General features: G+C 49.8%; 5 protein-coding genes across 20 annotated transcripts; 4 read left to right on the top strand and 1 right to left on the bottom strand.

Annotated features, from left to right (window-relative positions):
- The first annotated feature begins 1,210 nt into the window (after window positions 1–1,210).
- DCHS1 (dachsous cadherin-related 1) lies at window positions 1,211–34,913 on the top strand. 2 transcript variants are annotated; one of them, XM_045371426.2, is made up of 21 exons: window positions 1,211–1,488; window positions 15,333–17,240; window positions 21,914–22,102; window positions 22,200–22,431; window positions 22,572–22,808; window positions 23,151–24,176; window positions 24,398–24,591; window positions 24,799–24,895; window positions 24,996–25,153; window positions 25,360–26,224; window positions 26,311–26,550; window positions 26,645–26,770; window positions 27,392–27,601; window positions 28,569–29,447; window positions 29,571–29,684; window positions 29,856–30,067; window positions 30,157–30,311; window positions 30,505–30,635; window positions 30,750–31,033; window positions 31,374–31,512; window positions 31,852–34,913. In XM_045371426.2, exons 2-21 carry the CDS (start codon window positions 15,453–15,455, stop codon window positions 34,461–34,463), a joined length of 9,888 nt encoding a protein of 3,295 aa, XP_045227361.2. In that variant the 5' UTR covers window positions 1,211–1,488; window positions 15,333–15,452; the 3' UTR covers window positions 34,464–34,913. The 2 variants fall into 2 exon arrangements, with proteins under 2 accessions (XP_045227361.2, XP_005578830.3); XM_005578773.5 differs by lacking the exon at window positions 1,211–1,488 and having other exon boundaries at window positions 15,389–15,615; window positions 15,693–17,240.
- A 1,896-nt stretch (window positions 34,914–36,809) lies between these two features.
- Window positions 36,810–43,460, top strand: TPP1 (tripeptidyl peptidase 1). 2 transcript variants are annotated; one of them, XM_045371428.2, is made up of 13 exons: window positions 36,810–36,848; window positions 36,965–37,036; window positions 37,317–37,456; window positions 38,459–38,609; window positions 38,807–38,934; window positions 39,082–39,260; window positions 39,354–39,552; window positions 39,705–39,893; window positions 40,145–40,214; window positions 40,657–40,777; window positions 40,890–41,048; window positions 41,228–41,353; window positions 41,533–43,460. In XM_045371428.2, the coding sequence occupies exons 1-13, from the start codon at window positions 36,832–36,834 to the stop codon at window positions 41,671–41,673; spliced, it is 1,692 nt and encodes a 563-aa protein (XP_045227363.2). In that variant the 5' UTR covers window positions 36,810–36,831; the 3' UTR covers window positions 41,674–43,460. The 2 variants fall into 2 exon arrangements, with proteins under 2 accessions (XP_045227363.2, XP_065384719.1); XM_065528647.1 differs by lacking the exons at window positions 38,459–38,609; window positions 38,807–38,934.
- Window positions 43,461–44,015: 555 nt separating this feature from the next.
- TAF10 (TATA-box binding protein associated factor 10) lies at window positions 44,016–45,391 on the top strand. 2 transcript variants are annotated; one of them, XM_005578780.4, is made up of 5 exons: window positions 44,016–44,287; window positions 44,411–44,565; window positions 44,781–44,845; window positions 44,930–45,044; window positions 45,222–45,391. In XM_005578780.4, exons 1-5 carry the CDS (start codon window positions 44,041–44,043, stop codon window positions 45,309–45,311), a joined length of 672 nt encoding a protein of 223 aa, XP_005578837.1. In that variant the 5' UTR covers window positions 44,016–44,040; the 3' UTR covers window positions 45,312–45,391. The 2 variants fall into 2 exon arrangements, with proteins under 2 accessions (XP_005578837.1, XP_005578838.1); XM_005578781.4 differs by having other exon boundaries at window positions 44,016–44,272.
- Window positions 45,363–52,456, bottom strand: ILK (integrin linked kinase). 12 transcript variants are annotated; one of them, XM_074014495.1, is made up of 15 exons: window positions 52,380–52,456; window positions 51,812–51,946; window positions 50,585–50,666; window positions 49,989–50,328; window positions 48,013–48,178; window positions 47,738–47,833; window positions 47,443–47,539; window positions 47,269–47,352; window positions 47,080–47,165; window positions 46,828–46,937; window positions 46,597–46,724; window positions 46,384–46,505; window positions 46,198–46,297; window positions 45,955–46,085; window positions 45,363–45,771 (listed from the first exon to the last, which is right to left on the bottom strand). In XM_074014495.1, exons 5-15 carry the CDS (start codon window positions 48,112–48,114, stop codon window positions 45,622–45,624), a joined length of 1,206 nt encoding a protein of 401 aa, XP_073870596.1. In that variant the 5' UTR covers window positions 48,115–48,178; window positions 49,989–50,328; window positions 50,585–50,666; window positions 51,812–51,946; window positions 52,380–52,456; the 3' UTR covers window positions 45,363–45,621. The 12 variants fall into 12 exon arrangements, with proteins under 12 accessions (XP_073870596.1, XP_073870592.1, XP_045227365.1 ...); XM_074014491.1 differs by lacking the exon at window positions 49,989–50,328 and adding an exon at window positions 51,229–51,319; XM_045371430.3 differs by lacking the exon at window positions 49,989–50,328 and adding an exon at window positions 51,229–51,319 and having other exon boundaries at window positions 52,298–52,456.
- Window positions 52,457–52,590: 134 nt separating this feature from the next.
- Window positions 52,591–60,658, top strand: RRP8 (ribosomal RNA processing 8). Of its 2 annotated transcripts, XM_005578782.5 has the most exons (7): window positions 52,591–52,798; window positions 53,974–54,337; window positions 54,587–55,040; window positions 55,134–55,263; window positions 55,414–55,520; window positions 55,607–55,703; window positions 55,924–60,658. In XM_005578782.5, exons 1-7 carry the CDS (start codon window positions 52,700–52,702, stop codon window positions 56,041–56,043), a joined length of 1,371 nt encoding a protein of 456 aa, XP_005578839.3. In that variant the 5' UTR covers window positions 52,591–52,699; the 3' UTR covers window positions 56,044–60,658. The 2 variants fall into 2 exon arrangements, with proteins under 2 accessions (XP_005578839.3, XP_073870589.1); XM_074014488.1 differs by lacking the exon at window positions 53,974–54,337 and having other exon boundaries at window positions 55,924–56,491.
- Window positions 60,659–67,945: the final 7,287 nt, after the last annotated feature.

Below are 67,945 nucleotides of genomic sequence, written 5' to 3' on the forward strand. Positions count from 1 at the left end.
AATCACACTCTCTTCTTCTTCAACTGAAACTTTGTTCCTTCTCCACAGAAATTCCTGCTTTCTTTGTGCCATTTGTACACATCTCAAGTCCAGAAAACCCGTTTTTCTCACAGTCTACTCGCAGTCCTAAGGAAGAAGGACAGGAGTCAGAACTCTCCCAGTTCCTTTAAGATTGCTTGCTCTCTGTCTTTGTATGATTTCCCCTCTCCCCATATTCTCTCCCAAGTTGGTTTTTTGAGCCCCTTCCCACTTCCCTGCCCGGTTTCCTCCTCACTTTATTTTTCTAGGGAGTGTATTGTGAGTGGGACCACCATCCCCGAAGCTCTTCTTTCCAATACCTCCCCATCTCTACCCTCAAATTTGGGATAAAGAGAAAGTGGGGAAAAGGGAGCCTGGGGGTGAAGGAGAGAAAAGAGATAGAAATCATGGGATAATGAAAAGTGACTAACAGGGGAGAAGGCTGAGGTTACGAAGGAAGAAGGGGAAGCAAAATCGGGTAAGGAAAAGGGCAGGGGTGAGAAAAGGGAATGGGGAGAAGTCGTGAGGAAAAGGGGATGATGAGGTGAGGCGAAAGACACAGGGAGAAGGGGATGGGGAGAAAGAGGTGGGGAGGAGAGACGGGGACAAAGGGATAGGAAGAAGAGGATAAGAGAAGAGGTAGGGAAGGAGATGGAGAGAATATGATGTGAAGAGGCTGGAGAGAGATCGAGCAGAAGGGATAAGGAGAAGAGAAAGGCGAGAAGAAGCGGGGAGAAAAGGATGGAGAAGGGGCGAGAAGAAGGGGATGGGAGAAAGGCAGAGGGGAATGGAGATAACGGTTGGGAAAAAGAAGGGGCGAGAGGGAGACCGGGGCAGTGAGGGAGAAGAGGGGAATAGGGGATGGAAAGAAGATGGAAGAGGAGATGAGCAGCAAGGAACGGAGAGAAGGGGAAGAGACGAGAGGGCGTAGAGAACCGAATCGGAGGAGAGGACGGGAGAAGTGACAGGGAGAAGGGAAGGGAACCGGGACGGGGGCGCGGCGCCGCGGGGCGCTGGGGCCGGATCCGGAGCCGGGGCCTGGGGCCGGGAAGGGGAGGGGCGGAGGGAGGACGGGCGGGCGCCGGGGGGAAGGGGGGGGACGGCGGCGCGGAGCGCGGGTGGGGGCGGGGGCGGGGGCTCCGCGGGCGGAGGGGCGGGGGCTCGGGTTACCGCGCGGAGGGCGGGGGGAGGGGAGGGGAGGGGAGGGGGCGCGGGGCCGCGGCTGCGAAGCTCGCATCCTCGGCCGGGCTGCTGTGCAGGAGGCGGCGCCCAGGCGTCAGCGGACGGACCGATCGACGGCCAAGGGCGCGCGGACGGACGGCGGCTGCCGGGAGGGGATCGCGGGCCTAGGAGACAGCGACTGCGGACGATGCGCGGCCCCAGGCCCCGCGCGGGCGGGCGCTGCCCGGGGGGCTGACCGCGGCCGGACGGCGCCCCAGCACCAGGCGAGGGAGCCGGAGTCGCGCGGAGGTCAGTGCCCGCGCCCGCCCGGCCCGTCCGGCCGCGCCCGCCCTGCCTGCCGGCCTCCCCGGGGCTGCGGCGACGGCTGCGGCGGAGCCGGGGGCTTTGTTCTGAGCCGGAGACAATGGGGGAGGGGGGGCCTGGGCCTGCGGGACCCAGGCGAGCGTGAACGTGAGCGTGGGGGCAGGGCCTGGGGGTCTTTGTGTGCGTGTGTCATCGAGTCGGGGAGGGTGGCGGCGTGAGCGTGCGCCGGGGTTGTGGGGTGCGACAGTATTATGTGCCAGTGCATCGTCGGAGTGTGTCAGTGCGTGTCACTGTGAGGTTGTATGTCCTTGGGTGTCTCTCTGACTGTATGTGCATGTGCGTGTCACTCAGGGTGTGAGGGTCAGAAGGAGCGTGTGTCATGGTGAGCGAGTCCCTGTGAGGGTGTGTTGCCCGCTTTGCGGGAGCCCATGTGTCAGAATGTGGAGGATGGGTGTGTGACAGAGACCAACTGAGACAGAGACAAAGAAACTGAGCGGGGAGAAGTACAGAGAAGCAGAGGAGAGGAAGGCACAGCCTGAAGTGGATGCAGGGGGGTCACCCAGACGTGTTCTGAGTGGGACATTCGAGCAACTGGGAGTTTGTGTCCGGGATACCCAGCTCAGAATCCCGTGCAGGGGACAGAGCAAGGTCACCACAGGCGTGGGTCCCACGTGGAGGGGGTGGGGAGAGGGAGGTCTAGAAGCACAATGAACTCAGTGTGGCGGCTGGGCCCACAGCCACAAGGTCATAGGCCAGAAAAATATTGTCGCTTATGTCAACTTCTCAAATACCCATAGGGACACAGTCATAGCCCTACTCAAGCCACAAGAGGACACAGTCCCCGGGAACACACATCCTCGAGAGATACCCTCACAGCCGTCACATGCTTCCAGGAAGCCCACCCCCAGGAAGCACCCGCAGTCAGAACCAACACATGCCCACAGCTGACTCTATCAAGCCAACACACACCTACGGAAAATGCTCTCATGACAACACACACCCACAGCAGAAATGTTGCAACCAACATACTCCCACCAGCTCATTGTCAAGGCCAACACATACCATGGAAGACACTGTTACTGCCAACACTCTCCAGAGACACTGTCACCAGCAACAAACAAGTAGACCAGCACCTCTCAGGAGACATTGTCACTGCAATCCACATCCATTGGAAACACTGTCACAGCACATCTTATTAGGTTTACTTCCTTGGAGCTGCACATACATAGTGGATGTCCCAGAGGCCTGTCACTAACAGGAGGCTGTGCCACAGTTGCCCTTACCACACAGCCACTTGTACAACCCCAGGAGACAGTCATGGATGACATGCACACCACAGGAAGAACTGTCCCACCTGCTGAATAAACTGTGTTTAACTTATCATGGTCACACCATCACCCCTTCTCATATGTAGATCTCCCAGGCACACCCTCTTGTTCCCTGAAAACTTCGAGATCTGGATAGTGTATCCTGCCATGGTTTCTCAGTGTCCCTCAACACCACAGCCTCACAGATTCTTGACCTCTGTAGCTCCTGTTACCTTCTTCTTCCCTCCCAGGACCACTCTGTAGAACTATTCCACCTTTAAAATTCTAAACTCTTGCATTCCCCTCTCTACCCACAGCCTCCTATATCCTTCCAGCTTTCAGATGTTCTCACTCCTATTACACTCTTTAACCTCATAATGACCTCTTGCCCTTGACCTCTTTTTTTTCTCCTACTCTATTCCTTTCTGACTTTGTGCTTTCTTTCCAGCTCATATGCGAGGGATCATCCCTTTAACCACTCCTTGGCCACTGTGTTTCCTTGTCTTCCAAACTCATCCCTCAAATTATTGCCCCTAACTAGAATGATTTCTCAACTACACGAGGGGACGCTTCTATAAATTCATACTTCTAAAAAATTCCAACCTCAACTGGGCCCTTCATAAATAAATAGATGCAATTTTTTCTATTTTCTTCACACTCATTACCCCACATACCTCACACCATTGTTTTCAGTAGATTAATTAATCAATACACTAATTCATTCATTTAACAAACACGTACTAGGCACCTACTCTGCTAGGCATTGTGACAGGAGTTGGCAGCACAAGGGTGAACAAAATGGACATGGTCCTTATCCTCATGGAGCTTACAGGCTGTGAAGTTAGTGTTGTAATATAGCAGCACACAGCAGAGTAACCTAGGCCAATATAGGGAAGTCAGAAGAGGCTTTCTGAAGGAAGTGGCATTTAAACTTAAACTTGATGGAGTGGGTGGAGAATATGCCAAGCCAAGGGAGCAGCATGTAAAAGCCCATGTAAAGAAAAATAGTGTGTGTGTGAGGGCAGTTCAGTGAGCCTGACACTTACAACATGAGGTGATAAGAGGGAGAGAGTCTGTGGGAGAGGTAAATGGAGGCTTAGACCATGCAGGCTCTAGGAGGCCACAGAAAGAAATTCATTTAACCCAAGAATAATGGAGAGTTACCAAATCATTGGAAGCTGTGGAGCGATATGATCAGATTCATTTTAGAAATACCACTCTGACTGCCATGAGGCTACTGGAGAAGGACCCTGAGAAGGAGCACAGTTGGCTCTTGCAGAAACTCAGGAGAGTATAACACTGGCCTGAACTGGAGTAGTGGCAGTAGAGGAGAAAGTGGATGGTTTCAAGAGCTCTTTAGGCAGTGGGATCAGCAGGGCTCAGTGACAAAGCAGACGTGGGGCGGGGGTGGTGAAGGAAAGGAAGGATTTAAGAGTGGACAACCTGGTCTTCTGGCTCACTGAGGAAATTGAGGCCATCTGGTTTGAATTCCCTCAGATTTCTGCCTCCTCCCTCAACTTTTATCTGCATCCTCTTCAATCTTTTCTCCTTCCTTCCTATAAGAATGAAGTGGTGTCTCTTCTAGTTAAGGCCAATCCTCTACCTGTGTTACAGATCCCATCCCTTTCCCCTTCCACAGGGACCTCAACTGATTATTCCATGTGTTTCCTGTGTCTCCAGTTCCTTCCTTTCTCCCATTCCTCCTGGGAGGACATAAAGATCCTCCAGCCTCTCCTATCTTTCTTTAACCCTGTAATACCCCATTAGCTAAGAGGCTTCCTCACTTTTCTTCACTGTCACATTTTGTGAAAGAGTCTTCTGCATATAGCTGTTCCTACTTCCTCACTTCCCATTTGTGCCTACCCCTCAAATGTAACTGCTTTCCCTAGGAGAAAGTAGCATCTCTTCTGCTCAATCTGGAGGATCTTTTCAAAAGTCCTTAACTGCCTGACCTCTCGGGAGGAGCTGATATTATTGACCATTCTTTTCTCTTTGAGTTGTTCTTGTCGTTTGGCTTCTGAGCCATGATTTTATTCCATGAACATTTAACAGGCAAATAAGCGGAAAGTTACAGTATGGTACGTATCTCCCCTGGAGCTCCTCCTAGCTATTCTGTCTCAGTCTGCTTTGAGGGATCCTTTGTATGCCCCCTGAATGTCACTGTTCCTTAAAGTTCTGGCTTGGACCTTCTTATTGTCTCACAGTATACACACCTCTAGGTAATCAATTTCATTCATTTTGCAAGGCTTTAATTAACATCTATAGGCTGATGACTCACAAACATCACTCTTCTAGGCCCCATTTCTGCATACCTGCTGCATGCCTGCTGTTTACTGTATAGCTCGCAGACCCCTTATCATGTGCAAACCTGATCTCATCATTCCTTCCTCCCTCAAATGACCATCCCCACTCAGGTTGCAAGCTGGAATCCCAGAAATTAACTGTAACCATTCCCTTCTCCACATATCCCATAATCCAGAAATCCCTTGAAACCTGTTGGTTCTATCTTCTCTCCAGCAATCTCTGATATCCTATCCCCTTTCTCCACCACCTCTGCTGTTGCCCTCATCTACCATCTTTTCACATGAATTTTTGCAAGAGCCTCCTAACTTTTCTTTCTACACTTCTCTTCCTTCTTTCAATCCATTCTTTTCATTGCAGTAATAGACACCTTCCTAAAGTACAAATCCAACTATGTCACTCCCTGCTCAGCATTATTTAAATGCCTTCCATTTTCCTTGAAGAAAATCTTTTCTTTTTAATGAGGCTTATGAGATCATAGCCTGACCTCCCCAAGCCTCCTAGTCTCATCACCTGTCCCATTTCCCTAGCCCCCTCACATTTTGAGTTTCAGCCATATTGAATTTCCTGTAGTTCACCAAAGACACTACATTTTTCCATGCTTCTGGCCCTTTGCAAATACTGCTCTGCCTGCCTGAAAGGCCCTTCACTCCCTTCTCCTCCTGGCTTATCCCTTCCCTTCCTCATATCTGGTCTCAAACCCTGCCTTTAATGACTCCACCAGGCAGGCTTGAACTCTGTGTTTCATTGTTGTCATTACCTCTTCCCTGTCTTGTCTCCCCAAACCACGCTGGGACCTCCTTGATGGCAAGAGTGCATATTACTCATCTTTGTGACTCAGGGTCCCACACAGGTGCTTGGCTGTGAACAAAATGAATGAATACATGGGTACCTCACAGCACATCCCTCACCCTTGTTCACTCTTCAGAAGACTGACACCTAGTCTGAGCTGCCCACATAATTAAGAAATTTTCACACTACCCACTTACTCTGCTGGAGACACTTCCACTCCCCTCACCTACAACTTATCCTTCCTTCGTCTCACTCAAACCTCTTCCTCACCCTTATCTGTACTTTATCTTTCATTCAGTTAGCAAATATTTAAGAAGTACCAGAAGTTTGCAGACCCAAATCCATTGAGTCAGGTGTCTACTGGGGCTCTGGGAAGGGATGAGAGAAGCAGAAACTGTGACCTGTCACAGAAGCTGTGCCAGGCTACAAGGCATTACAGTGCCTCACCAGATTCTTTCCCCAGAGGTGTCCTAGGCTGCTCCTTCCTTTAATGCCCTTTTACCCTGCGGACTCACCCACCCTGAGCCCTCCAACTCCTGGCACCCTGGCCTTAGTCCTCCCCATATTAGGTTCCTTGATTCTTGTACCTTTTTCCTCTTGCCTGTCCTGCCTGTCAGTGGTAACAGAGGCACGACTGGACTCTCTCTTCTCTGATGCCCTGGTATCTGCTAGCAAAAGCCCCTCCCAGGGGTTCATGCTATTGTCTCCCAGCTTTTTCCCAGCTTCCTGCTGACTCTTCTTCCTTCAGCTCCCGTATCCATCTTCCCTAGGTAACCTTCTGACACCAGGGCACTTTCAACCACTGCCACTTGGGAGGGGCTTCCGTTTCCCTGTGTCTCCTGGTGAGAGGGCACCTCCTCCAGAAGGTCCACCTGGAACTTCCAAGCCCTTCTCTGCTCACTTAGTATGCTGCGATGTCCTTGTTATTTTTTTCTCTTTCTAAGCTACTGGATGGAAGAAGCTTGTTATCTCTCAGAGCCTAGAACACACTTCTCTATGGATGGTGAAAAAGAAAGAAGGAAAGGAGGAAAGAGAAGAAAGAAGGGAGAGGGAGCCACACTTTAGACTTTCCAGCCACACTATTTATGGCCTGGATGACTTAGCTTCTTTGAGCTCCCCTTTCATTAGGTGAAAATGGAGGTAGTAGTATCTCCTTAAGAGAGTTGTTTTGGGGATTCAGAAGGAAAATTATTAAGTGTTCAACTATTAACTTAGTTAATTTTACTTCTAACATCTCAGCCCTTCTACTATGCTGTCCTACCCTCAGCCTCCCACTTTTCTAAATTTGTTCTTCTATTTTGACATCTCTGTTTGCTACATCTCCAACTTTTCTCCTAGCTCTGGCCTCATTGACCTCTTCTACAGCCTAGACCCTGATTGTCAGGGTCAGAATTTAGGGCACCTTGCTGAGTGTCACTACCCCATGCCCCAGCTCCCTCACCCTGCCCTGCCTATCCCTGCCAAGTCTCCCTACCTGTGAACATCATGAAGGAAAGGACTTACTCTGTCTGTGTCACTTCTATCCCTAGTGCTTAGTATGGCATTTGGCACATGGTAAGCCTTCAACAAGTATTTGTTGAATAACAGATTTATCATTGAATCACTTCACATGAATACCCAGGACCTCCTCTCCCCTCTCCATTTTTTCTTTGTCTCCTGGAGGCCTCCAATCATCCTCCATGTTCCGTCCCCTCTCTTACCACCTGCCCCCATGCTCACCTGACCCTCTACCTGGACTGACAATTTCTCAACATTGAGCTCCTCCTCCTCTCACCCACCCTGCACACACTGCCAGATGTATTCTCCTAAAACAGAACTTTGATCATTCTCCTTCCCTGCTTTGCTGCCTGACCTTTTATCTGGGCATCCTGAGCCCTCCAGCAGAGAAGCAATGTGGTCTAACAGAAAGCACTAGCTTTGGAGTCTGTCAGAACTGCATTCTAGATCATTCTAAATATCTCTCTGCTACCTTCTTTGAGCCCTCAGTTTCCTCATCTCTGAAATAACACTTATTGCAGAGTTACTGTGTGTGTGGCACACAACAGCAGCAGCTAACATTTAATGAGCATTCACTGTTGCTGGACATTGTGCTATGTTTATTGTTAGAATTATTTCATTAACTCTCATATCAACCATTTAAGGTAAGCACTTTAAACCCCAGAGGTTTAAGAGGAAACTAACACTTAGAATGTTTAGTAACTTGCCTAGACTCATGCTTAAGTGGTCGAGTCAGGATTTGAACTCCAGCCTGACAGTCGAGCCTATCTTCTTAACCACTATAATAATATCTCATGCTCACATACTTAAGAAGTTTACTATGTGCCAGACACTACTCTAACAGCCAAATACAATGTAGTAGGTATTATTATTGTCCTTATTTATAAATGAGGAAATGGAAGCACTGAGAAACTAAGTGGCTTGCCCAAAGTCACACAGCCAGTAAGTGAAACTGGGAACCAAATCCAGCTGGCTTGGCCCTGGAGTCTGCATCTTAGCCACTATCCTGTCCTGCCTTGCTATGATATATTGTCTCGCTGTTCTAGGGGTGTAGCAAGCATGTATTGGTGAATGAATCCGTGCTGATGTCTGGTCTATGGCTAGCTAGTGGTTGATCCATTCTTTCTCATTTCCCACTGCAAGAGGCTTGCACCCTTAGTACTCTTCTGACACAGTTTTCTGCATGATCACTAGAGACCGTCTCACTGCTAAATTCGGTGTCCACTTCTCAGCCCCTATCTTACTTGAATTCTCAGCAACATTGGACATTATCGATCCCTTTCTTTTTTTGAAATGTTGTCTCCCTTAACTTCTGTGATACTGTCCCCAGGAAGAATAAAAATCTCTTCAACCTGCCGCTTAATGTAACTAGTTCTCAGGGTTCTATCCAAGACTCTCTTCTCACGCTACACATTCTATCTGATGGAGTCTCTAAGGCCACAGCTTTCAGTTACCCCATGACTTCCAAATCTCCAACCCTGGTCTCTATGCTAAGCTGCAGGCTTGTAAACCCAACTGTGCTTGAATATCTCCACATGGGGATCCCAACAGTCACCCCCCAAAATGGCTTTTCCTCTGCAGTGTCCGAATGGAACCACTTTAGTAACCTGGCCGGAACCCTGGTAGGTAGGCTGCAGTCTAGAGTCCTTCCACTCCCTCATCTTCCTGGAGAGCCAGTGACCAAGTCTTCTCACCTTCACCTCCTCACATCTGTATCCTCAGCCTTACCGCTGCCAACCCAGACTCTCCCAGAGGCCTCATTCTTCACCTCCCTCCTCCAGATTATCTTCCTTTTCAGGCCTCTGTTGTCCTGCCAGGACTCTGTCCCCTCAACTTCCCTGTAATTTCTTATTCTCTCCATCTTTCTCTCCTCCCTGAGGAGGAGGGAAATCTCAGGCAACATAGACTACATAGTCCTGGGACCAAATTAAGGCTGTGTTAACTCAGGAAAATTGTTTCACTCTGAGTCTCAATTTCCTTGTTTAAAAATGGAAGCCGGGATTCCTTCCTCACAGGGTTGTTATGGTGATTAAATGAGATACTGTCTGTGAATTGCTTGGCACAGGGCCCAGCACACCATAAAAGCTCAGAAAATAGACTTTTCCTCTGCCTCTTCTGCTCACATCTGTCCTCAGCATCTCCCTGGAGTACTTCCTGGGAACTAGTCCTCAGGAGGGACAGAGCCAGGCCTGGGCACTGCTCTGGCCACCGTCCTATGGGGCTGTCCCGGGGATATCCAGGGAAGCTAATTTGTCAGCTGTCTCCTCCTCCCTCCTGAGCCCCCTCCTCCTTCCTCCAGCTCTGGCCCAGCACACACCGCACTGGTGGGGCTGGGGCTGTTCCTGCCTCAACTCACCTCCCCTTTCTGAGTTAGCGCCGCTCCCTTTTTCCTCTGCCATACACAGTCACTCTCCCTCAGTCTTGCTCCCTGTCATCCCCCTACCGGAACCTCTTCCCGCTTCCTCTTTCCTTTATGCCTGGCCCTGTATCCTCACCCCTTTGCTCACTGAGGCTACCCTCTTCTTCCTCCACTTCTAGCCCATCTGCCTTTCGTGGTGCCCCTCCTCACCCCTGTTGTCTTTCTGCCCCTCGCTGGCCCTGGGACAGGAAGTTGAGGGAAGAGGCCTGGGTGGTGCCAGCTCCCCCAGCCTGCTTCCCCTTCAGCGTCTCGGGCCACTCGTCTACTTCCTCCTGGAGCACCCCCTTCCCTTGTAGTCCCCCTGCTCCTCCCCACCAGCCCACCTCTCTTTCCTCTCCCATGTTCACCCTGCTTCCAGGTCCTATAGACACACAGGCTGGGGGTGTGAGGGGGGCTCAGTGAGGGAGGGGGAATTGACATCACGTTTCAGGCCCCAATGAACAGTCTTGCCCCTCCCCTTCCTAATGAGAACCAGCTGTGGTTCCAGAGGCCCAGATGTGGGGATGGAGGAGGAGAGCAGGATGGAGTCAGAGGACCAAGTAGCAGGACTGGGGACAGAGTGAGGGCACGTAGCAAGGCAGAATCAGGTGGGAGAAGAGCCATGACAGATTTGGGGGAAGGAAGAAGACAGATCTAGGCAGGATGCAGCGCATACTGGGAAAGAGACAAGACGGAGGGGCAGGCCAGATCTGGGGGAAGCGACGGGACAGATCTGGATAGGGAAAGAGACAAGAGCAGGGAGGAGGAGCCAGTCTCAGGGAAGAGGAATGAGAAACACTGGACAGACTTGGGGAGATGGTGCAGAGGAGAGCTGGAGCGAGCATGAGACGGTCTCGGGAGAGAGTCTGGAGTTCGAGTTTGGAACTGGAAGCCTTGCAGCAGGAAGTGATGAGGCACAGTCCAGACAGAGGCCCCAGGGACCTGGAGGTCACAGCTGCAGCCGCAGAGCTGACCACGAGTGCCCCGGCAGCATGTGTGAGAGCATGCCTGCGTGTGGGTGGGTCTTCAAGTGTGAATGCATGCTCTCCTTGTCAGTCTGTGCATACGTGACACTGGGCCTGTGTGTGTGGAGGGTGTGTGTGTGTGTGTATGTGGGGGCATATCAGAGGGTGTGAACATACCTCTTGGTGTGAGGGCCGTGAGAAAGTGTCTTTCTGTGTGTGTGTTTCTCTGTGTGTGCGTATGTAAGCCTGCATATGTGTGTGGGTGGGTTCCATGTGAAGGAATAGGCTCATCTGTGTGGAAAATGTGCTTCTGCATATATATGGGAAGCGGTCTCTGTGTGTGTGCGCTGGCTGTGTATATGTTAAAGCAAGCCTCTGTGCATGTGTGTATGAGCATGTGTTGAATGTACCTGTGTGCATGTGAATCTGCCTGCATGAGAATGCATCTGCGTAAGCCTGACAGCGTGAGAGAGGGAGTGCCAGGCAGTGCATGGGGCTGTGACTTTGTGATTGTGCACTTTTGTGTGTCCACTGTGAAAGTGTTCTGCAAGAGTTTGCAGTGGAAGGAGCACAGGTTGGGAGAAGGAGTTGTTTTCATACAGGGCATCTGCCTGGACCTGAGTCTCTCCTCTTGAAGGCTAATCTTTCACCTGAGATTTATCTCATACCATTCATAGATTCCTTCATTCAGAAAACGTGTTTATCATGTACTATATGCTATGCTCCATGCTACATACAAAGATGACTAAAATACAGTCTGGGCTGACAAACAGCTACTTGTCTGGGTAGGAAGACAGGTAACTATGATACAGAGTATGATAATCACATTGGCCTCACTATTATCTTCCCTCCCTCCAAACCATGACTGCTTTCTCTCCACTAACTGATTAAATCAATAGGGCCATTCTTACCCCTTGACCTGATCTGGGCCCTGGAACCATCCTTGTACTCTCATCCTCTCCCCTCTTCGAATCAGGCCTGGGTTCACCTGACCTCCTTGTTCTGAATCCCTCTGACCTGTTATTCCATGCGGCACACATACAACCCCAGGATTCTAAAGCTGGGATGAAGGCAGAGAGGAGGCCTATCAGGGGATGGTGCTGGGAATTCATGAAAGAGAGTCTAGCAAATACCCAGCTCTGTGTTCCTTTCTTACATTGTTTCTAATTTTCACAAAACCCCACAGGATAGGTGTCACCATAGCCATTTTACAGATTACAGACATAATGCCCAGCCTGGGGCTCAAACCCAGTCCAAGCTCCAAAGCTCCTGTTCTTTTTATTGTTTCACACAGATGGGAGGGAGGAGGTGGGTCAGAAATGTAAATAGGGGAGTCAGAAGCCCACCTCTCTTTGTGGAAAGGAAGTCCTACAGCACAGCAAATCTGTAAAGACCTGAGGACACATTTGTGTAGTCATAGGACTGACCAAGGTGCCTCAGGGTCCTGGGCTCACATGTGTTTGTGTGTGTTGTCTCAGTTGGCATGACCATGGATGTGTCTCTATCAGTGTGTTATGTGAGTATGATGGTGTGGAAGCATGAGATTGTGACCATTCATTTAGCACGGGCTGCCTGCTCTTGCTATAACTCTACTAAATGCTGGAGAATCAAGAGACTAACCAAGACCTGTCACTGCCCTCAAGGAGTCTTCAATCCAGTGCAGAGGGCAGACACATGAACAAATTGAGGCTGCTGTGCCATTTATTGTCAGTGTTTACCAAAAGTAATGGGAGCCCAGTAGTGTGTATAATAGGCTCTGGATGGGCAGGAGGGAGTGATTATGTGAAGAGGATTTTTAGAGGATATCTCATGACAAAACAGTAGCAAATACAAGGCAAGGAGTTAGGAAGCAGCAAGGAAGGAGCATGGTAATAGATTTCATGTTGGAGTGCAAGGTATGGTGGGGGAAGTAAAGGTGAGGGACTGTGGAGAAGTTGGCAGGGCTCAGATCATGAAGACATGTTAAGGAGGTTGGACTTTATCTTGTAGATCAGAAGTTCTATACCTAGTTAGTGTCCATGAACCTCTTGACACTGTAGACACAAGTTTGTGTGGTTGCCTTTCTTTCTGTAGAGGGGCATTTGTTTTCTGCCGTCAGTTATGGGAGCCAGTGGAAACCTTTCATCAGGAGTGGTTTGGTGAGAGTTTTGTGGGTATCTCCAGTCAGGTGGAGATGGATCAGAAGGCCCAAGCCAGGAAGCGGAAGACCAGTGAGGAGCTGTTACAGGAATCACAAGGAGAGATGTTCGGACTGGGATGTGGCAGTTAGGAGAAACAGGAAGGACCTGAGACATGTCTAGTTGAAGTGGTGGGGTTTACGTGACTAATTGGAAATCAGGACTGAAGATAAGCAAGGACACAAGGAGAGCTTCTGGACTGCTAGTTGGACACCTGGATAGATGGTGGCCCTATTCACAGGAATAGGAATGGAGGAGAAGCAGTTTGAGGTGATGGCTGGGGATACTAAAGCCCAGTATATGGCTGGACAGGCTGGACATGTGTCTCCAGAGCTCTTCAGAACTGGAGCTGGAGATTGGAAAGTCATTAGCAAATAGATGGCACATAAAAAATGATTGATACATTTGAACTGAAGGCATGGGAGTGGGTAAGATCACTCAGGCAGAGTGTGGAGAGTGGGAAAAGACGCTGCCCAGGACTGAACCCCAAAGAGCACCAATTGTGAAGGAGTGGGCAGAGGAAAAAGAACTTGCAAAGGAGATGGAGGAGTGGGCAGGGAAGCATGATGGAAATAAGAGGTGGGGTCACAATGTGAAACCTAGGAGAAGAGATTTCGAGGAGCCAGTGATCAGTGTTTCAGTGTTCCAGAATGACTCAATAAAAGGAAGATAAAAAAGTGGCCGCCAATGTAGAACATGAGATGTTTGGAAGCTTAGTGAAAGCAGTGTCACAAGAAAGGAAGCCTCATTGCATAAAGGGAGGAGAGTGTGAGCAATGAGAAAATGGGGGAAATGAAACAACCTTTCAGAAAGGGCTGTAGCTTCTGAATGTCCCTCTTCCCTCTGGTGACTACGTCCCATCTTCAGTCTTTGCTCTCACTTATCCACGGATTCTTCTCTCACTTACTCACTAAACTAAGGGGCTCTAGGGCGTTTCCTTCCTGATCTTAAGCATCATTTGAAACCCTGGCTCCCTTTGGACCCAGAGGCACCACCCCTCTTTGGTCCCTTGCCCTGCCTCTTTTTCTTTCTGAGCAGTTAAGGACACCTTTATCCAGCTGGTAGTTCAGGTCAGAAATGTGGGCATCATCCTTGACTTCTCCCAATCCTTCATCCTCTGCCTTCAAGCAGTCAGCAGGCCTGGCCTCTCTACCTCCTGAACCCCACCACAGACCTATCCACTTCTCGCCATGTTCATTGCTTACACTCATCCAAGTTACCATCAAAGCAGTGTCATCTCCTGGATGCCCATAAGTGCCTCCTCACTGTCTGATCTGCGTGATCTTTGCTTTCCAAAGGACTGCAATAGCTATCTTCACAAAATATAGGTCCTATTCTGGCACTCCTCCTTGAAGTGCTTTAGTAGTTTCCATTTGCCTTTAGGATAATGTCAGAATCTTCAATGCAGCTTACAAGTCCCTGTCTTGTTTCATACCCTCTGCCCCTAGCACTATGCTTCACACACATGCCCCCCCACCCCACCCCACCCCACCCCACCCTCAGACACTCTGAGCCCCACCTTGACTGTGGGTTCCAAGTCTTTCCACATTCTGCTCACTCTTCTAGAACGTCCTTCTCTCCTTTCTATATCCCCTTCTCTGGCCACCATTGCCTAGCTAGCGCCTAGTCATTTAGATCTCAACTTCAATGTCACTTCCTAGGCAAAACACGGACTCCCTGACTCTCTGCCTGTGTTGCTTCTCTTATATTCCTCCTTGCTCTATGTATGTCTTCTTCACAACTCTTATCACACTTGTAATTACTTGTTCAACTCATGGACTATAAGCTCTCTGAAGCCAGAGACCGTTTCCTTTATTCACTGTGGTAGCATCAGTGCTTCCACATTGTAGGTGTTCAATCTCTTATTGAATGGAGAGGGGAGTAGGGAAGTAGAGCTAAGGGAACAACATCATTCCCTTCTAGCAGAGTTGGGGGTGGGGAGAGAGAGAGAGACTTGAGCATATGTAGTACTGATGGAAAGCTCCCGGAGAGAGGAAAAGGTTGACAGTTCAGGAAATGGTTACCAAATACATGGTTATAGAGGCTGGAAGAAGTGAGTATTAATTCTGGATGAGAAGAAAATGAGAAAAGAATGCCCATATTTTTAAGCCTAGAAATAGGAAGAAGGGAGTTTGTGGGCATTCAGACCTAAAAAAAATAGGACGCAGAAAAATCTGCTGAGGGTAGGAAAGGATGGGATCTGCCAAGGAGAAGACTGGAGTGGCCCCAAAGAGTCCTGAGGCAGAGATCCATGTGGCCTAAGATGAGTGTGAGGCAGCACAAGGGCCTGCTGGGGGCTGAGCATGTCTGAATATCGATGTGGCCTTGTCCAGGTTATCTGGACTGCTGATCCCTCCTCTGTCATGACCTGTTTCCTTCTGTTTTCTCCCAGGTCAAGGAGTCTGAGCTGGAGCCAGGGCCCCAGTGGGACCTGACCCAAAGTCTGAGGTCAAGCTGGGCCCAGAGCCTGGCCTGGAGCTGGAGCCCAAGGCACAGCTGGACTACCCTTGTCATGCAGAAGGAGCCGGGCATTGTGCCTTCCTGCCCTGGCATGAAGAGCCCCAGGCCCCGCCTCCTGCTACCATTGCTGCTGCTGCTGCTGGGAGCTGGGGTGCCAGGTGCCTGGGCTCAGGCTGGGAGCCTGGACTTGCAGATTGATGAGGAGCAGCCAGCAGGTACACTGATTGGGGACATCAGTGCGGGGCTTCCGGCAGGCACGGCAGCTCCTCTCATGTACTTCATCTCCGCCCAGGAGGGCAGCGGCGTGGGCACAGACCTGGCCATTGATGAACACAGTGGGGTTGTCCGTACAGCCCGTGTCTTGGACCGTGAGCAGCGGGACCGCTACCGCTTCACTGCAGTCACTCCTGATGGTGCCACCGTGGAAGTTACAGTGCGAGTGGCTGACATCAACGACCATGCTCCAGCCTTCCCACAGGCTCGGGCTGCCCTGCAGGTACCTGAGCATACAGCTTTTGGCACCTGCTACCCACTGGAGCCTGCTCGTGATGCAGATGCTGGGCATCTGGGAACCCAGGGCTATGCGCTATCTGGTGATGGGGCTGGAGAGACTTTCCGGCTGGAGACACGCCCCGGTCCAGATGGGGCCCCAGTGCCTGAGCTGGTAGTTACTGGGGAACTGGACCGAGAGAACCGCTCACACTATATGCTACAGCTGGAGGCCTATGATGGTGGTTCACCACCCCGGAGGGCCCAGACCCTGCTGGACGTGACACTGCTGGACATCAATGACCATGCTCCAGCTTTCAATCAGAGCCGCTATCATGCTGTGGTGTCTGAGAGCCTGGCCCCTGGCAGTCCTGTCTTGCAGGTGTTCGCATCTGATGCCGATGCTGGTGCCAATGGGGCTGTGACTTATGAGATCAATCGGAGGCAGAGCGAGGGTGACGGACCCTTCTCCATCGACGCGCACACGGGGCTGCTTCAGTTAGAGCGGCCACTGGACTTTGAGCAACGGCGGGTCCATGAACTGGTGGTGCAAGCACGAGATGGTGGGGCTCACCCTGAGTTGGGCTCAGCCTTTGTGACTGTGCATGTGCGAGATGCCAATGACAATCAGCCCTCCATGACTGTCATCTTTCTCAGTGCAGATGGCTCCCCCCAAGTGTCTGAGGCCGCCCCACCTGGACAGCTTGTTGCTCGCATCTCTGTGTCAGACCCAGATGATGGTGACTTTGCCCATGTCAATGTGTCCCTGGAAGGTGGAGAGGGCCACTTTGCCCTAAGCACCCAAGACAGCGTCATCTATCTGGTATGTGTGGCTCGGCGGCTGGATCGGGAAGAGAGGGATGCCTATAACTTGAGGGTTACAGCCACAGACTCAGGCTCACCTCCACTGCGGGCTGAGGCTGCCTTTGTGCTGCACGTCACTGATGTCAATGACAACGCACCTGCCTTTGACCGCCAGTTCTACCAACCTGAGCCCCTGCCTGAGGTTGCGCTGCCTGGCAGCTTTGTAGTGCGGGTGACTGCTCGGGATCCTGACCAAGGCACCAATGGTCAGGTCACTTACAGCCTAGCCCCTGGCGCCCACACCCACTGGTTCTCCATTGACCCCACCTCAGGCATTATCACTACGGCTGCCTCACTGGACTATGAGTTGGAACCTCAGCCACAGCTGACTGTGGTGGCCACAGATGGTGGCCTGCCCCCTCTAGCCTCCTCTGCCACAGTTAACGTGGCCCTGCAAGATGTGAATGATAATGAGCCCCAATTCCAGAGGACTTTCTACAATGCCTCGCTGCCTGAGGGCACCCAGCCTGGAACTTGCTTCCTTCAGGTGGGTAGGCCTGGCACATAGCAAGATACAGTTGGGGGCATCTGAGAGCCACAGGGGACCTCAGAGCAGGAACCAAGTCTTACAAGGTCATCTACTGATGGTGACTTATGCTAGAGGGTTCTGCCCTATGTTGTAAGCTCCAAAATCTGTGCAGAGGGTGAGGGTTAATGAGAAGATGAGAAAGCAGAGTGCAAGAGCTGAGGCAGATGGTCTTGGCAGGTGAGGAAATTAAGATTGAATCTAGTGGAGAAATGATTTGTGGTGTCAGGAAGTGAAAGTCTCAAAGCTGTTCTGCAGGGCAGAGATGGAGATTCTACATACCGATGTGGCTTCTGTTCCCCAAAGAAGACACCAGAATTTATGAGGCCCTCCATTTCTTGTCAAGTGCTGGGCTGTGCTGGAAGAAATCCTCATCCCTGCCCTCAGAGCTGAGCCTTAATAGGACACTTTGGATGAGACATGAGAATGAGAGATAGCAAGAATTATCTCGATATCCAGAGCAGGAAGTCCTCTCAGGGGAAGAGGCAGGAACCCCAGACAGGCTGAGAAAGAGAGACTGGCTGCAAGTTAGGCCTGAAAAAGTGGAGGGAACATGAAATGGGAAAGGCACTCTGAGACGAGGCTGCAGAAGTCCCTGAACACCAAGCACTGAGGGGTTAGGACTACTTGGAAAGCAAAAGAGCTCACTGAACTTCTTTGTTTTTTTTTTTGTTTTGTTTTTTTGTTTTTTGGTTTTTTTTAAAGATGGAGTCTCACTCTGTCGCCCAGGCTGCAGTGCAGTGGCGTAATCTCAGCTGACTGCAAGCTCCGCCTCCTGGGTTCGCGCCATTCTCCTGCCTCAGTGTCCTGAGTAGCTGGGACTATAGGAGCCTGCCACCATGCCCAGCTAATTTTTTATATTTTTAGTAGAGATGGGATTTCACCATATTAGCCAGGATAGTCTTGATCTCCTGACCTCAAGGAGCTCACTGAATTTCTTTGAGCTGGGAAGGGAATGATCAGGTTTGGTTTTATTAAGTTAGCTATCTGGCTTTAAGGGTGATTGTATCAGCAGGTGTGTGACAGATCGTTCCTTCATTTGTATGTTCAAGATTTTATTTACATATTGTAAGCCTGGCACTGTGCTAAGCCCAGAGAACAAAGAAAAGAGACAGTCCTATTCCCAGGGTAGTCACAGTCTAGATAGGGAGACACATCAGTAACTAATGCTGCAGCAGGTGGCATATAAATGCTGTAGAAGCCCAGAGGAAGGGCCTTGAAGGACTAATGAAACTTTGCCAAATGGATAATATGAAGTGTGCAGACGAGAGGCTCCAAGCCTAAGGAAAGAGCTGCTGAACAAATACCAGGACACGTTCAGGAGATTGTATTGTTCAGGCTGGCATCAGCTGTACTGATGAGAAAGAGTCAGGGGAGATGAGACAAGACAGTAGACAGGAGCCAGGTCACAAATTCAACTTTATCTTTAAAATCATAGGGAGCAAGTGAAGGACTCTAAGCAAATCTGATATGTCTTTTAGAAAGATTGCTTTGACTGCACTATGGAGTATGGCTGCAGGAGAGAGGACAGTGGGCAGGGAGTCCTCTTAGGAGGCTGGTGCTTGGTGTCCTTATGTCACCAAACTCCACCAGACTCCTGAACATCTCCACACAGCATAGATTTCCAGGCTAGCTCTGGGCCTGGCTGACCTCTTGTCCTCTGGCCAGACTGTGCATATTTGCTCGCCTGCTGCTGTGCAGCTCCACCACTCACTCTTCCATGTGTTTACTCTCCTTCTTGGCCAGGACCAATAGGCTATGGCTTCCAGACTTCTTCTCTCCTCACTAGTGCCTGAAGCAAGAGGGCAACTCTCCAGGTAGTTTCCTGGAGTTTTTACTATTAGCAACCATAGAGAATGAGGGGTAAAAATGACCATTTGGGGTTTACAACTGTTACAAGAAGTCTTAATGTTTGATTTATTCAATATAAATGTATTGAATGTTTACCATGTGCCAGTCACTGTATTAGAGACATGGAATACAGTCATGAAAGCATCACTCCCCTCATCTTAAGGAGTTTATAGAGGGGAGATTCATGTGCAAAGAAATAGTTTCATTCCAATAAAAACATTTCCATTTGGGGATATATATGAGGTACAGATAGGCAGTATGAGTGCTTTCCCGAAAGAAGGGACCCTTGAGTTGAGACTTAAAGAATGAGCAATTTATGAGAGTATCAGATGGGGTAAGGCTTCCAAGCAGCGGTGAGGTGCACAGAGGTGTGGGAGGGCCCAGCTTGTTCAAGGGCCTACTAGGGGTTCAGGATATCTGGAGTTAAGACCGGAGATGGGAGGGTGGCGGATGAGAGTGCAGGGAGGCTCAGTCAAGTCAGAGGGTTTGAGCTTTTTTCTATAGGGAATATTGAAAATTTTGAGTAGAGGAGCAATATTACCAGATTTGTTTTTGCAAGTGGTAGTCAATGTAGAGCAGTGGTTTATAACCATGGGAGACTTTGCCCCCCAGAAGGGATATTAGCAATATCTAGAGAAATTTCTGATTGTCACAACTGGTGGTATACTATTGGCATCTAGTGGGTAGAGGCTGAGAATGCTGCTAACCATCCTGTAATGCACTTGACAGCTCCCATAATAAAGCATTATCTGGTCCAAAAGGTCAATAGTGCCAATGTTGAGAAACCGTGGTGTAGAGTACAGATCAGAGGGTCAGACCTCCATAAGAAGGCAGTCAAAATAATGCAGGGGAGCAATAACTCAGGACAACTCAGGCCTAAGTCAGAACGGTGATAATGGTGATGGAGAGGAACAGACAAATAGAGTTAATGAGGACTTATTTAATCCCTAGTTGATTGATATACCGGGTGAGGAAAAGGGAAGAACTGATTTCTGGCTTTAGCAACTGTGTGGATGGAAGAATCATTAGAGCAGGTTTGGAATGATCATGAGTTTAGTTTTGGGCTGGTTGGATTTAGGGTGCCTGTGGGACATCCAAGTGGAGGTGCTGAGCAGCCATCTGGATGTACAAGTTTGGAAATCTCAGAGGAGTGGTCTAGAGTGAAAGTATAGACGATGGTTGAAGTAAAAGACAAGGCCCTGAGAGAGTGTGTGAAGTGAGAAGGGGCCAAGGAGAGATTCCAGGGAACAGTGTGTAAGAACAGGCAGATAAGGGGAGATGGAGGAAGACTGGCAGGGGTGGTGGGGGAAGCAGTGGGTGGAGAAGCAGGAAAAGTAGTGTCAAGAAGTCATAGCAGGAGAGATGGGCATGGTGATGCATCCCTGTAATCCAAGCCACTCGAGAGGCTGAGGCAGGAGGATTACTTGAGCCCAGTAGTTCCAGACCTGCCTGGACAACATAGTGAGAGCCTGTCTTACAAAATAAATAAAGGCCAGGCACAGTGGTTCACGCCTGTAATCTCAGCACTTTGGGAGGCCAAGGTGGAAGGACTGGCTGAGGCCAGGAGTTTGAGACCAGCCTGGGAAATATACTGAAAACTGTCTATGCAAAAAATAAAAAAACTAGCCAGGCATGGTGGTGCACACCTGTAGTCCTAGTTGTTCAGGAGGCTGAGGCAGGAGGATTGCTTGAGCCCAGGAGTTCAAAGTTGCAGTGAGCTAGGATCACACCACTGCACCCCAGACTGGGCAACAGAGAGCCTGTCTCAAAAATAAAATTAAATAAATAATTTATGTTTTAAAAAGTCAAAGCAGGAGGTACACCTGGGAAGGAGGTTGGGATGGGCATATGGAGTAAGTTTGGAGGCTGGTAGGAAGTTTAGAGAGTTCACAGATAAATGTTTTTCTTTTCTCCTTGAAATAGTGCATCTGAAGAGAGCAAGGGATGGAATGGGGGCAAGAGGACAGGGATGAAGTTTATTATGGCTTTGGGGCAGAAGGGGAGAGGGAGCTGACCAAGGTCAAACTGAGATGCTGAGCTGAGAATCTGCTGAAAAAGGAGACTGTATTTGCAGTGAAACCTCTGAGCAGGGGTTGTACAGGCCAGGAAATTCACTTCTGCCTTGTTCATTTCCAGTCAGTGGCCCTTGTGCCTTTTGGGTCACTTCCTGACAACTTCCCCGGACCACTGTTTATTGCTTTCTTCCTGCAGCGAGTCAGAGGGCAAAGGTCATTAACAGCTTCTGGAGATGGTGCCGCAGCTGTACTGCTGCCTGCCAGGATTGGTGCAGGGGAAGTCTGTCTCCTGGGATATCCGGGCCCACAGCCACAGTAGAGAGTTGGAGCAGAAGCTGTTTCCAGGGTTCAGCCATGGCAGGGTCTTGGTGTCTCTCAGGAGGGTAAACAATGCACAGGTCATTTCTGTCAAGGGTCTGGGCAACAATCAGAAGTCCTTGGCCAGTTTTCTCTCTAAGCACATTTTCTGGCTGAGAAAGGGGAACTCTCCAGCTTCCTGTTGCAGCGTATCATGACCCTGAGGTCCTTATATCCACAAAGAGCACTTTGTCACAGGCTACAGTTGTCAGTACCAGCTAACCCACTATTGAGGGCCTAATGTGTACCCAATGTATAAAACTTAGTGTGAAAGAAGGTTTTGTTACAAAGCAGGATGATCAGACTGTCGATTTACTCAGTGAAAAAAAATACGGGTAAAGCACCTACTGTGTACCTTGCACAGGACTAGGCAAAGAAGAGGGGACACCACTCACCCCAGCCTCTCCCTAGGTGACAGCCACAGATGCGGATAGTGGCCTATTTGGCCTCCTCTCCTATTCCTTGGGTGCTGGACTTGGGTCTTCCGGATCTCCCCCATTCCGCATTGATGCCCACAGCGGTGATGTGTGCACAACCCGGACCCTGGACCGTGACCAGGGGCCCTCAAGCTTTGACTTCACAGTGACAGCTGTGGATGGGGTGAGTCAGTAGACCATGGGTAGGTTGGGATGTTGGGGTAGGGCACTCACCGGGGCCAGACAAGGCTCACCTGACCTATGGCTGCATGTCCCACCAGGGAGGCCTCAAGTCCATGGTATATGTGAAGGTGTTTCTGTCAGACGAGAATGACAACCCTCCTCAGTTTTATCCACGGGAGTATGCTGCCAGTATAAGTGCCCAGAGTCCACCAGGCACAGCTGTGCTGAGGGTGCGTGCCCATGACCCTGACCAGGGGTCCCATGGGCGACTCTCCTACCATATCCTGGCTGGCAATAGCCCCCCACTTTTCGCATTGGATGAGCAATCAGGTGAGGATCCTCCCATTCCTGGGGCCTTCCCCCAGGTCTCCCTCCCCACCTGCCTAAATGATGTCCTACCCACCTCTTCCATAACCTTTCTGGCCCTATTAAGTTTCATTATATATCTCTGCTTCTATCTTTCCTCCCAGGGCTGTTGACAGTAGCCTGGCCCTTGGCCAGACGGGCCAACTCTGTGGTGCAGCTGGAGATCGGGGCTCAGGATGGAGGTGGCCTACAGGCAGAACCCAGTGCCCGAGTGAACATCAGCATTGTGCCTGGAACCCCCACACCACCCATATTTGAGCAACTACAGTATGTTTTTTCTGTGCCAGAGGATGTGGCACCAGGCACCAGTGTGGGCATAGTCCAGGCACACAACCCACCAGGTATCATTTAGCTTTATACCCACTTGGTGCCAGACCCAAATACCCCAGTATAACCCTCCAGCACCATCTGAAGGTACCTTAGAGTATCACAGCGCAGATAGCCCCTGAGTATAAAACACTCTGGTACCAATGCCCAGCACCTCCTTAGGCACGGTGCAGGCACACTGCTTCATGAGGCACAGGAATGTCACCTCAGTGCCAACCAACCTCTTTGCCAACCCCTGCCCCTCCTCCTATTTTGAAAGGCATGGGTGTGGGCACTGCCCATTCCTTCTTGGGATCAGAGTCTGGGTCCTGACTCAATAAGGGACTTTTTCCTGATCCCATTTTCGTCCTCCCTAGGTCGCTTGGCACCTGTGACCCTTTCCCTATCAGGTGGGGATCCCCGAGGACTCTTCTCCCTAGATGCGATTTCGGGGCTGTTGCAAACACTTCGCCCTCTGGACCGGGAGCTACTGGGACCGGTACTGGAGCTGGAGGTGCGAGCAGGCAGTGGAGTCCCCCCAGCTTTTGCTGTAGCTCGGGTGCGTGTGCTGCTGGATGATGTGAATGACAACTCCCCTGCCTTTCCTGCACCTGAAGACACGGTATTGCTACCACCAAACACTGCCCCAGGGACTCCCATCTATACACTGCGGGCTCTTGACCCCGACTCAGGTGTTAACAGTCGAGTCACCTTTACCCTGCTTGCTGGGGGTGGTGGAGCCTTCACCGTGGACCCCACCACAGGCCATGTACGGCTTATGAGGCCTCTGGGGCCCTCAGGAGGGCCAGCCCATGAGCTGGAGCTGGAGGCCCGGGATGGGGGCTCCCCACCACGCACCAGCCACTTTCGACTGCAGGTGGTGGTACAGGATGTGGGAACCCGTGGGCTGGCTCCCCAATTCGACAGCCCTACCTACCGTGTGGACCTGCCCTCAGGCACCATCCCTGGAACTCAGGTCCTGCAAGTGCAGGCCCAAGCACCAGATGGGGGCCCTGTCACGTATCACCTTGCAGCAGAGGGAGCAAGTAGCCCCTTTGGCCTGGAGCCACAGAGTGGGTGGCTATGGGTGCGGGCAGCGCTGGACCGTGAGGCCCAGGAGTTGTACATACTGAAGGTAATGGCAGTGTCTGGGTCCAAAGCTGAGTTGGGGCAGCAGACAGGCACAGCCACCGTGAGGGTCAGCATCCTCAACCAGAATGAACACAGTCCCCGCTTGTCTGAGGATCCCACCTTCCTGGCTGTGGCTGAGAACCAGCCCCCAGGGACCAACGTGGGCCGAGTCTTTGCCACTGACCGAGACTCGGGACCCAATGGACGTCTGACCTACAGCCTGCAACAGCTGTCTGAAGACAGCAAGGCCTTCCGCATCCACCCCCAGACTGGTGAGCACAGAGACCCAAATCCTGAGACCCCATAACCTTATCCCCAGCCTGGTGAACATCCAGACAGTATCCCCAACCCCCAGCTCCCATCTCACCCCTGAGAGTGAGGATTTAGCTCTGGCATTCCCTCCCCCACTCCCCAAAACCCAGCTTCTTAGGTGCAGGCCTCAGGCTCTGCATCCCTAAATATCTCATACATGATCCCCTTCTTGCACTCCCAGGAGAAGTGACCACACTCCAAACCCTGGACCGTGAGCAGCAGAGCACCTATCAGCTCCTGGTGCAGGTGCAGGATGGAGGGAGCCCATCCCACAGCACCACAGGCACTGTGCATGTTGCAGTGCTTGACCTCAACGACAACAGCCCCACCTTCCTGCAGGCTTCAGGAGCTGCTGCTGGCGGCCTCCCTATACAGGTATGTGAAGTGGCAGGACTTTGTCCTGAAAAGTGTGAGAGGGAGTGGGGATCTCCCCATAGAGCTGTAGACGTAGGTAAGAGACTGCCTCCTGGATCGGGTGTCGGAGCCCAAAAGAGGTTCTGCCTGCCCGCAGGTGAGGGAAGCTTTATCCTGAGTTGTCTGAAGAACAGGAAAGAGACAACTAGGTGAGTTGTGTTCCCGCAGGTACCAGACCGCGTGCCTCCAGGAACACTGGTGACAACTCTGCAAGCGAAGGATCCAGATGAGGGGGAGAATGGGACCATCTTGTACACGCTAACTGGTATGGGAGTGGAGAGAAGAGAATTGGTGGGTGGTGGCATGCCTTCATGGCCTGCCCAGCTCTGGGCCCCAAGCCCTCATCTTACTCTGCCTGTCCCCAGGTCCTGGCTCAGAACTTTTCTCTCTGAACCCTCACTCAGGGGAGCTGCTCACTGCAGCTCCCCTGATCCGAGCAGAGCGGCCCCACTATGTGCTGACACTGAGTGCTCACGACCAAGGCAGCCCTCCTCGAAGTGCCAGCCTCCAGCTGCTGGTGCAGGTATGGCTGCCCTTCCCACAGTCTGCCCACCTCCCCTTGGCTACCGCTGTAGGTCCCCTTCAGTAGCTCCAGCTTCATGGGAGTCCTTGGGCTCCAGTAGTAGTCAGGTTACTCTGACCACTCTTTCCTACCACCTGGGAAGCCAGCCCAGATCCCCTTTTACACCGGCCCTCACAATTCTGTTCTCCCTCCCCGGTCCACAAAAGGTGCTTCCCTCAACTCGCTTGGCCGAGCCGCCCCCAGACCTCGCAGAGCGGGACCCAGCGGCACCAGTGCCTGTCGTGCTGACGGTGACAGCAGCTGAGGGGCTGCAGCCTGGCTCTCTGTTGGGCTCGGTGGCACCTCCAGAGCCCGCGGGTTTGGGCGCACTCACCTACACACTGGTGGGCGGTGCCGATCCCGAGGGCACCTTCGCGCTGGATGCGGCCTCAGGGCGCTTGTACCTGGCGCGGCCCCTGGACTTCGAAGCAGGCCCGCCATGGCGCGCGCTCACGGTACGCGCTGAGGGGCCGGGAGGCGCGGGCGCGCGGCTGCTGCGAGTGCAGGTGCACGTGCAGGACGAGAATGAGCATGCGCCCGCCTTCGCGCGCGATCCGCTGGCGCTGGCGCTGCCCGAGAACCCGGAGCCCAGCGCAGCGCTGTACACTTTCCGCGCGTCGGACGCCGACGGCCCCGGCCCCAATAGCGACGTGCGCTACCGCCTGCTGCGCCAGGAGCCGCCCGTGCCGGCGCTTCGCCTGGACGCGCGCACCGGGGCGCTCAGCGCTCCGCGCGGCCTGGACCGAGAGACCACTCCTGCGCTGCTGCTGCTGGTGGAAGCCACCGACCGGCCAGCCAACGCCAGCCGCCGCCGTGCAACGCGCGTTTCTGCGCGCGTCTTCGTCACGGATGAGAATGACAACGCGCCTGTCTTCGCCTCGCCCTCACGCGTGCGCCTCCCAGAGGACCAGCCGCCTGGGCCCGCGGCGCTGCACGTGGTAGCCCGGGACCCGGACCTGGGCGAGGCCGCACGCGTGTCCTATCGGCTGGCATCTGGCGGGGACGGACACTTCCGGCTGCACTCAAGCACTGGTGAGGGTTAGGTTGAGGGTGAGGGCGAGGAAGGTGCTGATGTGGAGTGTTGAGGTCCCTACCAACCTGCCTTACCGCTCACCTAGGAGCACTGTCCGTGGTGCAGCCGTTGGACCGCGAACAACGAGCTGAGCACGTACTGACAGTGGTGGCCTCAGACCACGGCTCCCCGCCGCGCTCGGCCACTCAGGTCCTGACCGTCAGTGTCGCTGACGTCAACGACGAGGCGCCTACTTTCCAGCAGCAGGAGTACAGCGTCCTCTTGCGTGAGAACAGCGCGCCTGGCACATCTCTGCTCACCTTGCGAGCAACCGACCCCGACCTGGGTAAGACCTCGGGGGATGAATTATGAGTGGGATGGACTGGGGCAAGAAAGAGCGTTTTTACCCTCTGATCGCCCTCCATGCTGTCCCTCCTCAGGGGCCAACGGGCAAGTGACTTATGGAGGCGTCTCTAGCGGAAGCTTTTCTCTGGATCCTGACACTGGTGTTCTCACGACTCTTCGGGCCCTTGATCGAGAGGAGCAGGAGGAGATCAACCTGACAGGTACATGTTGACAGCACCCCAAAAGCCTGAGTGAGGTGTTGTAAACACCAGTATTATCTGGACAGAATACCCAAAGTACTACCTTCTAGAAGTTTTTGCCTAATGCCACAAAGCTCCTGTTTCGTTTTTGGACCCTTTTGGGGAGTCAAGAGTTTGGCAGGGTGCAAGGTGAACTGACTTCTAGACTGCCACAACTGTGACCATACAAATTCTAAAATGCATAATGTCACAGCTATGCCCTCCTGGCCTCCCTCAGATACTGCAGTCATTTAACAGAGAAGCATATTGATACTGAATATTGGAGAGGTCAAGTGACTTGCTGAAGCTCATGCAGCTTGGAAGTGGCAGGGCTGGGACTTGAACCCAGATCTTTTCATACCTCATTTAGTGCCTTTCCTGTTACACCACCACTAGTCCAAGATATATCTTGCATGCACCAAGCATGGGAGGTAGGACACATGTGTGTTTATGTATGCATGACACATGTGTGCCTGGGAGGTATGGAGAGATGGACATTTTCTGGTTTGTGTGCACCGAATGAACATATATGACCACTATGTGGTATGGATTTCTCCATGTGATGAAAGCAGACTAGACTTCATTGATTTTGCTTTCCCACAGTGTATGCCCAGGACAGGGGCTCACCTCCCCAGTTAACTCATGCCACCATTCGAGTGGCTGTGGAGGATGAGAATGACCATGCACCAACCTTTGGGAGTACCCATCTCTCTCTGGAGGTGCCTGAGGGCCAGGACCCCCAAACCCTTACCATGCTTCGGGCTTCTGATCCAGATGTGGGAGCCAATGGGCAGTTGCAGTACCGCATCCTAGGTGAGAACCTTCCCACTCCCACTAACTCAGCACCCACTTGCCTGGTTCTTGCTCCTCCTTGGCTGCTGTCAGCCTCAGTGCATGTGTCTGGGTCTCCTTTTCCCTCATGATATCGTCCACCTTTTCTTTCATGCTTATACCCAGTGTATCTGGGTATCTCTTTCCATGCCCTTTATCTCCCTGTGTGTCTCTGTTTCTATCTTCCTATTTCTTTTCTTTCTCATTTATTTCTCCCTGTAGAGCAGTCGTTCTCAAACTTTTTGGTCCCAGAAACCCTTAACACTCTTAATTTTTGAGAACCCTAAAGAGTTTTTATGTGGATTATATTAGTATTTACTGTATTAGGTAATAAAACTGAGATGATGTTAAAATATGATTGTGAAACAAGCCAATGAAGTATACAGCTTGCCGGTATTTCTGTGTAAGCACAAGGAAATACTAAGATTTCAAGTAACAGTTTGTTGGACATTAATTAATTTCAGAGATTAAAGCAGGTGTAACTGAAGATAGCCAGAGCAGACTGAATCTCTGAAGACACACACATTCATGCTCTGAACTTTCTATCTAGAAAATTCTAGAAAACACAGGAATACATAAGCACACATTGCATTAACCAAGACATTATATCATCACATGTCATAGAGCATCTGCAAATTCTACTGTACATCTGTGAGATAATGAGAATAAAAAGGCCATATAATGGCTTAGTAGTGCTATGAAATAATTTTGATCTTATGCATATGAAAAGGACCTGGGGGACTCCTGGGGTTCCCAGACCACACACAGATGATACCAGCTGCTTTATAGTATCTTCTGTTACTTTCCATTTCTGTTTTTCTGTTTTTCTTCCTTTCTTTCATAAGTTCAGTTGCTTTTGTGCACATGCTCACTCTCTCTGCTGTTGTCTGTAAATCACCCCCATCCTCATGACATATGTATATTTATATGTGCATGCCCTTCTCTGCAGATGGGGACCCATCAGGAGCCTTTGTCCTAGACCTTGCTTCTGGAGAGTTTGGCACCATGAGGCCACTAGACAGAGAGGTGGAGCCAGCTTTCCAGCTGAGGATAGAGGCCCGGGATGGAGGCCAGCCAGCTCTCAGTGCCATGCTGCTTTTGACAGTGACAGTGCTGGATGCCAATGACCATGCTCCAGCCTTTCCTGTGCCTGCCTACTCTGTGGAGGTGCCAGAGGATGTGCCTGCAGGGACCCTGCTGCTACAGCTACAGGCTCATGACCCTGATGCTGGAGCCAATGGCCGTGTAACTTACTACCTGGGTGCCGGTACAGCAGGAGCCTTCCTGCTGGAGCCTAGCTCTGGAGAACTGCGCACAGCTGCAGCCTTGGACAGAGAACAGTGTCCCAGCTACACCTTTGCTGTGAGTGCAGTGGATGGTGCAGCTGCTGGGCCCCTAAGCACCACAGTGTCTGTCACCATCACAGTGCGTGATGTCAATGACCATGCACCCACCTTCCCCACCAGTCCTCTACGCCTACGCCTGCCCCGCCCAGGCCCCAGCTTCAGTACCCCAACTCTGGCTCTGGCTACACTGAGAGCTGAAGATCGTGATGCTGGTGCCAATGCTTCCATTCTGTACCGACTGGCGGGCACACCACCTCCTGGCACTACTGTGGACTCTTACACTGGTGAAATCCGTGTGGCCCGCTCTCCTGTAGCTCTAGGCACCCGGGATCGTGTCCTATTCATTGTGGCCACTGATCTTGGCCGTCCAGCTCGCTCTGCCACTGGTGTGATCATTGTTGGACTGCAGGGGGAAGCTGAGCGTGGACCCCGCTTTCCCCGGACTAGCAGTGAGGCTATGATTCGTGAGAATGCACCCCCAGGTGGGTTTCCAGCCATTTCTCCCAGATTCGAACTCCCAAATGGGCTGGGGTTGCCCATTGAAAATGTCCCCCAAACTCTCCCAGTCTCACGCTCGCAGTCCAACAATACCATTCTTTCTGCAGGGACTCCTATTGTCTCCCCGAGGGCTGTCCATGCAGGAGGCACAAATGGACCCATCACCTACAGCATTCTCAGTGGAAATGAGAAAGGGACATTCTCCATCCAGCCTAGTACAGGTAAGGAATAGGAGCAGGGGCTCTGTGCGGGACAGGCTACTGGGGAAGCAGGTTCTTTGCATCAGAGGAGCCTTTGATGGGTGAAGGGCTATCCTTGAGTAACGGGTCTCAGAGAAGGAGGCTCCAGGGCAAGCAAAGGGAGCTGTCACTGATGCATTCTGCCTCCCCCAGGTGCCATCACAGTTCGCTCAGCAGAGGGGCTGGACTTCGAGGTGAGTCCACGACTGCGACTGGTGCTGCAGGCAGAGAGTGGAGGAGCCTTTGCCTTCACTGTGCTGACCCTGACCCTGCAAGATGCCAACGACAATGCTCCCCGTTTCCTGCGGCCCCATTACGTGGCCTTCCTTCCTGAGTCCCGGCCCTTGGAGGGGCCCCTGCTGCAGGTGCGGGGTGTGATGGAAAGATGGGGGAGCAGGGCTAGTCAGACTTGTCTGTGGCCAGACCAGTCACAGCAGCCTCCTACCCTCACCAGGTGGAGGCAGATGACCTGGATCAAGGCTCTGGAGGACAGATTTCCTACAGTCTGGCTGCATCCCAGCCGGCACGTGGATTGTTCCACGTAGACCCAGCCACAGGCACTATCACCACCACAGCCATCCTGGACCGTGAGATCTGGGCCGAAACACGGTAAGTCCTGGCCCTGTGGACCCAAGACCCTATCTTGGGCCTGTCCAGTTTAAAGCCCTGCCTTGAACCCACCTCAGTCCCTTGGCCACATCCTGAATTCCCCAGCCCTAAGGTCTGTCCTGAGTCCTCCTGGCCCTGCCCAGAGTTCCCCCTTATTGCCATGCCCCACCCGATGATTGTGCTTTGTACCCAGGTTGGTACTGATGGCCACAGACAGAGGGAGCCCAGCCCTGGTGGGCTCAGCTACCTTGACGGTGATGGTCATCGACACCAATGACAACCGCCCCACCATCCCCCAGCCCTGGGAGCTCCGAGTGTCAGAAGGTGAGACTGGGTAAAGTGGGTGGCATAAAGGGTGGCAGAAAGACATTTTTCTCCACCCTGCGGCTCAAGGTGGGGCTGTGTCCATGCCAAACACATTTGTCTCCTGTATTTCAGATGCGTTATTGGGCTCAGAGATTGCACAGGTAACAGGGAATGATGTGGACTCAGGACCGGTGCTGTGGTATGTGCTGAGCCCATCTGGGCCCCAGGATCCCTTCAGTGTTGGCCGCTATGGAGGCCGTGTCTCCCTCACGGGGCCCCTGGACTTTGAGCAGTGTGACCGCTACCAGCTGCAGCTGCTGGCGCATGATGGGCCTCATGAGGGCCGTGCCAACCTCACAGTGCTTGTGGAGGATGTCAATGATAATGCACCTGCCTTCTCACAGAGCCTCTACCAGGTATTGACACCCCTGGATCCACCTTCACCTGGGCCTGGGTTGTTCTTATTGGAGGCAAGTATCAGAGCTAGCAGTTGCTAAGGTGGGCTGGATGTTGGAGCTGATCTGGGAATGGGAAGGTCCCAAGTCCTGTGAACTACATCCTGGTTTTGCATCCTGTACCCACAAAGGGGAGAAGGTGGGCATTTCCCATTCGAATACTTAGGAGTAGGGGCTCCGAGTATTCCAAGTATTGGAATGGACGCCAAGCAGGGCTCAAGGAAGCAAGCTCAAGAACAGGCTGCATGGACAGCAGGGCAAATGGGAAGCCTGGCCATAAGCACTTCTCCTCACACTTCAGGTAATGCTGCTTGAGCACACACCCCCAGGCAGTGCCATTCTCTCCGTCTCTGCCACTGATCGGGACTCAGGTGCCAATGGTCACATCTCCTACCACCTGGCTTCCCCTGCTGATGGCTTCAGTGTTGACCCCAACAATGGTGCGTCTTTCCCAGGATCTGCCCCTTGCCTTTGACTGTGTTAGGCTATAATCTGACCTCATTCCTTGAATTTGTTACTCAAACTCTGTAACTCCTAGATGTCTGGCCCAGGGAGGACATTTCCTCCCCTCTGTCTTCATTGTAAGCCCCTTGTTGAGTGCATGTCTAGAAGCTGTTCCCTAAGCTGTGAAGCCTTGAGGCCATCCCCTTGTCTCCCAGCAGATAGGCCATTCCCTGAGTCTGACTTTCAAAACCATTTCCTAGATCCTGAAGGGTCACTCTTCTGTTCACTCACAGCCTTTGTTGAGTATGTTTCTTTCCCTTCCATTCTCATCTCAGGGACCCTGTTCACAATAGTGGGAACAGTGGCCTTGGGCCATGACGGGTCAGGAGCAGTGGATGTGGTGCTGGAAGCACGAGACCACGGGACTCCAGGCCGGGCAGCACGAGCCACAGTGCATGTACAACTGCAGGACCAGAACGACCATGCCCCGAGCTTCACATTGCCACACTACCGTGTGGCTGTGACTGAGGACCTACCCCCTGGCTCCACTCTGCTCACCCTGGAGGCTACAGATGCTGATGGAAGCCGCACCCATGCCGCCGTGGAGTACAGCATCATCAGTGGCAACTGGGGCCGAGTCTTCCAGCTGGAACCCAGGCTGGCTGAGGCTGGGGAGAGTGCTGGACCAGGCCCCCAGGCACTGGGCTGCCTGGTGTTGCTTGAACCTCTAGACTTTGAAAGCCTGACACAGTACAATCTAACAGTGGCTGCAGCTGACCGTGGGCAGCCACCCCAAAGTTCAGTCGTGCCAGTCACTGTCACTGTACTAGATGTCAATGACAACCCACCTGTCTTTACCCGAGCATCCTACCGTGTGGCAGTACCTGAGGACACACCTGTTGGAGCTGAGCTGCTGCATGTAGAGGCCTCTGACGCTGACCCTGGCCCTCACGGCCTCGTGCGTTTCACTGTCAGCTCAGGCGACCCATCAGGGCTCTTTGAACTGGATGAGAGCTCAGGTACCTTGCGACTGGCCCATGCCCTGGACTGTGAGACCCAGGCTCGACATCAGCTTGTAGTACAGGCTGCTGACCCTGCTGGTGCACACTTTGCTTTGGCACCAGTGACAATTGAGGTCCAGGATGTGAATGATCATGGCCCAGCCTTCCCACTGAACTTACTCAGCACCAGCCTGGCCGAGAATCAGCCTCCAGGCACTCTCGTAACCACTCTGCATGCAATCGACGGGGATGCTGGGGCTTTTGGGAAGCTCCGTTACAGCCTGTTGGAGGCTGGGCCAGGGCCTGAGGGCCGTGAGGCATTTGCACTGAACAGCTCAACAGGGGAGTTGCGTGCACGAGTGGCCTTTGACTACGAGCACACAGAAAGCTTCCGGCTGCTGGTGGGTGCTGCCGATGCTGGGAATCTCTCAGCCTCTGTCACTGTGTCGGTGCTGGTGACTGGAGAGGATGAGTATGACCCGGTATTTCTGGCACCAGCTTTCCACTTCCAAGTGCCCGAAGGTGCCCGGCGTGGCCACAGCTTGGGTCATGTGCAGGCCACAGACGAGGATGGGGGTGCTGATGGCCTGGTTCTGTATTCCCTTGCCACCTCTTCACCCTATTTTGGTATTAACCAGACTACAGGTGCCCTGTACCTGCGGGTGGACAGTCGAGCACCAGGCAGTGGAACAGCCACCACTGGGGGTGGGGGCCGGACCCGGCGGGAAGCACCACGGGAGCTGAGGCTGGAGGTGATAGCACGGGGGCCTCTGCCTGGTTCCCGGAGTGCCACAGTGCCTGTGACTGTGGATATCACCCACACCGCACTGGGCCTGGCACCTGACCTCAACCTGCTATTAGTAGGGGCTGTAGCAGCCTCCTTGGGAGTTGTGGTGGTGCTTGCACTGGCAGCCCTTGTCCTAGGACTTGTTCGGGCCCGTGGCCGCAAGGCTGAGGCAGCCCCTGGCCCAATGTCACAGGCAGCACCCCTAGCCAGTGGCTCACTGCAGAAAGTGGGCCGGGAGCCACCTAGTCCACCACCCTCTGAGCACCTCTATCACCAGACTCTTCCCAGCTATGGTGGGCCAGGAGCTGGAGGACCCTACCCCCGTGGTGGCTCCTTGGACCCTTCACATTCAAGTGGCCGAGGCTCAGCAGAGGCTGCAGAGGATGATGAGATCCGCATGATCAATGAGTTCCCCCGTGTGGCCAGTGTGGCCTCCTCTCTGGCTGCCCGTGGCCCTGACTCAGGCATCCAGCAGGATGCAGATGGACTGAGTGACACATCCTGTGAGCCACCTGCCCCTGACACCTGGTATAAGGGCCGAAAGGCAGGGCTGCTGCTGCCAGGTGCAGGAGCCACTCTCTATCGAGAGGAGGGGCCCCCAGCCACTGCCACAGCCTTCCTGGGGGGCTGTGGCCTGAGCCCTGCACCCACTGGGGACTATGGCTTCCCAGCAGATGGCAAGCCATGTGTGGCAGGTGCACTGACAGCCATTGTGGCCGGCGAGGAGGAGCTCCGTGGCAGCTATAACTGGGACTACCTGCTGAGCTGGTGCCCTCAGTTCCAACCACTGGCCAGTGTCTTCACAGAGATCGCTCGGCTCAAGGATGAAGCTCGGCCATGTCCCCCAGCTCCCCGTATCGACCCACCACCCCTCATCACTGCCGTGGCCCACCCAGGAGCCAAGTCTGTGCCCCCCAAGCCAGCAAACACAGCTGCAGCCCGGGCCATCTTCCCACCAGCTCCGCACCGCTCGCCCATCAGCCATGAAGGCTCCCTGTCCTCAGCTGCCATGTCCCCCAGCTTCTCACCCTCTCTGTCTCCTCTGGCTGCTCGCTCACCCGTTGTCTCACCATTTGGGGTGGCCCAGGGTCCCTCAGCCTCAGCACTCAGCACAGAGTCTGGCCTGGAGCCACCTGATGACACGGAGCTGCACATCTAGCTGTGGCCCAGGCTGGGCCCCGACCTGGGATGCGCATAGTGTCCCCAATGCAGGTCCCACTCTGAGCCTGCCCTGGGCAGCCTCGTACTATGACTGGCTACGGGGAGGCCACCACCAGGCCCCAGCTCTCCACCCTGAACTCCCCAGCCCCCTCAGAGCACTAGGACCATAGAAGTCCTGTTGGTCACTGACCTGTGACCAGATCCAATGTGGGGAGAAATATGAAGGAGGTAGCAGCCCTGGGTTCTCAGTGAGGGCTCCCTGCCCTGCACCAGCACCCTGAGATGGAGCTGAGACTTTATTTATTGGGGGTAGGGGGATGGAGGAGGTCCCTCCAACATGTTTGGACCCAGCTCCTTTGGGTTCCACTGACGCCCCTGCCCCTGCCCCTGCCCAGAACCAAGTGCCAATTCTCACTCTGGAGCCTTAATAAACTGCAATTTGTATCCAGTCTCCAGCTTTGTTCTATAGGGATGACTGGAAGACACCTGGCAGAGTATTGTGGATACCTCAGGAGGCACAGAGGGGTGGTGGGGTGGGGATGGCACTGGGAGCTCAGGAGCCTAGCCTGAGGCTGATGATCACATCTCTCTGCAGCTAATCTTTTCCTTCTAATATGGGCAAGAGGCCAGCAGGGCCTTGAGAGGGATCAGTTGGGTGTGAAAGGGGATCTTGGGGATGACCAGCTCTAGGCCCGAAATTCTTTTTTAAAAATAAGTCGGGGTGGGTACAAGAGCAGTCAAGGGGTTTATTTGTTTTTCTTGGGGCCACTAAATATCCACATTGTAATAATAGCTCAATTTGTTGAGCCTTTGTCATGTCAGGCTTTCTGCAGGTGGCTGTCTTGCTTCATCTCAGTGTAAATTTTCACAGTCATACAAAGGGATTTGGGAACCACTGGTGTAGACCATTCTTTGGGGGAGCCAGGCTGTGAGGGAAAGGCGATTGGCCAATATTTGAGAAGTTCATGGGACTGAGGAAATTAGAAAAAAAAAATAAAGTGGTCAAAGAGAAATGTTTCTGAGCATGATGCTAGTAAATACAGCTCTAGGATCCAAGCTTAGTGGGAAACTGGAGGGATCAATGGACAGGAGGAAGTCAGATTAATAGGAGTAAGGAAAAACAATAGCTTGAAAAAACAGAAGGTTATAGTCTAAGAAAGGATTCTATAATTATAATTTCAAAGGTAGAGCAGTTTTGAGAGATAGCAAGCCCAAGTGTAGCCATGGGACTGGTTTGCTTCAGTGAAGTGAAGGTAATGCTCCTTGGGTTTAATGAGATGAAGAAATGGAAGGTTAGGGTGTTGAATGGGTCTTTTACCTAGATAATTTGATCATCTAGGTCAAATGATCGCAGGAATTGGGATGGAGAGAAAAGTGAAGTGCCGTAATCTTCAGCGTGGGAATATGATCTATAGGTTATGGATGTCAGTGGCCTGTAGGAAAACAGCAAGAGTAGAGGGATCTATCTAAAAAGTATTGAGGTCAGAACAAGGGATTTTACATGAGTATAGGATTAATGGTTTTAGAAGTTAAAATGACACTGCTGACACCATCTTCCATATGGATTTTTTGGGGAAAAAAATACTTAAGAAGACTGGAAGGGAACTGAATCCTCAGGGTTTTAACTCTCATTGAAAATCTTCTTGTAATGACCCCAATTCGAAGCAGTAAACTCAGACCTTGTGGGCTTTGAGTTACCATTAGAAAGAAGCAAAGGTCTGTTTCCATTTTAGTCACCTGAGCCCACTAAACAAGATGCAAGATTCCTCCGTGGCTCTTGGAACAAAGTTGATTTCCTTGAAAACCTTGGGACCCGTAATAAACAGGACCCCAGCTGATTTTAGATCTCCTGGGAAGCGACTTAAAACTGGAAACGGATTTGAATAAAAGGATCCTGATCTTGCAAAAGCTCTACTCTGTTCATAAATGTAGTCCTAAAATGAACACAAAATTGATAATATGGAGACATAAAGGAGGAAAAAATTTTTTCACTGCAATATTTTCAAGGCAGATCACTTTTATGTAAGTCTCCATATTGTAAATGCAGAAACCTAGGCTCTGAGAGGTTATTTTGCTGATATCATATAGCTAGGAAGAACCCCGGTCTGTGGGTCTCTAGAGCCTACTCACTTGTGGTGATTCCCAGGGGACCAAGCTCAGGCTGCAGGTGGGGAGCACTGGGCTTACTCAGCGCTTGACTGGCCAGAGGGGAGAATCCGAGTGGCGGCACCACCCTTGCCTAGCATTCAGGACCACCCACGCAAGGGAGGAGCCAGCACCGTCACTAGTTACTAGGCAGAGGGTTGGTGGTGGACTATAGGGTTCATGTGATCTGTCACATGACAGCAGATCTGCGGAAGGGCAGAATGGGACTCCAAGCCTGGTGAGAAATTGAGAGGGCTGGGGAGAAAGGGATCACGTTGGGGGGAGCATACATTGGGAGGGTGGGAACACAAGGACAATGTAGCTCCCACTGAAACCCACCTGCTGCCCTTACAGCCTCCTAGGGCTCTTTGCCCTCATCCTCTCTGGCAAATGCAGTTACAGCCCGGAGCCCGACCAGCGGAGAACGTGAGTTGACTTAGCACAGACCACCCCCTTCCCCATACCCTGTTCTGCCTCTCACTGTCCTGGTCCTAGCTTCTCTCACCCCCATGCCAGCTCCTAGTACACACTCCATAGTTTCATCTCTAGGTTCCTAGGCTCAGTCCCCTGTCATTCACCTCATGTGATCTGTATCTGCTCCTAGGATCCTACCCAAGGTCTCAGCTCCTAATCTGGAACCTTCCATGACCAATATTTTTCATCTCTACCCTAACCAAAGCCATGTCCCTGACCCCTGACCCTACAGGCTGCCCCCAGGCTGGGTGTCCTTGGGCCGTGCGGACCCTGAGGAAGAGCTGAGTCTCACCTTTGCCTTGAGACAGCAGAACCTGGAAAGACTCTCGGAGCTGGTGCAGGCTGTGTCAGATCCCAACTCTCCTCAATACGGTGCCTTTTGGGACTGAGGACAGGATGTGGGATGCAGTGGAGGGACACAGGGCTGGGTTGGGCATGGGATGGTGATCATGTCAGGGCCTGACAAGACACTTGTGTTCCTCAGGCTAGAAACCTAAAAGGGGATGTGGTTCAGCATATAGGCTTTATGATCAAACATGAACTCAAATTCTGACTCTGCTACTTACTAGCTACCAGGCAAACGGGAAAATAGCATCTAGTACAACTTAAGTTCCTTCCCCTACCCTTGAATCCATTCTAATTTCTTCTGTTCACATACTAAGGCTGCCAGTTCTAACTCCCAAAGAGCCTTTGGATTAGTTTACTTCTTGCTGTCCTTTGTTACTACCAACTCATTTATTCCCACTCCTGGACTACTGCCCAGCTCCCCAGCTGATCTGCAGTCTCCCTCCACCCCACCCCTCACTGTACTCCCCCACTCTGCTTCAAAAGTCTCTCCAACAGTCAGAATGGATTGGTTCCTTCTCCTGGTTAAAGCCCTTCACAGCAGGGGGAGTGTGCACATGTGAACTGCAGAGGCTGGGGACAGGGCAGTGTGACACTAGTATGCATGGCAGGAAACAGTGACTCACCATCGTGTTAAGCTTAAAATCAACAAGTATGCAAATTTGAGCTAAACTGGATAACTAGTGCCAAGAGATTTGAAAACATTTACTGGACATAAGCTTAAGATTAAAATGGAAAATTTATATGTATTAATCTCATTGATTTTCATGATCATGGCAATACATGCTGTGGTGTGACATTTGCAACTTACTGGCCTTTAGGGTAAATCCATATTCTTGGCCATGGCATTTCAAGTCTCTCCAGCCTTTTCTTCTTCTGCTCCCCAAGTACAACCTACACCTGCACGCACAACCCTCCTTTACCCTGATCCAGGCTTTGGGAAGTCCTGATGTCTCATAGTCGAGGTCCAAAACGGGGAGTTTGGGAAAGCAACGAATGAGGGCAAGTGCCGCTTCTGAATCCCTGCAGGAAAATACTTGACCCTAGAGAATGTGGCTGATCTGGTGAGGCCATCCCCACTGACCCTCCACACGGTGCAAAAATGGCTCTTGGCAGCCGGAGCCCAGAAGTGCCATTCTGTGATCACACAGGACTTTCTGACTTGCTGGCTGAGCATCCGGTGAGAGGAAATGATTTCTCCATGGAGGGCACCAGTCATCCCCTCAGTGAGATGGATGGGAGGGAGCTGAGAGCTTGCTGGGGCTTGTGGGTGGGAGCTGATGCATGGGGAGACAGTGACTGACTGCCCAGGGATGCTCAGAGGCAGCTTCTTCTGTTCTGTTTTGAGCTTTCTGACCTCTGTTTTCTGACCTCCAGGCAAGCAGAGCTGCTACTCCCTGGGGCTGAGTTTCATCACTATGTGGGAGGACCTACAGAGACCCATGTTGTAAGGTCCCCACGTCCCTACCAGCTTCCACAGGCCTTGGCCCCCCATGTGGACTTTGGTAACACCTATGGGGTGAATGAGGGTTGGGGCAGACAGATCCAGGGGCTGGGGAAGTTTAGATGCCTTTGGAGACTGAGGGTAGGGTGAGTAGTAAGGTGGGCATTACAGTCTATAAGATCTCCTCAAGCCTGACTTCTCCCTACAGTGGGGGGACTGCACCGTTTTCCCCCAACATCATCCCTGAGGCAACGTCCTGAGCCGCAGGTGACAGGGACTGTAGGCCTGCATTTGGGGGTGACCCCCTCTGTGATCCGTAAGCGATATAACTTGACCTCACAAGACGTGGGCTCTGGCACCAGCAATAACAGCCAAGCCTGTGCCCAGGTGAGCCAAGCAAAGAGCCCCAGGGTCCTCAGTGCCTTGCCACACTGGGACTCACCCTCAGACCCACGACCTCTGCTCTGACTCCCTCCATAGTTCCTGGAGCAGTATTTCCATGACTCAGACCTGGCTCAGTTCATGCGCCTCTTCGGTGGCAACTTTGCACATCAGGCATCAGTAACCCGTGTGGTTGGACAACAGGGCCGGGGCCGGGCCGGGATTGAGGCCAGTCTAGATGTGCAGTACCTGATGAGTGCTGGCGCCAACATCTCCACCTGGGTCTACAGTAGCCCTGGTACTGCCAAGAGGACTGGACGGTGGGGAAGAGGGTGGGAGATGGGTATTGATCCCTGCCCCCTCAAGGGAATGCTGTAAGCTGGAGAGAGATCCTGACAACCCCCAATGACTATCTTTGTGCCCATCCCTCAAACAAAAATAATAATCCAGGCCGGCATGAGGGACAGGAGCCCTTCCTGCAGTGGCTCATGCTGCTCAGTAACGAGTCAGCCCTGCCACATGTGCATACTGTGAGCTATGGAGATGAGGAGGACTCCCTCAGCAGTGCCTACATCCAGCGGGTCAACACGGAGCTCATGAAGGCTGCTGCTCGGGGTCTCACCCTGCTCTTCGCCTCAGGTGACCTCCTACCCTAAACTTAGACAACGCTTCCACCCCTGCAACCTGGGAGCTTTGACCCCACAGTGACCCCTGAGCCTGGTCTCTGACTCATAATCTGAACTTAGACCTTCCAACAGGGACCACTGACCTAACCTCTACACTCTGACCTCCTGCAGTAACAGCTGACACATAAATTTCCTCTCTGACATCTGAACCCACATACTAAGCCCTGACCAATTAATATGAGTGCTACACTTGGTCTCTCTTAGGTGACAGTGGGGCCGGGTGTTGGTCTGTCTCTGGAAGACACCAGTTCCGCCCTACCTTCCCTGCCTCCAGGTAAGTACTCTAGCCTACCACTCAAGTATAACCACCACCTTTCACTTGTGATCTCATGATGTAGAACCTTTGTCTTGACCCCACCATGTGCTCCTGTGGTTCAGCCTTAAGCTTTGCCTGCCCTGGTTGCTGCACTCCTGTCTCTTCTTCCTGTAGGTCCCAGGCCCCAAATCTCTTGTGTGGGATACAGCTCCCATTGTTCCTTTTCTTCAGTCCCCAGGCATTTTAGTGGAAGATTTGGTGGATGTTCTGTAGAGAAACGTGTGCACAGTCACCTCGGACCATGCCTTGAAGGCTCAAAATCTCTTAGTCAATCCTATGTAGATGCTTCCCCATAGAGTCTAGTTCCTCCAGCAAGATCTGGGCTATACTCACCCCTCCCCACATATCTTGGAGGTCCCCTTGGGTCCCCTACTATCTGAATGCTGTCTTCTCCCCTCAGCCCCTATGTCACCACAGTGGGAGGCACATCCTTCCAGGAACCTTTCCTCATCACAAATGAAATTGTTGACTATATCAGTGGTGGTGGCTTCAGCAATGTGTTCCCACGGCCTTCATACCAGGTACATGTGTTTATGTGCATAGATGCAGGGTAAGAGTGAGGATGGGGGATCCTCAGTTCAGCTGACTGCTGGGCAGGCCACATGCCAATACTCACTCAAAAATGCCTTTCAGGAGGAAGCTGTAGCCAAGTTCCTGAGCTCTAGCCCCCACCTTCCACCATCCAGTTACTTCAATGCCAGTGGCCGTGCCTATCCAGATGTGGCTGCACTTTCTGATGGCTACTGGGTGGTCAGCAACAGAGTGCCCATTCCATGGGTGTCCGGAACCTCGGTGAGAATCAGCCCATCTCCAAACTCTCACTCAGGAACTACCCTTACCCCCTAACACCTTGAGTACCTTGCATCCAGAACCCCTGACTCCTTAGAGATGTCTGATACTTTAAACCATCACCGTCAAAAAGTCCAGTCACTCTGAACCCCTGACCTTTACTTGCACCTTCACTCTTGCAGGCCTCTACTCCAGTGTTTGGGGGGCTCCTATCCTTGATCAATGAGCACAGAATCCTCAGTGGCCGCCCCCCTCTTGGCTTTCTCAACCCAAGGCTCTACCAGCAGCATGGGGCAGGACTCTTTGATGTGAGTGTGGAAGGGAAGGGTGTGGACATTTTCATACAACTATGGGGAGTACTAAGGGGGACTTGGGGGCAGTTGGGGTGGTATGGAACAGCCTCTGAAATATGAATACAGGATGAGGAGGTATACTCTTTAAGTATTGGTACTAGCAGGCCCAGATCTGATGCCAGCCTCCTCCCTAGGTAACCCATGGCTGCCATGCATCCTGTCTGGATGAAGAGGTGGAGGGCCAGGGTTTCTGCTCTGGCCCTGGCTGGGATCCTGTAACAGGCTGGGGAACACCCAACTTCCCAGCTTTGCTGAAGACTCTACTCAACCCCTGACATTTTCCTATCAGGAGAGATGGCTTGTCCCCTGCCCTGAAGCTGGCAGTTCAGTCCCTTATTCTGCCCTATTGGAAGCCCTGCTGAACCCTCAACTATTGACTGCTGCAGACAGCTTATCTGCCTAACCCTGAAATGCTGTGAGCTTGACTTGACTCCCAACCCTACCATGCTCCATTATACTCAGGTCTCCCTACTCCTGCCTTAGATTCCTCAATAAGATGCTATAACTAGCATTTTTTTGAATGCATCTCCCTCTGCATCTCATCTTTCTCTTTTCAATCAGGCTTTTCCAAAGGGTTGTGTACAGACTCTGCACTATTTCACTTCATATTCACTGCCCAATTCACTGCAAGGAGACCTCTACTCTCACCTTTTACCCTTTCCTACCCTGACATCCAGAAACAATGGCCTGCAGTGCATACTTCTCAATCTTTGCTTTATGGCCTTTCCATCATAGTTGCCCACTCCCTCTCCTTACTTAGCTTCCATGGCTTAACTTCTCTGACCACTCTTGTCTTCCTCCCTCATCAGCTTCTGCTACTTCATGGAATGCTGACCTTCATTGCTCCATTTGTAGGTTTTTGCTCTTCTCAGTTTACTCATTGTCCCCTGGAACAAATCACTGACATCTACAACCATTACCATCTCACTAAATAAGACTTTCTATCCAATAGTGATTGATACCTCAAATGTAAGATGTGTGATATTCAACATTTCATCTTCCACCTTCCCAAACCCAAACAATTCCATCTCTGGTTTCTTCTTGGTAAATGATGCTATGCTTTTTCCAACCAAGCCAGAATCTGTGTCATCTTTCCACCGCATCTTCAATCAACAAATCCTCAATCAACAAGTCCTAATGACTGCACCTCGTACCTCTTAAATATCTTTATCAGTCCACAAGTCCTTCCAATGATATTTCCCAAGTATATCTAGAACTTATCCACTTATATCCCCACTGCTACTACATTAGTTTAGGGCTACATTCTCTTGAAAAGTACAGCGTCCTTACTTCCGGCCAATCCCCAAATCATCTTCCAGAGTAAAATGCAAATCCCATCAGGCCACTTGGATGAAAACCCTTCAAGGATTACTGGATAGAGTTCAGGCTTTTTATTTTCTTCCCCCAATCATAGCTCACAAACCTTCGTTGCTATTTGTTCCTAAGTAACAAATCATTTTTCCTCCTCCCTCCCCAAACCCCAAGGAACTCTCACTCTTGCTCAAGCTGTTCTGTCCCCTTAATACTACCCCTGATACAAACTGCCTGGTTAATTTCCAGAATTCTTACAAGATTCAGCTCAGAAGTCACCTTCTCTCGTGAATGTTTTGATTCCCTGAGGCTACTTCATTTTGCTATGGCTGAAAAATCCTAGATTTTCTAAACAAAACCTGTTTGAATCTTGGTTCTGATATGGACTGGGAGAGAGACTGGGTCAAGCAAGTTTATCTCCCTGAGGCTGTTTCCTCGTCTGTTAAGTGGGAATATTACCTGCCTTTCATAATCACCAGGGAATAAAGTGGAATAATGTTGATAAGAGTACTTGGCACCTGGAAGTAGGTGGCAGATGTTAATGCCCTTCCTCCCTTGCACTGCGACCCCTGTGTCTACCTCTAGTATTGTAACGACCACATAGTATTGAAATAGCCACTTTACTTGTCTGGCTTCCTTTCCAAGACCGTTGGTGCCTAGAGGACTAGAATCGTGTTCTATTTAACTTTGTATTCCCAGGTCCTAGCTCAGGAGTTGGCAAATAAGAATTAAATATCTGCTACATTGAAAATCTCACGCCTTTCACTCGTTGTGATTTTTGCATACGTTGTCGACTTAGGCTGAAACCCCTCCTCCTTCTACAGCAGCACTGTGGGCCGCCCCACTGCTGCCCCCACCTCTCGGGGCAGTTGGTGGAGAAGGGCGGGGGGCTTTCCAAATCCACTATGAATCCTTACAAGGCTGAATAAGGGAACTTGAAAGGATGCAGACAGGCAGGCAATCCGCAGTCGAGGGATGTAGGGCCCATAAACCTCGAAGCAAGGTCTTGAGCGTCAGACAGAATGAGGTGTCCCAGAGCGGCGGAAGAGTCCCGGACGCACGCTGCTTCTAGTCTCGACGGAATCGCCACCGAGCACCGCAGAGGCTAGGGCGGAATGGCGACGGCAGCGCAGTTCGCCAAGGCTTGGTCTCCGCCCTTCAGCCTATTTCCTCTAACCCGCAGACCCACTACCAGAGGAGGCGGGGAGCGGGCTGGAGAGCACTAACAGTGACAGGCGGGGCGAGTCGAGGGCGCGTGACGTCACCCCGGGGTGTGCGCGGCGCGAGCGGAAGCGGAAGCGGCTCTGTTCGCCGCCTCTCCCACCGGCCCGATGAGCTGCAGCGGCTCCGGCGCGGACCCCGAGGCGGCGCCGGCTTCCGCCGCCTCGGCCCCGGGCCCGGCACCCCCGGTCTCGGCTCCCGCAGCGCTGCCCGCCAGCACCGCTGCGGAGAACAAGGCCAGCCCCGCGGGGACAGCAGGGGGGCCTGGGGCTGGAGCAGCTGCTGGGGGCACGGGACCCTTGGCGGCGCGGGCCGGGGAGCCAGCTGAGCGGCGTGGGGCGGGTGAGGGCCTGACGGGTGAGGGCGAGGGAAGCGTCTGGGACTGGGCCCAGCGGCGGGTGAGGGCAGCGGGTATAGACAGACCTCGCTGGGGCCCTGCGCCTCCCACCTCTGTGTCTCATTTTGCTGGTTCTCCTCCAGCTCCGGTGTCGGCGGGTGGCGCGGCGCCCCCAGAAGGGGCCATGTCTAACGGGATTTACGTACTGCCGAGCGCGGCCAACGGAGACGTGAAGCCGGTGGTGTCCAGCACGCCGTTGGTGGACTTCTTGATGCAGCTGGAGGATTACACGCCTACGGTGGGCTTCCGCCCGAACAAGGCCACCTAGCCTGCTGTCACAACTTTCAGCCACATCTCCGTGCTTTTCAGCACCCTCTGATGTTTGCTTCCGTAGTCGCTCTTGTTTTTGCCCTCTGCTCACCCAAATCGTGAGCTTCCTGATAACCAGGTCTATCCGACATTTCCCTCACCCTCATCCCACTCTGCTGACAGTTCTCTTAATTGATTTCTTAGATCCCAGATGCAGTGACTGGTTACTACCTGAACCGTGCTGGCTTTGAGGCCTCAGACCCACGCATGTGAGTAAACCCAGGGCAGGTTAGTTTTGGGTGCTTGTGCAGTGTGTTGTCCATCTCCTTCTCATCTAAGTTTTTTCTCTCTAGAATTCGGCTCATCTCCCTAGCTGCCCAGAAATTCATCTCAGATATTGCCAATGATGCCCTACAGCACTGCAAAATGAAGGGCACAGCCTCCGGCAGCTCCCGGAGCAAGAGCAAGGTGTGAGGGGAGGCTCATTGAATCACTAATTACCTTCCACAACAGTGGAAGCTTATCCTGCCACCCCTTTGGGGAAACTGAATCCTAGGGGAGGTGTAAAACTTACTCAGGGTCACCCATCTGGGATTGAAGTGTGGGATTCCTGTGCTCAGTTGGTGCTCTTCCCTCTTCCCTCAGGACCGCAAGTATACTTTAACCATGGAGGACTTGACCCCTGCCCTCAGCGAGTATGGCATCAATGTGAAGAAGCCGCACTACTTCACCTGAGCCACCCAACCTAAATGTACTTGTCTGTCCCCATGTCCCCACACCAGCCTGTTTTCATAATAAACTTTATTGTGACAGGCGGGGCTGATCCCTCCCATGTTGGGAGACACCATGTGGCAAGTGACAAAGCTCTGAGCCCGCCCCTTTTGGGGCCACAGTGGTAGGGATGGGGGAAGGGGATGGACCCCATGGCTGGGGTAGTACCATGACTGGAGGCAGGGGAGGCAACCAGAGGTCTGCTGCTTTGGGGAAGTACATTCCCCCAACCATGTCCTGACACCTCTGGAGTTCAGGCAAGGGCCTTCCGGTCCTACTTGTCCTGCATCTTCTCCAGGATAGGCACAATCATGTCAAATTTGGGTCGCTTTGCAGGGTCTTCGTTCATGCAGATCTTCATGAGCTTACACACATGAGGGGAAATACCTGGTGGGATGGTAGGCCGAAGGCCTTCCAATGCCACCTGTGAATACAAGAAAAAACTGAGCCTCACAATTTGAGTCTGTCATGTAGAGAGAAGCCACTGGCCCCTGGGACAGGATAACTGTATATCCGAACAAATATGGGAGGAGCCCAGGCCCACTACAGTTATTTTCACCATAACCAACCACTCCCCCAACACAAATGTATGCTGTTCTGCTCTCACCTTCATTCCAATCTCCATATTGGAAAGATCAGCAAAGGGTACCTCCCGTGTCACCAGTTCCCACAGAAGCACTGCAAAACTCCACATGTCTGCTGAGCGTCTGTTTGTGTCTTCAGGCTTCTTCTGCAGAGCTAGAGGGATAGGGCTTGTCTGTTCTGGCCCCCTGGCCTTTCCTGTCTCTGCCCCCTTCCACTACTTCTGAGGTGATCCTTTTTCACCTCCCAACATGATGACTTCACCCACCTTCAGGGGCTACCCAGGCAGGTGCATACATGCGACCAGGACATTGGAAAGAGAACTTGACATCAGCCATGCTAATTCGGGCAGTCATGTCCTCATCAATCTGAGGAAGAGAAAACAGAAGGAGGTAAGTCATAGATAGGCAAAGGACTTTTGGGGCCTGGGCCAGGAGTGAGCTTGTGGCCTCACCATTACACTACGGCTATTGAGCGCATGTCGTGGGATGAGGGGCTCTAGTGTGTGTAGGAAGGCCATGCCCCTTGCCATGTCCAAAGCAAACTTCACAGCCTGGCTCTGGTCTACGACGAAATCTGAGAGGAAGCAAAAGTTCAAATAGTTCAGAGAGGCTCATGCACCCTCTCTCCCATTTCCTCCCCAAGAAAATTCAACATCTCTACTCACTGGTGCCTTCATGTAGTACATTGTAGAGGGATCCATATGGCATCCAGTGTGTGATGAGAGTAGGATGAGGAGCAGGTGGAGACTGACAGGCACCTAGCACTGGGAGCACATTTGGATGCGAGAAAATCCTGGAAGAGGGAGGGAGTGGTTGAGACAGAGTATAAAAGATCTCTTTCAGTGCTATTCAGGATTCCCTGGAACTAGCAGCTTCCAGGTTACGCCTTGCACTACCTGAGCCGGGGACACTCTTCATTGAAGTCCCTGCTCTTCCTTGTACTCCAGTCTCGAACCTTCAGCACCTTCACGACAATGTCATTGCCCTGCCAGCGGCCCTTCCATAGCTGAAGAATAGGTAGAGGTTAGGAGGCTTTTACTGTTGCTACCACTTCCTTGCCCTCTAACTGGAGGAAAAACTTAAACCAGGTACAAAGCAGGTAATTTACGGGGGTTTAGTGAGGGAAGGGCAAGAAGGGCAGGGGTCACCTCTCCAGAGTGATTCTCGTTGAGCTTCGTCAGGAAGTTAAGCTGTTTGAAGTCAATGCCAGAGTGTTTGTTCAGGGTTCCATTTCCTAAGAGTGTGGGCAGGTCAGGTACCCAGCTTCACCCTAACCCAGCCCTAAGAGGCCAGGATTATCTCCTTTTACAACCCTTCTTCCCACAGTGGTGACTCACGGGGCCGAGTGCGGGTGGTCCCCTTCCAGAATGTGTCCTTGTATGGAATACGGTTGAGATTCTGGCCCATCTTCTCTGCCCGCTCTAGGGAAGAAAACCAACGTGAGCTGTGGTACAGAGGGAGAAGAGAGGTGGGAAGGGACAAGAGACAAGCTAGGGGGTGGGGAGATGGACCTCGGAGAAGCTCTCTCAGGGGTGCCTTGGCTTTGTCCACAGGCATCTCTCCATACTTGTTACAGATGCTGACAAGGGCCCCATTTGCCACCAGGTCCTGGAATGAAAAGGCCATTATGATGAGAGCCACTGCTGCCTCACTGGCAGTCAATGAACCAACCATGAATGCACAAATGTAGTACTTAATCCTGTGAGTGTCAGTAGTACTGACAGAATGGGTTGAGGGTTCCAAAATCTCCCACCCAGGCTGACTTTACTTCCTACCCATCTCAGGACTTGAGGGCTGAGTACTCACCTCTGCCACTTGGTCTTGTCCCCAAAAACAGGCATAGTGCAGGGGCACATTCCCATGTTCATTCACTGCATTGATGTCTGCCTTGTACTGCAATAGCTGGACCCCATGGCCAGACAAAAAGAGGCAGAAGGTACAGTCAGCCTCAAATGAGATACTGGTGTCAGGGCACGGGAAAAGGGGGAAGAGTACACATACTTTCTGCTGTATGTTACAGTGCCTGTGACTGACCCTCATGGCATGTATGTGATGTGGAAGATGAAAGGGTTTGTACGTACCTTCTGTACAATATCACGGTGTCCATGACTGGCTGCCAGATGCAGGGGGGTGTCATCCCCACGGTTCATTACATTGATCCGTGCCCCCCGCATGATCAACATCTCAACCACAGCAGAGCGGCCCTCTCGGCAGGCCCAGTGCAAGGGGGAGAAGCCATGATCGTCCCTTTGAGGAAGGGGCAATGGTCATTGAGCTGGAGGTGGGATGGGGCAAAGGTTTTGATTCCTGAAAAACTGATAATTACATACTCTCTGGGAAGGCTTACCTCTCTAGGACTTTGATTCTCATTCATGCCAGCAACTCCCAAAACTGTCCATTTTGGACCTTCCCTTGAGCTTCAAACCAAACCGACCACCTACATACCTCAACGACCTCTATAAAAAATTTTGTTATCTTCACCATATCCCACATCTCATTTCATTAGGTGGTAGCGCTCTTCCCCTGGTTTCTCCTGCACCCCTTCTGCAACATCTATTGGTTCTTTCTGTTTTCCACCACATCTTATATATCCCCCTACTTCAGCACTTGTCGCACTGGATTGTAAAAATCTGTTAGTGGACTGTCTTGTCTGTTAGATTTTAAGTTTTGTGAGGGAATGGATTGACAGCAGCTGTTCGGTGCATGTTAGTGGGGAAGAAGGGTGTCTTGGACAAAGCAGGCCACAACTTATAAGAGAGGGAACAAACTTACTATTTGCCTCTGGTACTGAAACTAACATCTAAAAATGGAATGGAATTTAAATGATGTTTTGGAAGGGTTTATATTGAAAAGGAGAAATCCTTTTGACTACTGATGAGGTAGATAACAAACCACCATGCAAAGCAGGATTCCCCTACTTAGCAATCCTGTGCACAGAAAACAGAAGAAAATGAGAATGGCTGTTTTGGGATGAAAACGATACCTTATTTTTTTCTTTTCCAAGAGATATGTATTTTATAAAGTAAAATAAGTATACAAACAAAACAAAACAATTGGTTTGGAGCTGAGCCTGCCTGACAGCCTGGGGCCATAAAAGGAAATTCCCTCTAGTTCGGGGCTGCAGATTCAAGGGGTGGAGCAGAGGGCGGTCCGTGGTCTGGGCCAGCAGCCTCCGGATGCCTTAGTGCTGTGGTCACTTCCTGTGTGCGACTCTAGGCAAGGCCTGGAGCTGATGAGGGGTCTGGCCATCCAGATGCCCCTACAGCTGAAGGGGTTGGGGGTGTGGCCTTTTACTTAATCATTTTCCTCCACAACTTGCTGGCATCTGCTAACACAGAAATAGCCAAAAGCTTTCCCTAGAGGTGGGATATCCCCAGGAAGCATTACACCCACTGTTTATCAGCTGGTCTTGCCTCCTAGACCTTTAATTTGTGCCCTGACTTATCAGCTTCCAGTACTGGGCAGGCCAAACTCTGGGGGCAAAAGTATGGGCACAAGGGTTCTGTTCACTATCAAGCTGCCTGCCACCTCAGGGCCTGGACTTTTATCACAAGGAATCCTGCTAGGAATTAACCCCTTCTTCATATCCAGCATACAGCCAACTTAGGCCCCCATACTTTACCCCTCAAACAAGCACCACAACCATCCAGTTTCATTAATGCCACCCCTTTTCCTTCTGGCAACATCTTCCTAGAGTCTTCCTAGATGCTAGGTCAACTGGACAACTGCCTAAGCCTGTATTTCCTCATCAACAAAATAGTAACAGTGCTTACTGTCTTTATCAGGGTACCCTTTGAGAATTATGTGAAAAATGGAACAAATGACTTTGCAAAGTATTAAAGATAAATAGTGTAGAACCTAATGGGAACCAGTGAAGTCTAGACTAAGATGACAGGTGATCCTGACTTGTCAAACCTAAAAACTAAACTCTACCAATCTTAAAAAATAAAGAATTTGAATCTGCCACCCTGAGTCACCATCATTACTGCTCTTCTTGCCTTCCTATCTCAGCCAACCTTGTAGAACTGGTCTACATTCCCTTTCACTATTTGCTTACCTCTCAACTTTTCTTTTTTTTTTTTTTTTTTTTTGAGACAGTCTTGCTCTGTGGCCCAGGCTGGAGTGCAGTGGCACGATCTTGGCTCACTGCAGCCTCTGCTTCCAGGTTCAAGCGATTCTCCTGGCTTAGCCTCCCAAGTAGCTGGGATTACAGGCGCACACCACCACACCTAGCTAATTTTTGTATTTTTAGTAGAGACAGGGTTTCAATATGTTGGTCAGGCTGGTCTCGAACTCCTGACCTTGTGATCCACCCACCTCGGCCTCCCAAAGTGCTGGGATTACAGGCATGAGCCACCGCAACTGGTCTACTTTTCAATCTGCCACAAATCTGCTGTCTTGAGAGCAGAGATTATGTCAGATTCTGGACTCTAGCACCCAGCACAGAAGGTGTTCATCATAGTCTCTTAAATGAAGGAACCCAGTGTAGTCTGATTTCTTCACCCATTATTCTGAAACAATACTCACAGATCATCAAATACATCCTAACTGCACATTGAGGGGAACAACAGACGCTGGGGCCTACGAGAGTGGGGTGGATAGGAAGAGGGAGAGGATCAGGAAAAACAACTAATAGGTACTATGGCTTAATACCTGGGTGATGAAATGATCTGTACAACAAATCTCCATGACACGAGTTTATCCATATAACAAACCTGCACATGTACCCCTGAACCTAAAAAAAAAATCCCAATTGTAAATTCAATGGCTACTTTAAAATATTAATGTTCTTTGATCTCTCAGTAGCCTGAACTGCTGTTGACCACCTCCCCTTCATTAAAACATTCTCTAAGCTTTACTGACACATTTTCCTATTTCTTTTTCAACTTACAGCTGCTCCTTTTCAGTCGTGCAGGCTTCCTGTCTCCTGACCTCTTGCCTTCCACTCTCCTGAGACATTCTCCTTCACACCCATGGCTTCAAGTATCATCTATATGCTGATAGCTCTCAAATCTGTTATCTCCAAGTCAGATTCCTCTCCTGAATTGCAAATCTGCGTAACCAACAACACACTCAACATTTCTACCTTGCTGCATTGTCACCTTAACTTTAACACGTCCAAAATAGAATGCCTCATCCTCCAGTTTTCTCCATCTCAGTAAAAACAGCCACCATCTATCCAAGTTCCCAAGCCAGAACCCTGGTCCTCATCTTTGCCCTTACTCACTCCCCACCAAGTTCCACAATTCTTTGTCCTAAAGACTTCTGGAATTTGATCACTTCTCTTTTTCACTCACCCTAATTCTAGTCCAAGACATCATTACTTCTACGATGAACTAGGCAACTGCCTCCTTTCCACCTGCTCTTCACAAAGCATCCAAGATGATACTGAAAAATGGACAATCTCATTATGTCACTACACAGCTTTAAAACCTTGCTTTTAAAATAAAGACCTTCTTATAGCCTAAATATGCTTGCATGATCTGGCTGATCCTTGCAGACCTCTACAGTCTTATGTCCTGTTCTTCTCCTCTTGTACCCAATGCTCCGACCCACAGAGATCATCTATCCTCCAGCTATATGGAACTCCAGACAATTTCCTGTTCTCTCTGCTCTGTGCCTTGCCTCCTAGTCTTTGCCCATGCAGTTTACTGAGGCTGGAAAGCTCTCTGCAGCCTCTGCCTGTGAAACTCTCATTCAGCAGTCAAGATTCAGCTCAAACTGCGTCCTCTGTGAAGACCCTCTGCCCCCCACAGGCTGTGCTTAGCACTCATTACACTGGCTAGCAAAGGCAACCGCCCCCACCAGACATGAGCACTCCACTCCACGTAGCCAAGAGATATCTAGCCTTCCTCTCATCCACCAACCGCTTCAGCTCACCCCTGGTTGAGATCGTTCTCCGTGTTGTCCAGCCACAGGCGAACGGCGACTGCGTTGCCCTCCCGGCACTGAGTGAAAATGTCGTCCATAGCAGCGTCCCGGCGCCGAGTCCCCTGGATTAGGGTAGCCTGAGGACTGTGGGGTGATCCAGGGAAGGAGGATGAATCCCAAGCTTTATCCTCCACAGGAGAGAAGTGTTTGTGTTGGGGGTAAGGGGCCTGAGCTGCGTCCCCGGCTATTGGGGGTCTGTGAAGGAGTTTGTGGCTGCGGGATGATGCCCGGCTGTGTCCTCTAGGCGCGAGGTAAAGGGGGGTCAGGGGAGGCAGGTAGTGTCTCCTAAGAGGTAGTGTCTCCTGAACGGATGTCCGAGAGTAGGCAACTAGACCCTATCCGCGAATAGAGTTGGGGGAAGTGGGGAGGTTCAGGATCCGTATACGCTGGGGGAGGGGGCTGGGGGTCCTCCCCAGGGTTGGCTCCGTTCCTTACTTGGAACTCAGGAGAAGTGAGGGGTGACAGGTTGGCAGGACCCCTAGTCGTGGGCAGGGGGCGCGGGTCCTCTCGCACTCACCGGGACTCGGGCTGCAGGCTCCTTCTCCGGGGAACTCCCGTCCGGCCGCGCCCGCAGCCCGACGCCGGCCCCGCCCCGCCCCTGGTGCTCTTGGGCAGCGCGGGCCTCCGTCCCTCCCCTCCCACCGCCTCCGTGCCCTTCTAGCCGCGGCTGGCTGAACTCGATGGTTCGCTGCGCTGCGCCGGCCGCTCTAGCAACCCCTGGCTGTCACGCTTTGGTTTCCGGCTCCGTTCTGGCGGGTCTGAGCGCTGCGACTCCCAGAGAAGAGCTCTGCACGTGGAGAAGATCGGGGACTCCGCGACCCTGCCCTCCGGTCCCTCATGTTCGAAGAGCCTGAGTGGGCCTCGGCGGCCCCAGTAGCCGCGGGCCTCGGGCCCGTAATCTCACGACCTCCTCCTGCGGCCGCCTTGCAAAACAAAGTGAGTGACCCTCAGAGGCGATGGGAGCTGTTTTAGGCCGCGAAGCAGACGCTGGTGGATCCCAGCGCTGTGTGTATTGCAGGGAGGGACACCTGTGGCACCGTTGAGGGCGAGTCCTGATCTAAAGATCCGAGAATTTCCAAAAGAAACTGACGTTGGGTCAGAGAGAGTTGTTGAGTAGAAGCTGGGGAAGCGAAGAGGGTTCTTCAGACAGGGAAAAGTACGTACAAGGGCCCTGGGGCAAGACAGCATGTTCTGTTAGAGTCACACACACAAGTGATCCTTGTGGTTGGAATACAGAGTAAATGAGAAGGGATGCTGTTCAAGTTCAAGAGGTAGATTAGAAGTTTTGCATATATTAGAAGCCAATGAAAGGTTTTAAGCAATGGAATTATTTCTTCAGATTTGTATTTTGAAAGGGTCATTGGTTACAGTGTGGAGGATGGATTGGAGAAAGTAAGAGTTGTCAGTATCATTGTTCAAGGGAGGGTGTGGGAAACTTAGAATCAAGGTAAGTGCCTGGCCTAGGATTACCCAGTAGGACTGCAACACAGAATCAGCCTTCTCGACAGTACACCTTCTCCTTTGAGCCTCTCAGATGTGAGGGCCGTACTTCCTCAGGCTTTTCTTAGGCTTCAGTCTGCCTCCAACTTGGAATCGACCTACTTTGTTTCCTCTTTTTTCATCCCCTAGCCCCATTACCATTGTCCAAGCCGCTGGCCTCTCTGCAATTTCTCCCCTTCCGTTTTTTTTCTACACTGCAGCTAGAGACATGTTAAATATTTAATATACGTGTGTGATCATGTACCTCCTGTTCAGAAACCTCCTTACCTCTTTTGGGAATGTATCAACTGGAGGCAAAAGCTCAAGGTGAAGGGTTGGAACTCCTGGTCTCTGGCCTTGGTCTTGTTGCTTGTGGCCTTAGCACTTTCCTTTGGGAAAACCTCTATTAACTCATTTACACATTGAAGAAAGTGGGATAGGTGGTTTCTCTGCTCTCCAGCTTCCCAGAAGTTGGGGTGGTGACGTGAAAGTTCTTCTGGGTTCTGGCAGGCTTGACTGGGAAGAATTCAGCTGCTTCTGCTAGTCTGAATCAGGTCGACATCTCTCCCTTCTTATTCTCCAGGCCTCATCCATTCTCTTTAGGCCCACTGTCACCCCTTGTTTTCCCCCAGGGCTCCAAGTGCCGCCAGCTCTTGGCCACATTACGGGCCCTAGAGGCAGCATCTCTTTCCCAGCATCCCCCCAGCCTACCTAGCAGTGACTCTGAGGAGGACGAGGAGGAAAGGAAGAAGAAATGCCCCCAAAAGGCATCGTTTGCCAGTGCCTCTGTTGAAGTAGGGAAGAAAGGGAGGAAGAAATGTGAAAAACAGGGCCCACCTTGCAGTGACTCTGAGGAAGAAGTGGAAAGGAAGAAGAAATGCCACAAACAGTTTCTTGTTGGCAGTGACTCTGCTGAAAAAGAGAAAAGAAAGAGGAAGTGCCAGAAACATGCCCCTATAAATTCAGCTCAGCACCTGGATGGTGTTGACCAAACAGGTACCATTGGATGTGTATATGTCTGTGTGTCGGGGCGGGGGTAGGGAGTAGGTCAACTGATTCTACATACAACAGAGGTTATTGACTGCCATTAGGATTGAGGTTAATGGTGTACTCAGGCAATAAGAAGTACTTTTATGCAGGCCACAGTCACTGTTTCAAAGACAGAGGTATGGCTGGGATGACTTGCCATGACCTGAATGTAAGAGATTTTGCCTCAGGTGCACCTTCCCATCTCCCTCCCTGCAGGTCCCAAAGCCTGGAAGGGTAGTACTACAAATGATCCACCGAAGCAAAGCCCTGGGTCCATTTCCCCTAAACCCCCTCGTACATTAAGCCGCAAGCAGTGGCGGAACCGGCAAAAGAACAAAAGAAGACATAAGAACAAGTTTCGGCCACCTCAGGTGCCAGGCCAGGCTCCAGCTGAGGCCCCCACAGAGAAGACAGAGGTGCCTGCTGTTTCCAGGACAGACAGCCATGAGGCTCGGGCAGCGGATTTGCGAGCCCGCATGGCACAGCGGCTGGATGGCGCCCGATTTCGCTACCTCAATGAACAGCTGTACTCAGGGCCCAGCAGTGCTGCACAGCGTCTCTTCCAGGAAGACCCTGAGGCTTTTCTTGTCTACCACCGCGGCTTCCAGAGCCAGGTGAAGAAGTGGCCACTGCAGCCAGTGGACGGCATCGCCAGGGATCTTCGCCAGCGGTGAATGGGGGTCAGGCACTGTGAGAAGCCATGTGGTGGGTCAGTAATAGGCTCAGATCAGACCAATATGTGACCCTTGCCTTCCACTCTCAGGCCTGCATCCCTAGTGGTGGCTGACTTCGGCTGTGGAGATTGCCGCTTGGCTTCAAGCATCCGGAACCCTGTGCATTGCTTTGACTTGGCTTCTCTGGATCCTCGGGTCACTGTGTGTGACATGGCCCAGGTAAACTTATATGTTATCTGGCTTGTGCTCTAGGCCCAACCTCCGTATGCTAATCTCTAACCCTTCCTTCCCCTTTCCCATCCTGGTGTCTCAGTGCTGGCTTTCTTCTTCTGCACTGTGTGCTATATACAAGACTCTCACTCTCCACAGGTTCCTCTGGAGGATGAGTCTGTGGATGTGGCTGTGTTTTGCCTTTCACTGATGGGAACCAACATCAGGGACTTCTTAGAGGAGGCAAATCGAGTACTGAAGCCAGGGTAAGAGCCCCCAGGACACAGATGTATGTATGTATGTGTGCATGCATGGGTCTGTGCATTTACACAGAACTTTCTGTCCTTCTCAGGGGTCTCCTGAAAGTGGCTGAGGTCAGCAGCCGCTTTGAGGATGTTCGGACCTTTCTTCGGGCTGTGACCAAGCTGGGCTTCAAGATTGTCTCCAAGGTGAGGACCCCAAGAAGTCTATACCTGTTTTTGTCTCATGTGGCCCTTTTCAGGATACTGGTGTTCAGAAAGGAGGCTTCATGCACAGGAACAGACATTTTGCTCCCCAACGGAGGTGGGAGCCCTGGGAAGCTTTCTGAGCAGAGGCAGTACATAGAGGGAGGTGTTTTAAGGAGTTGGGATGAGGATTTGGTTCTCACTGGGTCTTTTCTGCCCCTAGGACCTGACCAACAGCCATTTCTTCCTGTTTGATTTCCAAAAGACTGGGCCCCCTCAGGTAGGACCCAAGGCTCAACTTTCAGGCCTGAAGCTTCATCCATGTCTCTACAAGCGCAGGTGACCTCTGGATCTTCCTTGAAAGGGGAGGCAGAGCTCAAACTCCAGGCTCAGAACTGTGAAGACTACTTCCAGCCTGGCTATAAGCCAAGACCTGGTTCCTGGTGGACCCCGAGGACAAAGTGTGATAAAACCTCTGACTCAGCCGGGCACGTTGGCTCATGCCTGTAATCCCAGCACTTTGGGAGGCCAAGGCAGGTGGATCACGAGGTCAGGAGATCAAGACCATCCTCCTGGGTAACATGGTGAAACCCCGTCTCTACTGAAAATAACAAAAATTAGCCGGGCTTGGTGGCGGGCGCCTGTAGTCCCAACTATTTGGGAGGCTGAGGCAGGAGAATGGCGTGAACCTGGGAAGCAGAGCTTGCAGTGAGCTGAGATTGAGCCACTGCACTCCAGCCTGGGTGACAGAGCGAGACTTTGTCTCAAAAAAAAAAAAAAAAAACCTCTCAGACTTGCTGTCCTGAAGCCTTCTTGGTTATAATATGCATAAAGTCACTGGGGCTAGCTAAACGATAAAGAGTTTATTGTGAGAACATGGGGATATCTGTCTGTTTCATGACACTTTAGGTGTCATGAAAATTAGATGGTTTGGAATTCAAGGCATCTTTAGGTTTGGCTTCTCTTTCCAAGTAAGAAGCCACATGGCCTTTCTGTCCTGCTATCTCCACTCTGCTGTCATCTGATCTGTCTACAGATAAGCTTCCTCTGCTCACTCATAGTTTCTGCTCCTTCAGCTTCAGTTTGCCCAGGCCTTTAAGGTTGCAGACAGGCAGCTGTTGCTGCTTGACTCTGAGGCAACTGGTAGTCCGCCAACATCCTGGCTCAACACGTCAGTCTGAGCCACTAACTTGAGACTGTTTGGATGTCCCTGTACTGAGCATTTCTAGTGGTTTATCTTTCCCCTCTCCCCTCATCTCCATCTTTGGAACCATATAGCATCAAGGCACTCCCAACACGTATTATCCTGTGGGACTTTGGAATGTTTATGGCTGAGAGCACGGATTTTTGGAATCAGGTAGACCTGGATTTAATTCCTGGCCTGCTACCTAGAGGCACTTAAAGTCATTTAATCTCTGTGTATCACATTCCTCATTTGGAAAATGGTAGAATTTCTGTCTTGCAAGGTGGTTGTGTGGATTAACTGGGGAAATTTGTAGCCAGGGCTGGGAACATAGGAGGTGCTCAGTAAACTAGCTATGACTATTATATGTTGTAAGCCTTATTGTTTTTTGAAGATGTTCCCTAGGCTAGTTGGAGGCTGAGGGGTAAAGAATGGATTTGTTGACTAAGGAAGCCTCTGGGAGAGGCTAGGCCTTTCAGCAGGCTTACTTCATAGGCTATTTAATGACTCTTAATAGATTCTGAGCTTCTGTCCTTAGAGGGGTAGTGAGGGAGCTGGGTCTCTGTTCGTAAACAACTTGTTGATGCCGTGTGGGGTTCGGGGCATTGGGCTGTTCATTGGTGGAAGAGTCTGTCCATTGTTTCTGCCTTGCAGTGGAATCAGATCAGCATGTCCTGGGAAAGCTAAAAGCAAGGTGCTGAGGGAAGGTGAGTTTGAATGATAGATTCTAGGCCTCCCCGAAAAGATATCTGCCATGTGTCTAGGTGTAAAGATATGGCCTCTTGTACTTGCTTCCAGGAATACCTGACAGTACCCCTCGGGAGATCATAGGTTCTATGGCCCTAAAGCCAGTTGAATGCCTTTAATAAGGGGATGGAGGTTTTGAAACAGGCTGTAGGCCAGAGGGCATGTTTGGAGGCTGGGCTGTGAATCATTAAACAGGCACTGCACAGTGCCTCTACACATACTGTTCTTTCTGCTGAATACTCATCTGACTGGCAATTTGCTCACCTTTCCAAATAACCTAGTTGTTTCCTATTCTACTCCCAAAGCAAAATCAATTCTTCATCTGTACTCTCAAAGTACTATGTGAAGAGTGCTACTTCAGCTTCTAAATATTGCATTGTGATTCGTTTGTGCATTTGGCTGTAGTTTTCTCAAGCCGTATTCATCTTTATATTCCCAAAGCTTGTCATTTGAGATATAGCCAGTGTACTTATTCCCCTAGGGAGAGATAAGGAATGACAGGGTCCAGCTGAGTGGGATGGATGAGAACAGGGGTGTTATAGAAACCCAGGTTCTAGGGCACAAGATGAGGGCACTGTTGACTAGTCATGATGGAAGAAGTAGGCAGACAGGAGAACTTCATTAGGTAGAATTGGTGGGATGCCGAGGATGGTAAGAGAGGAATCTGAAGTAAGTTCCAGGGTTCTGGCTTGAGCAACTGTGGGTAGGCTGGTGATGCCATTCAGAGTGTTGGATTTCAAGAAGTGGGACATGCGTGAGATCTGTACTAGGGGTCTGGGAATCAGCAGCCTAGACGTGGTAATTAAAGTCAGAATAGATGAGATATTCAGGGTAAGACAATAAGAAGAGAAAATGGCTCAGAATAAAATGAGGAACCTGTCATGGATGGATAAAGGAAAATGAACCAGTAAAGGTGATGGAAGAGGAGAAGGTTCACCCAGAGATGTAGGAGTAAAACCAGGAGAGTTATTGTTATTATTTTTTTTAAGACAGAGTCTTGCTCTGTGGCCCAGGCTAGAATGCAGTGGCATGATCTTGGGTCACTGAAACCTCTGCCTCCTGGTTCAAGCGATTCTCCTGCGTCAGCCTCCCGAGTAGCTGGGAATACAGGCTGAAGTCACCATGCCCAGCTAATTTTTGTATTTTTAGTAAAGACGGGTTTTCACCATGTTGGCCAGGCTGGTCTCGAACTCCTGACCTCAAGTGATCGGCCTGCCTCAGCCTCCCAAAGTTCTGAGATTACAGGCGTGAGCCACCACGCCCAGCCGATTTTTTTTTTTTTAATATGGGAGGATGGGCAGGTTGTTAGCTGTCGAGTGCTGTTGAGATGAGAGAGAACTTAGAATGTAGTGGGGTAAGGATTGCTGAGTGATGTGGAGGGCGTGTTTGAGGTAAATGGGAGTGGTAAGAGGTTGCTCCATTGTGAAAACCCTCTTCCGGAGTTCCTGATAGGGCCCCAGAAGTTCATTTCTGGTTGCTTTGATTTTTTTTTTTTTTTTCAGGAAGCAGGAAGCCAATTTATCATTTGAGAGTGAGAATGGGGGAGAGGAAGTATCTTCCAGGCCCACAGGGCACAGAAATACCCAGTCAGGCCAGACTGATTTATCTCCTTACCTCTCCTCATCACTTGGGCCCAGAACAATCAGCAGTGATTAGGTAGAGAGGAGCTGAGGAGAGCAAAGAGCATACCAATCCCTCCTCCCTTTCCCAGTGCAGGCTTCTAGACTTAACTGGGGCAGAGCTGGGAGGGGAAAAAAAGATTTAAACCTGCAACAGGTGCAGATTATTGTTACACAGGATTAGACATTCTAATTGAGATGCTTGCTCCTTAAACTGATCACAGGACTATCAAGAACATCACAACCTAGCTGCAACTTTTCTCCATAGCAGGGAGAGTACCTCCCAGTGATTAAAATTTGGAGGGGTGGTAAGAGACAAGAATAAAATTGGGTTTGGTTATCCGTGCCTCATGCTTGTTCAGCATCCCTTTTAGAGTTCTCCGAATAACTAGTTACTGCTTCTGCAGTTACTGGTGTGCTCCAGCTTCTGTTCCCATAATATAGTCCTAAGGGAACACAGTTCTAAAATAAACAACATGATCTTGGCAGAGACATCGCTCAGCTCCAAACCCAACCATTTATGTAATTGCACAAAACTCTCTACAGCTTTTCACAGATACCAGTAATTAGAACCTTTCATCCGTAAGTCATCCTCCTTCCAGGTGAATTCTCATCCAGGTGAATTCTCTGACCAGCCATCTGGTTTTAGGATACCCAACTCCTGCAGTAACTGCCTTACTGGTCTAATTGCTTCTACTCCTGTCCCCAAAGCAAGTAATTTTCCACACAGCCATGTGATCTTTTTAAAATGCAAATCAGCTTATGTCACTTCTCTGCTTAAAGTCCTTCAATGGATTCTCACTGCCTCGAGAACAAAAGACAAACTCTTCAGGCCCTGTGTGATCTTGCCCAGGCCTCCATCACCATCACCATCTGCATCTTAACCCACTCCTCCCCTTTCACAAAACTCCAGCCACACAGACTTGCTTTTTATTCCTCAAGCTTTCCAAACTGTTTGTACTGAGAGTCTTTGCACGTGCTCCATCTTCCTTGAATACTGTTTCCCCAGTGAGCTCATTTTCATCTTCCTTCATACCACTATTACCTTTGCTTCTGTGGAAGAAACTGGCCAGATGCTCACCGAAATGTCCTCTTTGTGGACACAGGTAAACTGCGTTTCCCAGTTCCATGCATCTAGGTATGTGTGAGCAGTTCTCACCAGTGGAAAACGAGTGGAAGTGATGTTTCAATACTAGACCAAGGCAGTTAAAGGGTGGCTGAGCCGTTTCCATATTCTCTTCCTCCTTCCTCTTCAAGGTAACCTTGAAGCACATGTTTTGACAGTGTTGGAGTCATAGCATAGAAGAAGTCTGAATATCTGAGTTACTATTTAGACCGTAACAGCTACTTGACCAAGAACATCCATGTTGGACTTTGAACAAGAAAATAAACCTGATTACATTCTGCTCGTGAGTTTTGAGGGTGTTTTAGCAGTTATTATATACACTGGATATATCTTCTATGGTATCCTGTCCACCTTACTCTTGACCACAATACCCTCTTTGTTTCCTTCAGGGTGTTTCAAATATTTAATTATCTTGCTAGATGCCAGTCAACACTTTCTATTTGTCCCATGAATTTCAAATCAGGGGAAAACATATACTCCCAATAGGGAGTTGAGATACTCTTAAAATCAGTCATTGTGTCTGTGACCGGAAAAACAAATCCCACTAAAGAATGTCCTAAGCAGATTATTATTTTTTTTTTGTCATATAACCTGGAGTTAGGTGACTTGGCATTGGTTCAGGAGCCGAAGGATGTTAGGGATGAGGTCTCTGTAGTTTTCCTGTCTCACAGTCACAAAATGAAGTGTTATTGATTAAGCAGGGATGCCCTACTTAGTATTAGACTTCTTGGAAGTCTCCCTAATTGCCACAGCCCCTATCTTTTTGGCTTCATTTCAAGGGTCCTTCTACATTGTTAATACTCTGGTATAAATAAGTTCCATTATTCCCTATAACATGACTGAAACCAATCTAAAGTATTAACATTTTAAATATGTTTTTGGGAGCTACTCAGCTACTAGGGAGGCTGAGGTGGGAGGATTGCTTGAGCCCAGGAGTTTCAGGCTGTAGTGAGCTATGGTTGTGCCACTGTACTCCAGCCTGGGTAACTGAGATCCTGTCTCAATAAATAAATAAAACAAGTATATGTATAATATATAATATTACAGATACATACGTATGTATGTATGTTTTTCATCCCCACCCTTTGCCACATCTCGGGGACCTGCCAGCAGCTCATCCAGTTTAAAGCTGCTGTTCCTCTACCTCAGTGGTTTGGGAGAACATGGTCATTATTTCACTCATTCTTTACCTCCTCTGTCTCTTCTAGGATTGGAATGGGGGAGGGCATATTAGAGGATAAAGTCTCAACTTATGTGATTAATGTACCATTGGTGTGTTCTGTGCAGACAAGCATTTAAATGTTGACTCCTGTTTGAGCTATTGGGGTTCTCTGGAGCTCTCCATGAGGACTGGAGCACTAACTGACTTTGATTGCCTCTTTTTGATGCACAGCCCACACTGCCCTTCAGCTCTTCAGCCCCTGACCCTGACAATGTATCCACAGCCTCCTTGTGCTAAAGTGCCTCACCCTCGTACACAGCCCTCCTGGGAATGGTCCCAGCAAACCCTCAAGACTGGTTACCTTTCATGGAACCCACAGGAAATGCATACATATTTGTCCTGCCAAACTATAAGTGCAACCCAGCCAGCAGCTTGCTTTTCTCACACTGCCTTGTCCCAGCCAGCCTGACTCATATATGTGAGAAGTGCCAGTCTCTATAATTCACATGGCTCCAGATCCTCATAAGTGATTGAGGTTATGTTCTCCCAAGAATCCTCTGTGCCACATTCCACTCTGGTGGCCAAATGGAGATGGGTCTGTACATTTCTGAGCTTAGCAAGTCTTTATCTAGAGAATGTAATGCTGAATGAATGTAATGCCTCTCCCTCACATGGAAACACTAATATCTACAAATGGTTCTGTTGGAGCCCTCCTCACTCAGGAGGGCTCTACTAGAATGAAGGGAGCATACTATTCCTTTGTCTTGCAGGGAGAAGTTATCCCTATTCCTAAAGATTCCCATCAATGAATCTTTTATTTCTAATCTCATATACAATAGAAAGTGTAGCAGTCTTCTGGATCAGCTTTACTATCTTAGAATAAACTTCATGTGGATGTATCTAGTACCTTTATTTGGAATGTGTTGGTTCCTATCACCTCTTGTCATCAGTTTCGATATGTTATCCAAAGATCTTAGGCAACTGAAAAACTCTAACTTCCTCTTTTATACAGATATTCTTATTAAATGTGAAGTTTCCTTTTTTGTGTGTGCTTTATTTCTATGGAGTATTGTCTACAAATCTTGTCTTCTTTTTAAAATCACTCAACTGTGTTTTTTAATATTCATTCATGTTATCAGTCAGGACCCAGTCAGGAAAATAGAAACCACACTAAGTATTTCAAGAGGAGGGCTTTTAATACAGAGACTTAATTACGAGTATTAGAAGACTAAAAGAGTAGAAAGAAGTTGCTGTTGTAATTCAAAAATTAGTAACTGCAGAAATCAGAATATTCCAAGGCCTGGGAAAACAAAAGGGAAGAGGTGATGTGATTACCAGAAACCAGGAGCTCAGAGAAGGGGCCTTCTTTGACTGATATTGACTTTTATGGGAGAAGCTCCCTCTGGGTATCTTGGTGCTTATACAAACTCTGAGGAAAGGCATGGCCCTGAGGGTGGGAAAGCAAGGGATGACTGATCTCAGACTGCCAAGTGGGTAGTCAGACTGCTGCTAATATCTCTGAGATGTGTGGCAAGCTTGTTGAGTGCAGAACTAGCTAGTAGAAGCCAGATGTCTGCAGCTGAGAACATGTGACAACTGGAAAACAGGAATGAAGTCTCCTCTCTTTCAGGTTTTCTTTAGGGCATCCTATTGGCAGACCCTAACAGGAAATTTGGCAATGGATTCTGGGAAATGTTTGTAGAATCCCGGCTACAGCAACACAGCCAGAATGTTGGGGTGTGGGTGCGTAGGGGAGGGTATTGGGGGAGTTGCGGGGGGAGATATGGAGAGGCTAGCAGCTGGAAAAAAATATATATAAAAAACCAGTGTAATCCATGTAGCTGGTCATCTAGTTTGTTGCTTCCATCAGCTGCAGGAGTATTCCATAGTATGCATCCACCATAGTAAATGTATCCATTCACCTGGTTGCCTCAAATTCTTTGCTACCTGGAGAAATTAAAACCCCTGAAGCTAGGGTTCTGAGTACAAGATCAGTTCCACCAATTAGATTTCTTCATTTGAGATTTGGGAGGTAAAGGCTGTCTTTCTGCTGTTGTGGTTGTTGCTGCTGGAAAGCAAGTTTATGTAGATACTGAGCTTTCTGCAACAGCTTTCCAGCTTTGAAAACCTGCAGCATTCCCACTGAGGCCGAGAACAAAATGAGGATGCCTACTGTGATAGGTTAAGTTCAACCTAGGACTGGACATTCAACAGGTAAAATAAATCTACTCTGTAACAGTATAAGTTTGACTACAATAAATTGGTTAAGAAAAAAAATTGACCAGGCGTGGTGGCTCATGCTTGTAATCCCAGCACTGTGGGAGGCCAAGGTGGGCGGATCATGAGGTCAGGAGTTCGAGACCAGCTGGCCAACATGGTGAAACCCCATCCCTACTAAAAATACAAAAATTAGCTGGGCTCTGATGATGCATGCCTGTAATCAGGAGGCTAAGGCAAGAGAATTGCTTGACCCCAGGAGGTGGAGGTTGCAGTGAGCTGAGATCGCACCACTGTACTCCTGCCTGGGTGACCGAGCAAGACTCAGTCTCAAAAAAAAAAAAAAGAAAGAAAAGTTATTGGAAGGATAGCAATAAGTAATTCACAGAACTGTGAAGTCTGGAGGTGAGGCGTGAAACAGACGGGAATCAACAGAGGATGAACCACTGCAAAATCTAAGGTAACATATTAGAATCAGTCTAGTAAGCATGGCACTGCTGGCACCACTGCTATTGGTCTTTTCTCTTGCTCTTGGTACACAGATTAATGAGAATTCTCAATTAATGAGAATTGAGTTAATCCTCCTAAGTTCATGACACTACGTTAGGATCAGTCCATGAAAGGCCCCTCTCCTGTTCTTTTATTTGTTCCCTTCATTCCTGATTTGCACATCAATCAGTTCCTCTTGTGTTCCCCCACAGTGCATTTGTTATATGTCCCTAGACACATACGCGTCTTTGGCAACATATATGGTGGTTTTGATGCGTGTATGTTGTGACGGAGACTTACCAGCTGTTTCTAATACCCATTTTCTTCCTAGGAAATCAGCTGGACTGTATTCCCTAGCTTCCCTTATAGTTAAGAGTGGCCATGTAATTGAATCTAACCAGTTGGATGGTAGTGAAACTAATGTATGTTATTGCCAGACTTGGTTCCTTAAATTTTCTTATGCATAGTCCCTCATATCATAATCAAATTGCTGAGAGCCAAAGATAAAACACTGAAAATAATAGAAAGACACATGTACAGAGAACAAGGGTATGACTTACAAGCCAATGTCTCATCAAAAAACAATGGAGGACAGATGATATTGGAATGACATATTCAAAGTGCTTAAAAAGGAAAAAGTATGTCAAACAAGAATTCTATATCAAGCAGTTTTGTTGCCTGGACTCAACATGAAAACAAGATAAAGACATCTTGAATAGGGCGGGAAAGAATAAAAACAAGACATTTATTGCTAACAGACCTGCATTACAAAAAATTAGGTTCTTTGGGCTAAGGAAAAATGGTACCAGATGGTAACTCAGATCCACAGAAAAAAATAAAAAGCACCTGAAATGGCAAATATGTGAACAAATATAAAATTTCTCTATTTTCTCTTCCTATTTCTTTAAAATACATAGGACTATTTAGAAAAAGTATACCACTTTTGTATTGGACTTATATATTGATTATATATACAAGGCAATAGCTCAGAAGGTGGGGTGGGGTGGGGGAATTTATTGGAGTCATATTGCTGCAAGTTTACTATATTTTACCTGAAACAACTTATATTATTACCCCTAAGTGGACTGCAATGAGTTAAAGATTTATAGTGTAATTCCATTAAAATATAATGTGGGAGGATTGCCTGAGGCCAGGAGTTTGAGACTAGCCTCAGCAACATAGTGAGAACCTGTCACTACAAATAATAATAATAATAATGATCAGAGCTCTCACCTCAATAACCTAGGAAAAAGATAGCAAAAAAAATCCAAAGCAAACACAAGGAAGGAAATAATAAAGATAACAGAAATCCATAAAATTAGAAACCGAAAAACAGTAGAGCAAGCCAATGAAACAAAGGGCTGGTTCTTTGAAAAGATCAATAGAATTACAAACCTCTAACAAGACTGAAAAAGGAGAATAAGAGAAAAGACAAATTGCCAATACCAGAAATTAAGTATCACTGTAGACTGTACAAACATTAAAAAGTAAGGGAATACTGCAAAACCTCTATGCACATGTTTTTGACAGTTTAGATGCAATGAAACAACTCCTCCAAACACAAAGTACCACAACTTATGCAATATGAAATAAATAATTTAAGTTGCCCTGTAACTATTCAGGAAATTAAATCTGTAATTTAAAAATTCCCAAGAAAAAAAACTCCAGGCCCTGATAGTTTCACTGGGGAATTTTCCCAAATGTTTAAAGAAGAAATAACACTAATTCTATAAAATGTTTTTCAGAAAATAGAGGAGAACACCAACAATTCGTTTTATGAAGCCAGTATTACTCTGATACCAAAACCAGAAAGAGATGGTATAAACAAACAAAACTGCAGACCAGTATCTTTGATGAATGTAGACACAAAGTTCTTAACAAAATAGAATGCAACAATATGTAAAAAAGAATTATACCTTATAACCAAGTGGTGTTTATTCTAGGGATGGTTCAATAATAGAAAATAAATCAATGTAATCCATCATATTTTAAGGTTAAAGAAGAAAAAAAATTACAGGATAATATCAATAGATGCAGGAAAAAGTACTTAATGAAATATAATACCCATTTATGATGAAAACTCTCAGAAAACTAGGAATAGAGGAAAACTTTTTTAACTCCATAAAGACCGTCTATAAAAATACATACAGCTATTATTACACTTAATGGTGAAAAACCAGATGCCTCTCCATTAAGATTAAAAAGAAGGCAAGGATTTTCACACTCATCACTCTTACTGAGTTTAATATAGTGCTAGAAGTTCTAGCCAGTGCAATAAGGCAAGAAAGAAATAAAAGGTGTATAAATTAGAAAAGAAGAACTAAGCTGTCCCTATTTGCAGATGACATGTTTGTCCACATAGAAAATCCCAAGGAATCTACAGAAAATTTTTAGAATTAATAAGTCAGCCGCACACAGTTGCTCACGCCTGTAATCCCAGCACTTTGGGAGGCTGAGGCAGGCAGATCACGAGGTCAAGAGATCGAGACCATCCTGGCCAACATGGTGAAACCCCGTCTCTACCAAAACTACAAAGATTAACAAGGCATAGTGGCATGCACTTGTGGTTCCAGCTACTCAGGAGCCTGAGGCAGGAGAATCGCTTGAACCTGGGAGGCGAAGGTTGCGGTGAGCCGAGATCGAGCCATTGCACTCCAGTCTGGGCAATGAGAGTGAAACTCTGTCTCAAACAAACAAACAAAAATAAGTCAGTTCAGCAAGATTGCAAAATACAAAATAAACATAAAAACAAAATACAAAACTGTATTTCTATATACTGGAAGTGCACACATAAAAATAAAATTCCATTTACACTCACTCAAAAAAAATACTTGCTGTAAATCTAACAAAACGTATAGAACTTCTATACTGAAAACTGTACAACACTGATGAAAGAAAACAAAGATCTAAATAGAGAAAAACAAAGATCTAAATAGAGAGAAACAAAGATCTAAATAGAAAACAAAGATCTAAATCCATGTATATGGATTGTAAAACTCAACATAGTAAAGACATCAATTATCCTCAAACAGATAAAGAAGTCTAACAATTCATAATCCCAGACAAGATTTTTTTGTAGATTAAGAAAAGATTATTCTAAAATTTATATGGAAAGGTAAGGGAATGAGATAGCTAAGATTTTGAAAAATAAGAATAAAGGGAGGAATGAATCTACCCAACTGTAAGACTTACTGTAGTTACAGTAATCAAGATTGTGTAGTATTGGTGGAAGGAAAGAGACAGATACATAAATCAATAGGATAGAGAACTCAGAAATAAAGCCACACAAATATGTCTAACTTATTCCTTTTTTTTTTTTTTTGACACAGGAGATTCTATAACTTTTAATTAACTGAACTGAATGGGTACACATTTATTAAAGCATTATAAAAAACTAGAACAATAATCATGTCATAATCTACAAATATGAATGTTGTTTTTAGAATGGCTACTCCATATCCCTTTATTCGGATATATTATAATCTAACTAATACTATATTATTGGATATTTGTTTTCTCTGATTTTTGTAAATGTTCATGTTCTCTGCAATCAATATCCTTTATACATACATGTTTAAGGACTTTTTTTTTTTAATCAATTCTTTAGGGAAAAAAATCTTGTAGGTGGATTTACTGGATCAAAGGCTATGTACAATTTTAAAGCTTTTTTATATGTGTCGCTAAATTGCCTTCCAGACTAAT

This window comes from Macaca fascicularis, chromosome 14, assembly GCF_037993035.2.
Source record: "Macaca fascicularis isolate 582-1 chromosome 14, T2T-MFA8v1.1".
Classification (NCBI taxonomy): Eukaryota; Metazoa; Chordata; class Mammalia; order Primates; family Cercopithecidae; genus Macaca; species Macaca fascicularis.

Excerpts from the sequence above, each read along its gene's own strand:
- DCHS1 (XM_045371426.2), top strand. The coding sequence starts at position 15,453 with ATGCAGAAGGAGCCGGGCATTGTGCCTTCCTGCCCTGGCATGAAGAGC. Across the intron at positions 22,103-22,199 it reads CAGTGACAGCTGTGGATGGG|GGAGGCCTCAAGTCCATGGT; the intron begins GTGAGTCAGTAG and ends ATGTCCCACCAG. Across the intron at positions 31,034-31,373 it reads TCTCACAGAGCCTCTACCAG|GTAATGCTGCTTGAGCACAC; the intron begins GTATTGACACCC and ends CTCACACTTCAG.
- TPP1 (XM_045371428.2), top strand. Across the intron at positions 38,935-39,081 it reads GGCCCCCCATGTGGACTTTG|TGGGGGGACTGCACCGTTTT; the intron begins GTAACACCTATG and ends TTCTCCCTACAG. Across the intron at positions 39,261-39,353 it reads ACAGCCAAGCCTGTGCCCAG|TTCCTGGAGCAGTATTTCCA; the intron begins GTGAGCCAAGCA and ends CTCCCTCCATAG.
- TAF10 (XM_005578780.4), top strand. The coding sequence starts at position 44,041 with ATGAGCTGCAGCGGCTCCGGCGCGGACCCCGAGGCGGCGCCGGCTTCC. Across the intron at positions 44,846-44,929 it reads GAGGCCTCAGACCCACGCAT|AATTCGGCTCATCTCCCTAG; the intron begins GTGAGTAAACCC and ends TTTTCTCTCTAG. Across the intron at positions 45,045-45,221 it reads GCTCCCGGAGCAAGAGCAAG|GACCGCAAGTATACTTTAAC; the intron begins GTGTGAGGGGAG and ends CTCTTCCCTCAG.
- ILK (XM_005578776.5), bottom strand. The coding sequence starts at position 51,900 with ATGGACGACATTTTCACTCAGTGCCGGGAGGGCAACGCAGTCGCCGTT. Across the intron at positions 47,353-47,442 it reads CCTGAGAGAGCTTCTCCGAG|AGCGGGCAGAGAAGATGGGC; the intron begins GTCCATCTCCCC and ends TTTCTTCCCTAG. Across the intron at positions 45,772-45,954 it reads ATATGGAGATTGGAATGAAG|GTGGCATTGGAAGGCCTTCG; the intron begins GTGAGAGCAGAA and ends TTGTATTCACAG.
- RRP8 (XM_005578782.5), top strand. The coding sequence starts at position 52,700 with ATGTTCGAAGAGCCTGAGTGGGCCTCGGCGGCCCCAGTAGCCGCGGGC. Across the intron at positions 55,041-55,133 it reads GCCAGGGATCTTCGCCAGCG|GCCTGCATCCCTAGTGGTGG; the intron begins GTGAATGGGGGT and ends TTCCACTCTCAG. Across the intron at positions 55,264-55,413 it reads CTGTGTGTGACATGGCCCAG|GTTCCTCTGGAGGATGAGTC; the intron begins GTAAACTTATAT and ends CACTCTCCACAG.